Below are 69857 nucleotides of genomic sequence, written 5' to 3'. Positions count from 1 at the left end.
TTGGCATTATCAGCACCACACTCTAACCAACTGAACTATTCTGTGAGGAAGTTATATAACAAAGAATACATCTCCTGCGTTTATCCTGATTTGCTCGTGTGATGACTGTTATAAGAATTTTAAGGTCTTATATATATATAAAACAGGTGCTCATTAATGTACCAAGCAAACACATACAAATAAGTACAGTGGTGCCCCGCAAGACGGAAAACTTGCTAGACGAAAGAGTTTTCCGTTTTGGAGGTGCTTTGCAAAATGAATCTCCTATGGGCTTGCTTCGCAAGACGAAAATGTCTTGCGAGTTCCTGCGGGTTTTTCCCCCTCCCCCCCTTTTTCTAAGCCGCTAAGCCGCTTATCCGCTAAGCCGCTAAGCCGCTAAAAGCCGCTAATAGCTCTAATAGCGCTAATCCGTCAATGGGCTTGCTTTGCAAGACAAAAAAACCGCTAGACGAAGAGACTCTCAGAACGGATTCTTTTCGTCTTGCGAGGCACCACTGTAAACCACATGTCTGAAATCCACAGAAAAGTCCTGAAACCATTTTCTCTCTCCCAAATTGACCTCAAATATTTCTCTGCAAGGTCGAAGGAAATGGGGAGCCTCCCCGCTGTCTCTTTGCTCACAAATCCTGTCTCAAGGGCACATTTAAGAGAATAGGGTGAGCCTGTGACTTGTGACCTGGATTCAGAAGTTGAGAAGTTATAATAAGGAAAGTGTCGCCAGGATGCCCAAGTAATCCAATCAAGTAACCTAGCAGACAGGAGAAAAAAACACACACTCAGACTTCTGTTGTAGACCACCTTTTCTGTGATGTAGGTATGATGTATCTGGGGGGTGGTCTTGGGCTCCAGGGTGGGCAGTTCAAAAGTCTATATAAGAGTTTGTGCGTATGGTTCGGGGTCCCTCCTCCCCCCCCCCCGGTGTGTGTGGGAGCACCCTGTTGCAACAGCTTTAATAAAGATCAGGCTTACTATCTGCTTTGTTTCTCAATATTCTCTGGTTGGTCTCTGTTATTTTCTCCTACCGATAGAGAACCTACAAAAGGACTCTATATGGGCTCTTGGGTACCCCATAAGGGAAAAGGAGCAGTTTTTTCTCATAACATGACTCTTTAAGGTAAAGGGACCCCGGACCATTAGGTCCAGTCGTGGCCGACTTTGGGGTTGCAGCACTTATCTCGCTTTATTGGCCGAGGGAGCCGGTGTACAGCTTCCGGGTCATGTGGCCAGCATGACTAAGCCACTTCTGGCGAACCAGAGCAGCGCACGGAAACGCCGTTTACCTTCCCGTCGGAGCGGTACCTATTTATCTGCTTGCACTTTGACGTGCTTTCGAACTGCTAGGTTGGCAGGAGCAGGGACTGAGCAATGGGAGCTCACCCCGTTGCGGGGATTCGAACCACCGACCTTCTGATTGGCAAGCCCTAGGCTCTGTGGTTTAACCCACAGCGCCACCCGCGTCCCTTCAACATTACTCTTTACCTTCCTGTTAATTATTTATCCACCCCACTCTTTGCAGTCCATTTTCCCATCACTTTCCTAACCGCAAATTGCCCATCTTTTCTTTTTGTTTAAAGTGTTGCACTAGGTTGAGCGTGTCGATCCACTTTAAAGCTAACGTTATGGTATGTGGCTTAGTCACGCCTGATAAACACTGGACCCAACCCTATAATTCTAAACCACAATAACTGCAAAGCTGCATTCTGTGACCTGCACGAAGTACGTAAATTAATAAAAATGCACATATCTGTTTATTTAGAACAGTCACATCTTGCCTTTCTCTCCACCCTTCACCCCAAGGTGACTAATGGCAACAAAAACAAAAGCAATTCTGCCAAGTTAGTGCTATAAAAACTGATAAGTGGTAATGCGGCTGATAAGGAGAATCCAGTAGAATTGCCAGGCAGCCATTGAGATCAATGGCAGGCGCAGTTCCTAGACCAAGGGGGGAATCCTATGGCAAGATCCTTCACCCAGCTTAGGATGCAGCAGATTTGCAGCTCAGCCAGCATTGAGTCCTCACCTTTGGCTCAGCCAAACCCTCTAACCACTCTTTGGGGGTGAACAAACACAAAACAGAACAAAAATAAAGCAAATGCTTTACTTTATTTACATTTAACTTTGGGCTCCAAAGTGGCTTGCAGTTAAACCCCAAAACTTTCCTTTTTCCTCCCTGGCCAGCAGCTCTGCTGAAAAACACAGACTGTGCACTTTCCCTTGCACTGTGTGTTTAAGAGTTGTCAACCAGAAGCTTAAAATAATAAGGAAATGCTCTCTTCTGTAGAGCCAGGGCTCCCGAACAAGGGGAGGGGGCAAAAATGGTCTCACAGGGTACTAAACTTTCCAGCCAAATGGTGCTGGCTTCCGCCTGTGGCTGTAGTGAAAGCGCTCAGCTCCTCCACTGGATTAGGCCTCTGAAACAGGAGCCAGGAAATCAGGACGGATACTAGAAGGGCATTAAATTTCTAAGTAGCGTAGGAGGGGTGAAACAAGACACTTCCTTCCCTGTGCTCTGCTGCCAACTTGGAAGGATTTCTCGCGAATATTTGCTGTTCATTTTAGTTGCTTTCCCTCACTTATGTAACTGCTTGTAGCACAGGAGGTGAGTGCAGTCATATTTCCCTGTGTTTTCAACAATTTCTCTCATCCCCTTCCCTCTCTCTTATAGGCTGATTGCTCTGATGTAACAGGGATGAGAGCCCCACCCCACTCTGACTGCTATTGGCTTAGCTGCTCTGATCTCAGAGCAGCGCCAGAGAAGCATATGCATCCTGGGGCCTCTGTAAGCTGCCATTTGCACCGCTATTCCAATACCAAGAGTCGTGATTGGCCGGCACTGGTCAGGTGCCTATTCCGCTCAGAATCTCTTTCCAGCCACTTAGCAAAGCCACAACCCAAAACTTCATGGGAAGCTTAAAATCAGTGTCTTGGAACCAGTGCTGTCTTTAGCATATGCACCACTGGGGTGCAAAGATCCACCCAGTACCCCCAAATTCAGTTTAGCCCCCAAATTAACTTTTGTTATGCTTATGTCAAGACACCACGGTTATGCCTTATCTCTTGTTTATGAAAGGAGGAAAAAGAAACAAACTTTTTTATTTGCTCATTTATTTACAATACACTTACACTCAAGTATACAACACCACCACACTTAAACTTATAAGTATTGTTTAGGCACCTACTTAGGAGAAACATCAGTCATGTCAGTCATGTCAAAGGTGCCACTGCCCCCGCTGCCGCATAGCAGCTCAATACAATATGTAACATAATATTTTGATGTAAGAGTTCATTTCGCATGCATGGCGCCATTGTGAATGACAAGTGCCGCCGTCGTGAATGGCAAACGCCACCGGTGGCGCGGTGTGTCTTTGGTAAATGAGCACACAAAGTCAAAAGTCCTTTAGTGAAACAATAGGTATACATTTGGGTAATACCTAGGTATATCTGTACAGTACAGTGGTACCTCAGGTTAAGTACTTAATTCGTTCCGGAGGTCCGTTCTTAACCTGAAACTGTTCTTAACCTGAAGCACCACTTTAGCTAATGGGGCCTCCTGCTGCTGCCGCGCCACCAGAGCCCGATTTCTGTTCTCATCCTGAAGCAAAGTTCTTAACCTGAAGCACTATTTCTGGGTTAGCGGAGTCTGTAACCTGAAGCGTATGTAACCTGAAGTGTATGTAACCTGAGGTACCACTGTATTTTGTTTTTCTAGCTTGATCAAATTTATTTATTATTTCATAACAGGTAGATATTTAAGAGCTTAAGCGGCTTCAGTGGCGGGTGCCTGCCGCCCCCCAGAATTTGGCGCCCGTGTGCCCCGCACCCCTTGCACTCCCGGGTAAAGACGGTCCTACTTGGAACAGAGTTGACCGACACCATGTCTTGCTCTTTGTTATAAGGAAGCTATTGCCATCGAATGCCTTGTGAGATGGGAGTCACATCAGTTCCTCTGGACTTTGCTACGCCAAGTCACTGTGATCGAACGGTAACACCGCACGGTCCTTTAGAAGAAACACAGAAATTAGAGGGATGGGTCTTTTGTTTATCCTCCTGCTGCCTTTGCAGGGAGTGTATGTGGGGACTTCTGGAAAACTCAACAGCTGAGGAAAAGATGTCTGCGTCACTCAAGGCCTAGAGAGTTAATGATTAGTTGCTTCCACCAAGGCCAGAGAGAAAGCCTTTGTCGGAATCCCTTCTCCAAGAAGGGCATTTTCGGTTGCCAAGCAACAGGTTTGGGGCATATACCCAGGTGAGAGTAACCTTGGGCCTCAACCTCGGATGCTGAGGAAGGTTCAGGCATCAAGAGATACGCCTCTTTACTCTGGCCTTTGACACCTGAGCAGTGTGTTTTCAGGACCCACCCTATTCTGTGACTGTAACTGTTTTTCAGACTGGATTTTAAACTGTAACCCACCCTAGACCAGCGAAGGACGAGTAATATTGTTACCATAAGGTTCCAGGCACTCACCCAGGGTCCGTGTTCCTTTGGAGAATTGAGACACGGTGGAGACTGCTGTAGATTTAAGAAAAATGGTTTATTACCTATTTACACCTTTGGTCTGCGTGTAGGAAGTCCAGAACGTGCAGCATGGTCATTTCAAGAGGGGTCCTGGAATCTAAGAAATCTCTCCCAGTCAGCCAGCCCAAGATGGACCCCAGTTTTTCTTCTTCCCAGAACACCTTGCTAAAAACTCTCTTTTCCTGTCACCTCATACCCAGTTATCCTGGCAACCTTTCAAACCCCCAGTCTCTGTTCACATCTCAGGGCAAGGGGGAAGGACAGTTCTCTAGCTTTGCCAATGGCCCTCAGTGACCTTGCATTGTTCCTTAATAACCCTAACTTGGCCAGGTCGTTTTTGCATCGGCTAGCTCAAGAATTCTTCTGCAGCTTGTATTTCTCCCTTCACATTCCAAATAATCAAAATCATACCATATATTAATTTCTAGGGTTTGGATATATTTCACAATGGGAACAGATTTAATCATCAGAATAAGCTTTGGTGTGTCAGTGCCAAACCCAAGGGGAGTAATGGCGCGAAAGCGGAACCAGCTCTTTCACAAGGCAGAGTGAGGCAGTGGCCTCAGGCAGCAGGAGCTATGGGATGGCAGCAAGGTGTACATGTGTCACATGCCTCTCCCTATATTCCTGCTGCCTCAGGGACAGTGGAGGATGTTGCCTTGTCGTGAGTGGTGAAATAAGATTCCAGGCCCAATTCAAAGTTCTGGTTGTCACCATAAAGGACCTCAAGGACCACCTCTTTCCATATGAACCTACCCGGACCCTGAGATCTTCTGAGGCCCTGCTTTGTGTGTCTCCTCGAGAGGTCCGGAGAGTGGCAATACGAGAACGGGGCCTTCTCTGCAGTGGCTCCCCGTCTGTGGAATGCTCTCCTCAGCGTAGTTCACCTGGTGCCTTCATTATACACCTTTAGGTGCCAGGCAAAAACGTTCCTTTTTATCTGATTTACATCCTATGCCCTTTTAAAATGTGTTCTTTTGTGGCTATTGGGTTGTTGTTTTTATTTTTATTATGTATTTTATATATTTTGATTTTATTCTGTGAACCACCCTAAGACCCCTGGGTCTAGGGCGGCATATAAATTCAATAAATAAATAAAAGTTTCAACAACCAATCCAGTCAACCCCTGAGCCTCACTTAGGCAGATAGGTTTGCAGTCTTTTTTCTGAGGGAATATGCCAAACAGCATTAGTTTAGAAAGAACAAGAGCCCCAGCTCCAGTAGCCGTAGACGGGGCTTTTCCCTGGGGCTAGCCTTAGGCATTTATTAGTATTTTTGCCTGAGGTCCCTTCCAACTCTACACAGTGGCGTAGCGTGGGGGGTGCCAGGGGTGCCGGCCGCACCGGGCGCAACATCTGGGGGGGGCGCGCTCGCTGCCTCCGGAGTCGCCGAAGAGCCTCGGGCGCAGGCTGTAGCGGAGCCGCATGTCTCGCGGAACCGACGAGCTGTGCGCGCGTCCGGGCTGAAGGCGCCCGGCAGGCAGCGGCTCTCAGCGCTCGCCGCGGAGGACGCGCCAGGCAGCCCCTCCTCACAGCCCCGCCTCCACCGGTGCTGCTGCAGCTGCTGGGCCGTTGCATTTTCCTCGCCTCTCTGCCCCCCTCCTCCTCCGGGCAAGCGGCGTCGTTTGGGCGGCAGCGCCAGCGGCAACTCGCAGGTTAGGGGTTGGGGGGGCGCAAATTACTTGCCTTGCCCCGGGTTAGGGGGCGCAAATTACTTGCGTTGCCCCGGGTGCTGACAACTCACGCTACGCCGCTGACTCTACAATTCTATGCTTTTATGATGAATGAATGAGAGGAAGATACAGAGCTGTGTTCTGGCTCCACTTTCAGGCAGTATGCTTCTGAATACAAGTTGCTGGAAACCACAGGAGCGGAAAGTGTTGTTGCACTCAAATCTTTCTTGTGGGCTTTGCACAGCCATTGTGAGAACAGGATACTGGACTAAATGGGCCATTTAGACTTTTCTTAGGAATGGCAACTGATCATTTATGTGGGTCCAAAAGGGACACCACTGGGTAGCAGCTGACTAAGTTCTACTGCAAATAGTCTCATCGGAATTAAAGGACAAAGTCCTCTCCATTAATTTCGGTAGGTCTACTCTTGAGTGTGTGTAATGTTGAATACCGCCCACTGGGCAGAGAGAGCTAATTCTGTTTCAGGGGTAGCGTGGGGAAGTAGCTAGAATGTCAAGTTCCTTGGAAGACCCTGGTTCAAATATTGCTGTTGTTTATTTAGCCAGACGGGCTTAAAGTTTTGCCCTTGTATTGATATTATATATTAACCAAATACAGTGTATCCCGTCTATAAACCATTATCTGATGTATTTGGCTTAGAACACCAGAAATCAGGGTTGGGTAGAACACTGTAAGCAGGCACATTTTTTCCTTTAAAAAGAAAACCACAAGTTCAGCAGTGGAGTTGGAATACCTTGGAAGGCAGGCATGGCTACAGCCTTTGAAAGCTGCGTGACAGAAGAGCTGCATAGATATTATACACACAGGAGCCAGTCATGTATTGCCCAAAAATCCTGTTTAAAGAGCACATGCCCCCAGATGCACGCAAACAATTTTAAGTACAAATGTAAAGCATTAAAATAAAACAGTCATGTTCTAACTGTGACTGGTTGCCAACTTTTCCTGCCCAACCCTGCTCCTGTGCTTTTAATGGCAGTTTGTTCGACAGACTTGAGGTTGGGGTAATATTTGTCCCAAGTCCTGTTAAAGGAACAGGTGCAGGCAAGTTTGAGGGACTCCTGTCTGAAGCCTTGGAAAGTCGCTGCCCCTGTAGAGAAGATTGATCAAGATAGACCCAATGGCCTGGCTCTGCACAAGGCAGCTTCCTGTCATCATCCCCCATCAGTTGGCAACTTTTTGAATCGGCCAGTGAAGCAGTTGCTTACTCAAGAGGTTTGGAAGAAATCTTTCCCCCAAAGGTTACGCTGGCACTCAGGGTCGTACTTAGGTTTGATGAGGCCCTAAACGACTGAAGGTAATGGGGCCCTTTTTATGTCCAGCTGTCCTTTGTCAACAACAAATTGTCACTGTTTTTTGTGTTGAATATATGCTATATGGTAATTTATGGACCTAACAGGAGCCTACACAACACAAACACTGTTGCTGTATGTAGGTTTTGTTTTATTTGCTTTTTATCTTATAGTTTGGAAATGTGCATCCAGTTTTTCCCCCCTTTAAATTTTTTTGGGGGCCCCAAAGAGAGTGGGGCCCTAAGCTATAGCTTGTTTAGCTTCTACGTAAATCCGGCACTGCTGGCACGCACAATGTTTAGCTGAGTTTTCTCCCCAGCATGTGCCAAATCCATGCCGTGCCAACATCAAACGCATTATTACCTGGGGACAAATAAAAAGTCTTCTTGTTTATCCAGCCAGTTTTTCAAACTTTCCTACTTTACAAAGCTGCTCCAAACACTGAAGTTTTGTTTCCCTGCACATTTCCCAACATTTGCGTCCCTCCTGAATCAGGAGGTGGGGGGGGAGAGAACCAGAGAAAAATTGGATAATTGGATCCTTTTTTTGATTAACCTTGGGATATTTTGCCATTAAATGCAATCCATCATTAACTTCATTGGGATGTCTTGATAATAGTAAGCATGTTAAAAAGCAAAGAAACCAGCCTTTTGAAGGGGAAAGTATTCCCTTGATGCAAAAGAAAATATATGCCAGTGTGATGCAGTGGTTAGATGGTTGGATGAGGCTCTGTGAGATTTGGGTTCAAATTCCCACTCAGCCACAAAACTCATTGAGTGTCGTTGAGGGATAATGTGTCAGGATAAACTAGGGCAGTAGCGTATGGGAAAATTCAGAAGGACGTGGTCCCTTCATGGAAGCCACAGCCACACCCCTTCTTAGATTATATAAGCTCCTAAGAGTATACATTCTAATTATACAATAATCTTATAATGATAGAATAATATTAGGGATGCATTGCAACAATCAGTGAAGATCTCCAACGTGTTTGCTTGCAGCTAGATCTACCATTTTCTCTGTGTGTTCTTGGGCAAATGATTTGGAGTGCTCTGATATTTTATTTGTGACTTAAGTTGTGTCTTTTGCGATGCTCCATTGTACGCAACAGAACTTGTTCTCCGTTGACTTGGAACTGAAGCACCTCCTGTTTTCATTGTTCCCAAATGCTTAGCTTTGGAGCATGTTGTTGTTGTTGTTTAGTCGTGTCCGACTCTTCGTGACCCCATGGACCAGAGCACGCCAGGCACTCCTGCCTTCCACTGCATCCCGTCAAATTCATGTTGGTATAATAATAATAATAATAATAATAATAATAATAATAATAATAATAATAATTTATTTGTACCCCCCCATCTGGCTGGGTTTCCCCAGCTGCTCTGGGCGGCTTCCACAAAGACCAAAAATACACTAATATGTCATACATTAAAAACTTCCCTGAACAGGGCTGCCTTAGGAAGTCTTCTGAATGTCAGGTAGTTGTTTATCTCTTTGACATCTGATGGGAGGGCTTCCACAGGGCGGGCACCACTACCGAGAAGGCCCTCTGCCTGGTTCCCTGTAGCTTTGCTTCTCACAATGAGGGAACTGCCAGAAGGCCCTCGGCGCTGGACCTCAGCGTCCGGGCAGAACGATGAGGGTGGAGACGCTCCTTCAGGTATACTGGGCCGAGGCCATTTAGGCCTTTTTTGTAGTTTTGAGAACATTGTCCATCCATCTCATCCTCTTCTCCTTGTGCCCTCCATCTTTCTCAACATCAGGGTCTTTTCCAGGGAGTCTTCTCTTCTCATGAGGTGGCCAAAGTATTGGAGCCTCAGCTTCAGGATCTGTCTTTCCAGTGAGAACTCAGGGCTGATTTCCTTCAGAATGGATAGGTTTTATCTTCTTGCAGTCCATGGGACTCTCAAGAGTCTCCTCCAGCACCATAATTCAAAAGCATCAATTCTTCAGCGATCAGCCTTCTTTATGGTCCAGCTCTCACTTCCATACATCAGTATCCCTGCCAAGAAAACTCCATGGACAAGAACAACAGGCTTTGGAGCACACAGTTCCTAAATAGCCCCCCTTTTGTGCTGACTGGGCAGCTGTATGGTGCTGGAGAGAGAGACCCCCGAAGGGGACCCTGCTGTAGAAATAATAATGGGTCTTTGTTCCTCCTGACTCTGGACCGTTGAATCACTTGACCTGGAAGGTTGACTGGCATTCGGAAAAGAAAATGGCTGGGAGGAGAATAGAATAGCCTGCGGGAGGATGGCATGCATGGGTTGTTGGGTAGCTTAAACTCTGAGCAGGAGGATGTCAGAATGTACTGCAACATTTTGCTGCAGGCCTTACTTGTTGAAATCTACAAGCCATCAGGTTGTACTGAATGATTCTAAGTAGAGGCAAGGGAGAAGCTGACTACACCAATGAATGTATATATCACAGTAAATTATTTGATGCAGCATTAGCTCAGTTGGTTAGAGCATGGTGCTGACGACACCAAGATTGCAGGTTCGATCCCCGTATGGGACAGCTGCATATTGCAGAGGGTTGGACTAGATGATCCTCAAGGCTCCAACTCTACAATTCTATGATTCTATGAAGTAGGTTGTTTCCTATATATGAATGCAATGCATTGGGTCTGCTGCTTGCCTTATTCATGCTCCTGACCATGAAGATGGGCTCATATACAGAGGAGTTAAATAAATTCCCCTAATTTCTGCAAACCTTCTTCCGGTGGCATGCTAATGTTTTGCTTGCACGGTATCCAGAAATGCATTTTAGGAAGAGAGGTGGGAGAGAGTTCAATGTAGTTTAAAGGGGAACCTACCTAATTCCTGCTTTGTGAAAGAACATGCAGACTGGAGCTCAGGCCATCCTTTGAAATCCAGGCTTTCTTGAATCTTGCAGTGCACTTCTCCAGCCAAGTCATGTGTGCAAAAATGCATATACTAGGATAAAGTGTGCATATAAAGGTGCAGGCCAGCAACTAAAGCATACAAAAATAGAGATGCAAGAGTGTGTAGATGAGACAAAGCTTTGTGCAAAAGCATGTACTTTATGGAAAATGTGTAAATAATAATAATAATAATAATAATAATAATAATAATAATAATAATAATAATAAATGGCAGCAAACTGATATGCAGACGTGGAGAACTGAACCCTAGATTGCAAAAATGAGAAACGGAGAGAAACCAAAACTGACAGAATTGCCCATCCCCATTCAGGAATGAGATGCATTTAACCCCGTGCTCCGTGTATTGACTTACATATTAGAAAACCTAAGAGTCCATGGGAAGTTGTCCATGCTGTCTAACAGCTCTCTTGGCCTCATGGTCCTTCTAATACTGAACTCAGATGGTGAGTGCCAAGAGGACTGGATCCAGAACAGGGTCACTGTGAAACAAGAGGGAGGTTATCAGCGTGCTCCCAAGGGACAATGCGACAACTGCACACACACACACACACACACACACACACACACACACACACACACGTGGACAACACACAAGTCTTGTGGCGCTTGAACAGCTCCCTTATTGTTCGAAACCCACTTCCTGCCCAGGCCCTTCTCCTCCTCCCCCTCCTCAAGCCTTTTCTTCCTCTTCTCTTAAAATAAACATTGCTAATAATGCCCTTTAGGTTGTGCAATGCTCTTCCAGCCCTCCCGATGCCTTCCTGCAGAGAAGGTGGGTGCCTGGGGAGAAGTCTGGCATCAGAACCCACCGTTCACCTGCCACATCCCAAGAGGAGAGGGGAACGAAGCCAGCAATCCCTCCAGGGGTGGCATCCAGCCTTCTGCCTGCAGATTGTCGGCAGGAAATGATGTGTTTGCAGAGCGTGATCGGTGCCAACTTGAAAAGGCAGGCGATCCCATCTTCAGGGCTTGAGAGATGGACGTGTGCATAGCAAGGCAGCCAAAAAAATAAATGTGGAGGTGAAATGACGGAAGATGGCTTTTTCCTATCACTACTCTGCTGTCACACACCAAGGGTACCTGCAGTCTGCCGGTATTTTCCAAGAGTGATTCCAGTGCACCAGGAGAGGTGGTGTGGCAATAGTGGCCAGGCTAGGATCTGGAAGAAGAAGACTCAAATCCCCAGTCAGCCAAGAAGCTCACCAGACTTAGGCCAGTCCATTCTCTCTCAACCTAATCTCCCTTGTTGTGAGGATAAATTGGGGAGGGGGAGAACTAAGTACGCCACCTCCTTGAGTTCATTGGAGGGCAGATGAAATATAAATGCAAAAACAACAACAACAACAGTTAAGTTCATGAGTTTAAAGTGGATTAAAGGGCTACGCCAGCCTAGCACAAGAAATGCTCTTGGGAGCAGGGGGAAATATGCCAGACTTTTTAAGGTTTGGAAAGCGACCGGGAAATGCATTGAAAAGTATGAGATCAAAAAATCTTAGAATGGTAGAACTGGAAGGGATATGCAGCATGAATTAATTACTGGCCGGCTATGGCTTCAGTGTCAAGCCAGCGTTTTCCTCTTTCTCACCTGCCCCCATCTTGCTTTGCTGAAGAGTTCTGTTGGATGCAAAAGCTTGCACACTATTTTATTACATTTTGGTTTAGTTCTATAAAGGGGCTTGGGGGGGTGTTTCAAAATAAAAGTGGCTGTTTACCCTTAGCCCACCTCTTCCTCTGCTTGGGTCACTTCTGCATCTTACATTATACCACTCTAAACCAAATAACCCTGGGAAATGTAGCTTGTTTGTGGTGCTGAGAGTGGTTAGGAGTCTCTTATTCCCCTTACAGAGTCAGTTTTCCAGAGTTCCCTCTTAAGAGGGAGAGACTGTTAAACCACTCTGAACTGTGTCACTGCGAGGGGAATATGGGTCTCCTAAGCTCTCTCATTTCCCAGTAGTGATGTATGGAAGTGAGAGCTGGACCATAAAGAAGGCTGATCGCTGAAGAATTGATGCTTTTGAATTATGGTGCTGGAGGAGACTCTTGAGAGTCCCATGGACTGCAAGAAGATCAAACCTCTCCATTCTTAAGGAAATCAGCCCTGAGTGCTCACTGGAAGGACAGATTGTGAAGATGAGGCTCCTCTGCTTTGGCCACCTCATGAGAAGAGAAGACTCCCTGGAAAAGACCCTGATGTTGGGTAAGATGGAGGGCACAAGGAGAAGGGGACGACAGAGGACGAGATGGTTGGACAGTGTTCTTGAAGCTACAAACAGGAGTCTGACCAAACTGCAGAAGGCAGTGGAAGACACTGAAATCCTGAGCCAATGTTTTAGGGCAGCCCACCACGCTTTAGTTGAAATTGGGCATTCACCAGCTTCTAACAGAAGTATGGAGTTGGGGACGCAGTTAGGTACCTGCAGCACAGATTGTATAAATTTTGCCTGAAAGCCATCTAGCTTTAGCAGGTCCCCATTATGCCAGACATTTGCTGCATACAGGAGTTGGGAAACGGGCTTTGCGTTGAAAACCCTTAAGGCTGCTGGAACATATTTGCTGCCCTTTGTGAAGAAGAATCTATGTATGGCTAGCTTTTTAATCTCCGCCTTTTGAAGGGAGGTTTGCCAATGGTGCTTCCAAGATCCTGTATGATGGAATGTGAGCCCTAGATAACTGAAGTATTTTACCTGTTCAAGGTTATGGCCATCCAGCACCCATTTAGCCCGGGAGAATCTTCTTCTGAAGACTAAAATTTTAGATTTTTCATAATTAATGGATAAACCATTTCCAGAACAGTAATCAGAAAATTTCCTCAACAGATAATTCAAGCCCGGTCTGGAACGTGAGATGATGGCCGCATCATCAGCATATAACAACAGAGGGGTCCTTCTCATTCCTATTTTTGGAGTGTGTCTATCTGGGTCCATTAAGTTCTCTTCTAGGTCATTTAAGAATAGACAAAACAATGTGGGGGCCAAAATACAACCCTGTCTCACCCCCCTAGTCATCTCGATGCTGTTCGATAGCTGTCCCTGTCGACCGCATCGGACCTGCAGTTTGGTTCCATTGTACAGGGCTTTTATGAGAAAGAGAAGTCGTTTGTCCTGCAAAATCAGACTTAATTTGGACCATAGCTGGAATCTGGGGATGGAGTCAAATGCTGATTTCAGATCCATAAAGGCCACGAAGAGTTTACCCTGTAGAGGCCTGGTATACTTCTCAGCTAGGAAGGACAGCATTAGACAGTGGTCTGTTGTTGAATGGTTCTCACGGAAAGCTGCCTGGGCTTCAGATAGTATATTGTGTTCATTTAGAAAAGTTGTCAGTTTGCTACTGAGGAAACGGGCATATAGCTTCCCAATTATTGAGAGCAGGCTAATTGGCCTATAATTGGAAGGTACATTTGGGTGGCCTTTCTTAAAGACTGGAACTACTATAGCATGTTTCCAGCTATATGGTACCTTACCCGAGTTATTTACTACCATAAAGAGTGCTGCCAGAAGCGGAGCCCACCAGTGCTGGTTTGATGTAATCAACTCTGCTGGGATAAAGTCTTTCCCCGGAGCCTTTCCACTCTTCAGATTCCCAATTAATGTATGGACTTCCTCCACAGTAACCGGCCTCCAATTAGGGAGCAGTGACAATTCTGCCCTGTCATCCTCCTGTAAGCTGGAAGGGAGGTTTGGATTTTCCATAAATATATTTCTGAAGTGATTCTCCCAAACCTGAGCTGGAATGTCACAGCTGGGGGCTGAGGAACTATTTTTCATTGAGCCGGAGGCCAGTTGCCAAAAGAGTTTAGTTTCATTGTTTAGTGAGGCACTCAATAGCAGGGACCAGGAATTTTGTTCGGACTGCCTTTTTTTTTTGAGGCCAAAGGGCTTTATACTCTTTTTTGATTTTGAAATAAGATGGAGGTAAGTAGTTTAATCCAGCATTTCTATAGGCCAAATAAGCGTTCCTTAAGGCTTCCTTCTTTGTGCGGCACTCTTGGTCAAACCAACCTTTGACCACCCTTTTGCAGTGCGTGGCTTGCCGGCTGAGTTTATGTTAACCGAAACCACATCCTGCAAGGACTCAATGAGATTTTCATAAGCCGTCAGGGAGGAGTCTATTGATAGATTGTTTATTATAATTGATCTTAACTTAATTGCAGTTTGTGTATTCAATCTATTCTCAACTGCAATTGCTATCTCAGGTGTCCAATTTTTCCTACGCAATGCTGGATAATTTGCTTTATCTATGACCTCATGTTCTATGTGAGAGCGCTGAATTGAATTTTGGCCAGTAGTGGAGATGATTAGAGGTAGGTGGTCGCTTTCAGTCCTATTATCTATGGTGAATTTTTTAATTGATTCGAAGGCCTCTCTGTTAGTGAGGCAGTAGTCTACTGTGCTGGCTCCATTTATATTTATGAATGTGTACTCGCCTTCTCTGTCCCCGGGGAATGCCCCATTAGCAATGATGAGGTCAAGGCTTATTTGTAAAAAAGCCAGGCAGAATCCAGCATAGTTGATTTGGCAATCTTTCGAATGTCTAAGCGGGGGTGGGTTTAGAAAGAGGGCTCTATTTTCCTTTAGATCTCTTAATATTGGGGATTTTATTTCCAGGCTATCATCATTTGAGCCTATTCTGGCATTCATATCTCCCATTAGGTAAAAAGGCGATCCAGGGTGCCTAATTTGTAGGGAATAAAGGGAACTATGGAATTTACGCCACGTGCTCTCTATCTGTGCTTGCACTGTATATGGTGGGATATAAGCTGAAACAAGAATAATACTCTTGGATTCCAGATGCAAAGTGATCCCCAGTGCAGGCTGCTCGGAAACTGAGCACTCAGTAACTTGTGACGCCAATTGAGTGGAAACCAGAATTACTAGCCCCCCCCCCCTCGGTCGTCCCCTTCCGAGCGGTTTAGAGGCCTTGATTTCATAGGCGTCGTAACTGTCGAAAACTATGTTGTCAGTTGCCCAAGTTTCCTGCAGCATTATTATGTCCAACCCTATTATATACAGTGGTGCCTCGCAAGACGAAAAGAATCCGTTCTGTGATTCTCTTCGTCTAGCGGTTTTTTCATCTTGCGAAGCAAGCCCATTGAAGGATTAGCGGATTAGCGCTATTAGCGGCTTTTAGCGGCTTATCTGCTGATCGGATCAGCTGATAAGCGGCTTAGCGGCTTAGAAAAGGGGGGGGGGAAACCAGCAGGAACTCGCAAGACATTGTCGTCTTGCGAAGCAAGCCCATAGGAAATTCGTTTTGCAAAGCACCTCCAAAACAGAAAACTCTTTTGTCTAGTGAGTTTTCCGTCTTGCGAGGCATTCGTCTTGCGGGGCACCACTGTATTCATGAAATGGCTCGTCCCCTAGATTGTTGGCCCAATCCACTATGTTCCATGAGATGAAGTTAAGGCTACTCGTTCCATAACTGGCTTGGCTTCATTGTGATGGGGAAATTGTTATCAGCTCTCCCACTGGTTCGGAAATGATTCAACCATTCTTAGGATATGCACGGTGTTGTTGTTCTCGGGGTTGATTTGCAGCATTTTCCCAATTTCCCGGCATCAACGGTGTTTTCTGAAGTCCTGGGACCATCGGGGGGTCTTCGTCAAAGACAATTAAATCTGTCTCTGGCTTTCTATGTGTCCCATTTCCCTTGGGCCTTTTGGATAAGATCAAGTGTAGTATCTGTTCTTATCAGTTTAATATCTGATATGTCCTCTATTTGAGGACTATATATTAAATAAATAAATGGGAGGAAGGTGGGGGACCACATGGCAAATAGGAAAATGTTCTAGGAAGCACATATGGAAAGCAAACACAGGATGGAAAGCTAGGAAGCAGATGGTAACACACACACACACACACACACACACACACACACACAGCCTCTAACACCAGGGTCACCCAACAACATGTGTAGCTCAGGCTTATTATGAGAGGAGTGGGGAGGGAGAGAGATTCCAATTCAGCAAATGTGGGCCTTGATCCAGCCAAAGTCAAGATGATAAAGACTTCATAAAGAGCCCTGCTGAATTGAAATCAGCACGGGGACAAACGGAAGAGGATGCCTTCGCTCCAGTTTGGCTCCCCTTTATTGCACACACAGTGGCATAGCGTGGGTTGTCAGCACCCGGGGCAAGGCAAGTAATTTGCGCCCCCTAACCCGTGGGTTTGCGCCCCCTAACCCGTGGATATGCGCCCCCTAACCCTAAACCCCAGATGTTGCGCCCGGTGCGGCCGGCCCCCCCTGCACCCCCCACGCTATGCCACTGTGCACACATAACCCCGCCAGCAGCATACGAATTGATATGGCTAATTTGACCCTACAACCCCTCCCCCCTCTCACGCAAACAAAACTCCCTGCAGTCAACCCAACGCAACCGACCAGGCCCTGGGCTCCCCAATCTCGCTTACCGCCAATGAATACTGACAAATGGATGGATGAAGAACCTATTCATGTGACGCTGGCATAAAAGCCCTACACACACTATGTAAAAGAAGGAAAATTTAGGGGGTTGGACTAGATGACCCTTAGGTCCCTTCTGACTCTAAGATTCTACAATCCCCCCCTTGGGCATAGCCAAGGGGGACAGGGGGGCAGCTGCTTCCCTAAATCAAGTAAATCAATAAAAATACTTAACTAACTGAGGTTCTGCCCCCCCCCAACATAAAGCCTGTCTATGACCATGATCCCCTTCTTTCTCCCCAATCTCTGACACGTGTCAGTGGCGAACAGGATGAGAGGTAAAAAAAGTGGGCAGAGCCAGAGACAAAACGTGACTCTCACCTTTGTACCGTAGGCTATACATGCAAGGACACATCTCGCCTCCATTCTCTTCACCGGAGTTCGAGGATGCGCTCCAGAATTTAATGACTCCCCCCGCAAAGAATCCTGGGAATTGTAGATCGCGGCTCCCAGCACCCTTAAAAATACTACTCTTCCCAGGATGCTTTTGAGAACCCCCCCAAGGGCTTTAAATGTGCGTTCAGCGTTATCAGTAAGCATCGTGCCGCACTCCTGCGCGCCCTAACCAAGGAGGAAGCTCCGTGGAATACAATGCAATTCGATTGTCCAATATATTGTGCAACCGGCACAGCGGACTCTGCGTGTGGCCGGATCCAGGAGCGTTGACTCATCCCAGTGTCTCACACACAAAGGACCGTCTCATGTCCGTCTCGGGTTGTTAAATTTAGCAGGACAGGTAGCGAAACTGTCCAATATTAACGGGACTCTGGCGTCCAAGGGGTCGCTCCGCTCCGCGCGCCGGATCTTCATCACCCTCCCACGCCTTTCCCGGACCTGAAAGAAGACAGGGGGCGTTCTTGGGTGCTTGTGCAAGTGTGTGACACACACGTAGCGTCTTACATCTCCCGCGCCCCCCCATCACAAAAAGGAGCGTTGCCCGAGCAGATACGCGATCGTCGTGCCCGATCCTGCGAGCGCATTCAAACATCTGGAGAGAAAGTGTGTGGGAGGGAGGGGGTAACTTTCACTGCGGCTCCACCCCCGCTATTCTCCCCACCCCAAAAGCACCTGCCTTCTTGATCCCTCCTCCCCATGCCTCTTAGAGGGGGGTGGACTTTGGTCCAGATCCTGACGTCACTTGGAGGGGGGGCTGCCTCTGCCTTTACCTGCCAGCCCGCGCAGTATCCGAGTCCAAAGGAAACCTCGACGAAGGGTGTCACTGCTGCAGCCGCGCGTCTTCGCCGTCGGGGCTTCTCCCTTTTGCCTGCCTCCTTGCCAGACCACCCACCCCTCCGCTCCCGGTTCTCGCCATCCCATAATCTGCCTTTACCATCGCCATCATCCTCTCGTCGTCGTCGTCCTCCTCCTCTCCATCACCATGTCTGTGATGCTGGAGACCGTCGGTTTTTTCATGGCGACCATCGGCTGCGGGATGTTGGGGATCACGCTCTTCAACAGCTACTGGAGGGTCTCCACCATCTCCGGCAACGTCATCACCACCTCCACCATCTTCGAGAACCTGTGGCAGAGCTGCGCCACCGACTCCACCGGCGTCTACAACTGCTGGGAGTTCCAGTCGCTGCTGGAGCTGCCAGGTGAGCGGAGGGGGAGGGAAGCGGAGGAGGGGTCCTCGGATCTCGCAGGACAGGAAGGCAGGTTGGCATCCATGCATAAGGGAAGTGGGAAGGCGAGTGGCAGCCGGGTGACCATTGGCAGGACATCCATGGGCCATGGGAATGAGAGCGAATGCCCATGGGAGTGAATCAGGTGGTCATGGGAAGGGCAGTGAATGCTCATGGGAATGACACCGGGTGGCCATGGGAATGGCACCAGGTGGCCATGGGAATCACAGTGAATGTCCATGGGAATGACACCAGGTGGCCATGGGAATGACGCCAGGTGGCCATGGGAAAGACACCAGGTGGCCATGGGAATGACACCAGGTAGCCATGGGAGTGAATCAGGTGGCCATGGGAATCACAGTGAATGTCCATGGGAATGACACCAGGTGGCCATGGGAATGACGCCAGGTGGCCATGGGAATGACATCAGGTGGCCATGGGAATGACAGTGAATGTCCATGGGAATGACACCAGGTGGCCATGGGAATGACGCCAGGTGGCCATGGGAATGACACCAGGTGGCCATGGGAATGACAGTGAATGTCCATGGAAAAGACACCAGGTGGGCATGGGAATGACACCAGGTGGCCATGGGAAAGACACCAGGTGGCCATGGGAATGACACCAGGTAGCCATGGGAGTGAATCAGGTGGCCATGGGAATGAAATGTGTTGTCTATGGGAAGGACACTATACGACATACGAACCCAAGAAGAGCTTGCTGCAGGTATAGGCAAACTCGGCCCTCCAGATGTTTTGGGACTACAACTCCCATCATCCCTGACCACTGGTCCTGTTAGCTAGGGATGATGGGAGTTGTAGTCCCAAAACATCTGGAGGGCCGAGTTTGCCTATGCCTGGCTTGCTGGAATGAGCCAATGGCCTGTCTAGCCCAGCATCCTGTTCTCCCAGTGGCTAACCGGATGCCTGTGGTAAACCAGCAAGCAGGATTCAAGCACGACAGCATTCTCTCCTCCTATGGTGTCTAGTGACTGGTCTTCAGAAGCATTCTTGCCTGCAGCTGTAGAGGAGGCAGAGCTTACCATCCTGCCTAGGAGCCACCGACAGCCCTCTCCTCCATGTTTCTGTCTAATCCTTTTTTTACACCACCTTGGTTGGCCATTGCTGCCTCCTGTGGCAGTGAGTTCCTTAGATTAACAAAGTGCTTTCACTTTAGCCATGGAGAATGATTCCGAGTGGCCATGGGAATGGCACCAAGGGGTCATGGAAACGGCTCCGAATAGCAGCTGCATTTGCTCCTGTTTGGGCATCCCAGAATAGTTTCTTTTCTACCCGCTTCCACCCACGCACAGGTCTATTTTCCTGCTGGGCAGCTCTTAGTAGGCATCAGGGTGGGTTTCTGGGCAAAACCCACCCAGGCAGAGTCCCTTCCCATTGAACCTGTTGCAGCAAATTCCTAAGAGATCCCTTCTTCTCTTTACCCCTTTCCTCCAGGCTGGATGCCTCGCCTATAAATTCGTTTCTGGAAAGTGGGGTGAAGGGGGACCACACTTGTTACACCACCTGCCTGCGGCAGCTGGGATGTCACCCCGAAGGAGTGCTAGCTGGGTATATTTAAGTCCTTTGCCCATGCTCAGAGGCGCTTTGTTATTAGTTTGCATATTGTATAGCGAATCTAAAGAAGAGTTCGCCGAAGGCTGCCAGAAAGGGTGATCCAGAATTTTAAACTCTGCCCCGGGATAAACTGCCAAGTCAGCATGCCCTGTGTATTATACTAGCTTATATAACCAACGGCCAGTCGGACCTTTCAGCCAGCATGCAAAAGCCATGACAGAAGTTCCTCTGAGCATGTGCAGAGCAATCTCCTTTTCCCATTAGATCTGGCTTCGGTGCAGGCTTGAAACCTTCTGTTACATCTTTCTGCCAAGATTCTCCAGGATTTTGAATAGTTGCATGACAGGCAGAAATTCAACAGATGTAGCTTCCGTCAGCATCGAGCTAAGGCAGCGCTACAAAGAGTTTTCCACGTGGAATTTCTGCGGAAGAGACAATCTGTTGGGCGGTGGGGTGTGTGTGTGTGTGTGTGTGTGTGTGTGTGTGTGCGATATGGGTACAGTACCTGTTCGATTGACCATGATGGAATTAGACTTCTGTGTCAAAAAACCCACACACAGTCCTGAACCATTTTGATGCAGTGCTCTGGGGCATGTGCAGAGTGCTTTTCTCTCTCCGCACCCCTACACATCTGGGGTTTGGGGGAAGCGCTTCTGTCTTAGAGGGCGTGAAAGAAAAAAAAGATGCCGATTATGAGCGTTTCTCCTAAGGCCCTGCAGGGGGCAGCGATGAGCAATGAAATGATCTCCGATAGGAAAATGTAACCTATAAAGAGAATAAACTGCCTTTTGGCTGCAACTGTCACCTCATGTGCCAAACGGGGTTGTTGAGTTAGTCTGCATCCTGGAAGGTTATTTGCAGAACGGTTCTGCTAGCTGCAAACGTTCAGAACAGCTGTGTATCTGCTGGCACGTGGGGAAGGTAACATCATGGAAAAAACCAAAACAAAAGCCGTCCTTTCCAGGGGGCAGAAGGGGGCTGGCGACTGTGTGCAAACCGAGGTTGCCAACTGCTCACGCAGCTGTGCTTTTAACCGCAGCTCGATGCAAGGCGTGGCGCGTACTGTGCGCGAATTGCCACCGATGCTTGTGATCTCTCCAAACCGCTGCAGGCTGCTGTCAGCTAGGTGTATTCAGTTGCTCTGCCTGTGACCATTCCCTCTGTTTCCGATGTCCAGGCTTTAAGTGCCGTCGGTTATGTAGCTCACGGGCGGCCTTAGAAGAACCCTAAAGTCTGCAGATATGTAGAACGCTTTAGGAGGGGGGCAGGACTAAGGGAGAGAAGTCCCCACCCCCAAAAAGAGCTTCTGCCCAATAAGAACCGAGCAAACCTGGTGGCCGCAGAATGCTGACCGACAGTAAGGAGAGAGGGATGGAATGGAGTAACTTGGGAAAGGGCATGGCTGGCTGGCTTGTATCATTAACAGGAGCGCTTTGTTGTGCTTTACTAATATAAAAGCAACTTTGAGAGGGGGCAATTGGTAGTAGATGGTCCTGTGCGGTTAGGGATGGAATAATCTGGCCGCGTTGCTTTCTCTCAGCATCTCGGTTTTTTTCTAATCTTTACACTGAGATACAGAGTGGTGTAGTGGCTGGGCGACCTTAAGCCAGTCACTCACTCTCAACCTACCTTAGAGGGTTGTTGTAAATGATAGATTGGAGAGGCCCTGTTACGCCACCCTGAGCCCCTTGAGAAAAGACAGGATCTAAATGTAGTAGTAGTAATAATAATAATAATAATAATAATAATAATAATAATAATAATATTTTTAAAATCAGTTATTTACACCAGCTTGTGATTTGTTTGTTTTTAAAGAACTCATGAAAATTCACTAGCATTCTTAGTGTGAATTTATCCTAACACTTTTTTTGCATGCAATTTTGCTTCATGTACAAAAAAATTTGAAATCTGTCATTTTTGCAGAGCAATTCTCCCCAGCAGAATGCATTAGTATATGTTAGGCTCACAAATACATTTGAATAGTTTGTTTTCACTTATAAATGAATTCTTCACTCTGGTGTTTGCATTTTTGTACACATTGCCAAGCTGAAGAACAGCAATGCCAAACTCACAGAAGTGTGAATTTTGAAGTATGGCTCACTGTTGTGTTTTGGTTACAGGTAGGTAGCCGTATTGGTCTGCCATAGTCAAAATAAAAAAATTCCTTCCAGTAGCACCTTAAAGACCAACTAAGTTAGTTAGTTGGAGTTAGTTAGTAAGTAAGTAAGTTAGAACTAACTTAGCTGGTCTTTAAGGTGCTACTGGAAGGAATTTTTTTATTTTGTTGTGTTTTGGTTTGCTTTTTCTTTTTGAAAATGTGAATTAGGTAGGTTCCCCTTTAAATGCCAATGGGATCAAATTTCCCTTCCCATCTTTAGGTGCAGGTCAGTGGGAGGGGGACAATCAATTGGAGGAGGCCTTCTTTGCCATAATCCCTCCTTCTCCTGGGATCTGTTCCTGCTGGGTCATCAATCACCCCATCATGAGCAGGAACAGGCTCAGCCAAAAGACATTTTGCTGCCTTGGGCAAAGGACAAGCTGGTCCTCCTTGTGCCTCCAACATCCTCCATGTCACATAAAGATGACAAATAGCCTGGTACCTGAATATTGGTTCATCACTGGCAAGAGGACAGCATCCTTCAGGGCACCTGAGGACAGCAGGACAGTTTTTAGGGAGTGCAGGACAGGCTTTGCAGCACACTTATCTCTCATCCTCCTTGCTAGGGAACAGCTAATCTGTCAATTTTGTTCTCTCCCAATGTTTCACTTTTCCAGTCTTCCAGTTCAGCTCTCTACATTTTGACATCAGTTACCAATTTTTAACTCTGCAAATAAATAAGTAAACTTAAATTCAATCCAACTTTTAAAAAAAAGGTCTCATGAAAAAAATCACCAGTGATTCCCCACCCACCCAATATACACATTTTTGTATGTGGCTTTGCCTACTACTTCTACCTTAGTTCTCAAACTTAATCCGTTCCGGAAGTCCATTCCAAAACCAAAGCATTCCAAAACCAAGGTGCACTTTCCCATAGAAAGTAATGTAAAATGGATTAATCCATTCCAGACAACCCCTAAAAACAACCCCTAAAACAGCAATTTAACATGAATTTTACTATCTAACGAGACTATTGATCCATAACATGAAAGCAATAATCAATGTACTGTACTATAAAATAAACAAGGCAGTATTGTAGATGATATTTTTTTTTAAAAAAAATTCTTGCCTGCACTGATGATAGTCATTGTTTGGATGAGGGGCTTTTATCCATTTCCACAGTCACACAATCAAACAATCAATCAATCAATCAATCAATCAATCAGTAGCTGAACTGGGTTCCACACAGTCACAAAAACAAATTAACCGAAAAAGCCTTAGATACAAAAACGCAAAATAAATAGCAAAAACAAAAGCGCCAAACTTAATCCATTCCAGAAGTCCGTTTGACTTCCGAAATGTTTGAAACCCAAGGTGCAGCTTCTGATTGGTGCAGGTGCCCTGGAAACAATAGCTGACAGTTGCATCGGACGTTTGGCTTCCAAAAAACATTTGAAACACTTACTTCCAGGTTTTCTGTGTTTGAGAACCAAGACTTTTGAGAGCCAAGGTACCTCTGTATATTACATTTTTGCCAGCACTTTCCACTAATAATAAACTTTTTTTTTTTTTGCATGCTATTTTCACAAATACAACATGCCTTTTTTCATGCACACATCACCCTGGTGCATTACTGGGATGGAGAACGGCACTGCAAAATTCAGAGAGGTGCAAATGGAAAGTTTGGCTTTTCTCTTCAGCTCAGCTGGAGTTTATTGAGCTGTGGGAGCCATTGCTACTTGGCCTATGTGTGAGTCAGCGTGTTTGCCACAGGAAAGAAGGGTGGGTGGAGGTGGGAAGAAAGAGATTTCAACACCTGGACAATGAACTGAGGCAGGACTGATGACCACAGAGCTGTCCTCAGACTGGCAGACAGGAGAGTCTGGGCCAAAAAGGATGTGAGCGGGGAATGGCAGAACCTGTTTCTTACTTCCCTGTTTATTCTCTGAGACACACCTCCTCTGGCACAATCCGTCTCCCCTACCACCCTTCAGCAAAGATCTGGAATTGAAGCAGAAAGTGTGATGGAGGAAGAGGAGTGCAGATCTCCTATAGCGAGAGAGTGAGATGTACTGTATGACAATGCTGGACAAGGATTCAGAGTCAAATAATAATAATGAAATAATAATAATTTATTATTTATACCCCACCCATCTGGCTGGGTTTCTCCAGCCAGTCTGGGCAGCTTCCAACAAAATATTAAAATACAATAGTCTGTTAAACATTAAAAGCTTCCCTAAACAGGGCTGCCTTCAGATGTCTTCTAAAAGTCTGGTAGCTGTTCTTCTCTTTGACATCTGGTGGGAGGGTGTTCCACAGGGCGGGCGCCACTACCGAGAAGGCCCTCTGCCTGGTTCCCTGTAGCTTTGCTTCTCACAATGAGGGAACCGCCAGAAGGCCCTCGGCGCTGGACCTCAGAGCGATGGGGGTGAAGACGCTCCTTCAGGTATACTGGACTGAGGCCATTTGGGTAGTGGAATCCACATGCTCCAGCTGTTCCTTTCTTATCAGGGAGATTCTGTGTTGTTCCTGGGGGGGCTTTTCAGCAGGGAACTTGTCTGCTGCAAATTATTGCCCACATTTTCAAAAGCCATTGCCTTCATGGATGTAGGAGCCAGGATTTATGTTGTGCAGGGGGTGGGACACCCTCCTGTCACCATCCTCTGTCTGGTTCCATCTAGCAGATTCAGAATGAAATGTCTCAGCAGCGGTTGTTACCAATTACGTTCTTTTGAACCCAAGGGCTCAGAAAAAGCTGTCAAAATCTTTGTACCATTTCTACTTTTAGTTTTTCTGTTTTTCCTTGAAAATATTTTTTAAAATAAATTTTCAATTACAATAATCCAATCAAAGGCTCATTTTAACATTGCCAAATTATAATACCATTAATAATGCCAATCATTCAAAAGCCAAATTATACAATTTAGGTGGCCCCCCACATGCGAGAGTTGATGATTTGATGATTTACTATATTTCTGCATTCCAAAATCTTATAAATTTCCATTACACTCCAGTCAGAATAACAAACCCTTATGACACAACTGCAATTTTAACAACTTCCATCCGCATTAACACATTAAATGATTTATAGTCCCACAGGTGAAGCGTTCAAACTCTCTCTTTGTTCTTCTTGTGTGTGGCAATTATTCTGTCCATGATGTTTCTTCCTCAATTTCTACCTTTAGTTAAGTATTTTTATTTGTTTACTTGATTTGGGGGGGGGGCAGCTGCCTCATAACCCCCACCCCACCCCGGCTACATCCATGTTTGCCTTCTTAAAATGTGAACGTTAGTTCCTTTTGGATAAACCTGAGTTTGTTCTTTTTTAAAAGGAACTTTTCAAGTTCTGCTCTAGGGGGTGGATTGAGAGGACATCAGGCGGCCATCTTGTTTGGAACTAAAGCGAACCTGGGTCTGGTCTGTGCTCAGGGAACCGCACAATGTATCACCTTGGTTTCCCTGATGGAAGAAAGGCAGGATCAAAAAGCAAGAAGATCAATGGATAATTAAACCAATTAACATGGAGCAAAACGCAGTAGCGCAGGGCGACAACTTCATGCACCCGGCCTCTATCTCTGTGTACCTTAAAAAACACACACACACAAAAGTGATATGCGGAAGGTCAAATGGTTAAAAATGGCATTTTAAAGAGCCATTGATTTGGCTTATTTGCTTGTGGGAAGCATTATCAGCAGGGTTCAAACAGTCACACCCCCCCCCAAAGAAAAGGTAAAGGGATTTGTGGTTTTGGCATGCACAGCTCGGTTTCATTGTTTATATGACAATAGCCCTCAGTGTGTGTATAGTGTGTCTGTGAGAGAAAGAGAGAGAGCTATACCACTGGGCAGAACCACAGGTGTGAAAAACTCCTCAAATGACACCTTTGCTTTACTCCAAAAGCTACCTTTCCGGAACTCGGGGCTAATACCATGTCCAGGGGGTGGGGGGAGGCAGAAAAAAATATAACGGATTGTTTTGCCATGTTTTGTGTTACAAATTTCAATTAGCGATGTTTTCCCGGAATTGCTTTATTGTGTATTTTAGTTACCTATGGGTTTTTATAATTGATTTTATACTTGCAAACTGCTAGAGCAATACTTGGAGGTGGTGATGATGTGGGTCAGTCAACTGACATTGAATCCCAAACAGACAGAGGTGTGAGGCGACCCGAATTCTCACATCCAGGAGGTGGGGAGATGGCCCTTTTTGGACTGAGATGACTTGGCCACTGAACTCCACGCTCTGGTAACTTCCACATCGGATTATTGCAATGCGCTCTGCGTGGGTCTGCCTTTGAAGAGCTCTTCAGTTGCTCCAAAGTGCAGCTGCCAGATTACTGTGTTTAGGGCTTGTAAGTTTAGAACTCATTCCTGTTTTGAAACAGCTGCACTTTGAGCAATTGTGAGGCCCAATTCAAGGTGCTCACATTAGTGTTTAAAGCCCTAAATGACTCAGGCCCCCAATAACTTGAGAGACTACCTCCTTCCCTACAGACCCTAAGCTTGGAGGAGCATGAGGCTCTCAATCTCAGGGTTGTGGGTTCGAGCCCCATGTTGGACAAAAGATTCCTGCATTGCAGGGGGTTGGACTTGATGACCCCGCTGTCCCTTCCAACTCTATGATTCTGTGACCCTCTCATTTGTTCCACCACCCTCAGAAGTTTGGATGGTGGCTGTGGCCCTGGAGTGTGCGCTCTCTGTGGCAGCTCCTGAGTTGGGAACTCAAATTTCAGGGTTGTGTTGGAAAGTTCTGCCTGGGTCAACCCTGACCAGCTTTTTCGCTATTCCTCTCCAGCTTACCTGCAGGCATCTCGAGCCCTCATGATCAGTGCGTTGGTGCTGGGCTTCTTGGGGATCCTGTGCGGCATGTTGGGTCTGCAGTGCACCAAGGTGGCAGAGGGGAACCCCAACGTCAAGGCAAAGATGGCGGCTCTTGCGGGATGCATGTTCATCTTGGCTGGTAAGTGGAGCGAAAAGAGGGAGCCTAACGACTGTTGACCAAGACGGAAATTACTTGCTGAGCAATGTTCCTGGATTCAAAGTTGGAGACTGTTCATAAGCCTTTTGGTTGGAGTGGGGAACCTCTCTTATCTGGCACTGGGGATTCTGCCCCCTGGACACACCCCTCTCCTCAAGCCCCACCCACTTAGCAGTCCTACTTACTGTCAGGATGCTATCAGCGGCTCCTAGCTGGTTGCCCTGGAAAGTATAAAGACAAGGAATAGTTTTTTACCATCCTTTTTTATTTCAATCTTCAGAGAGAGGCTATAGAACCCAGCCTGTTGGATAATGACATTGTCCTGAATTAATCTCTCTCACTTCCTCGTTCGTCATCCTCATCGTCTTCTCTATGGGTGCCTCTGTCATTGAGCTCTTTGCTCTCCTACTTTTAAGGCTCGCCGGGTTCTGGTCAATGGAGGGTCTGGAATGCTTTCTAATTACTACATGTCAGCCAGGTGTTGCTCTGGCTCCCCCATGATTTCCCAGCTTTTCCTCTCCTCTGCCTCTGAGCTGTGACCTCCCTCAAACCCCTGTTGTAAATCTATACTGTCTTCCTCTTCCTCCTCCCTGGAAGGGTCAGGATGGGGAGGCAGTATCCACCATTCCTCCTCTGCTCAGTCCCTGACGCTTACCTATCCTTCCCAGAGTGTTTTTGCTTGGCTGCAATGGGTCCTTGAATTCTGACAAGGCCTCTCGCTTGCTTGGATGGAGAATAAGAAAAGGGAGGGTATGAACATTATGTACAGATGTTATTTATTTGTGTAGCTGAAGCCACTGAAAAAACAAAATACATAAAACAGAATTAAATGCATTGCACAGCCAAACTATTTCTTAAAACCAGGCATTCTGTCATAAGAGTCTGCTACTCGGAAGCATTTTAACTATCAACCCTACAAACTTTTCTCCCTAAAATTGCTGCTCTAAAGGCAAAAGAAGTGCTGTGTTCACAGAGGGGTGTGTGGAGGAACTAGCCAACTGTAGAAAGCTAGATGCAAAATGGACATCAGCTGCTCATGCCCATTTTTCCTCTGGCTCCACCCAACATTGCCATGTGTCTATTGGAAGATCCGACAGATGGGAACCTGGCCCTCCATCTGAAAGTGGTTCCCCACCCCTGGTTGGGGTCTCCCAGCGGTGCAGGAGACACAGAACAAGCCGGGAAAGTTGTCATTATTTTATCTCCTGCCACATCGGGAGATTTAATAAAACTGGGGGAGAAATCTTTCTCAGCCTGAGGGTCTCATCTCCTTAATAAACAACGTTGTGTGGACCATATGCCCAGCCACACAAACACCAGAAGTTTCTACATACATGGATGTGCTTACCCACCCACCCACCCACACCTACATCTGGGCATCATCACAGTTCAGGGACGCATTCCAGCCATGCAAAAACATTCAAGGAGGGGGCAGAGGAAGGCTGTGACTTGTGGAGGATCTCAAGGGCCGGACTGAAGAAACCTAAGGGCCGCATTTGACCCCTGGTTCTTTCCCAAGTAAGTCTTGTCCTCCTCTGCTGGCGATTGTTGACAGTCTGCTTGAGCTACCAAAAGCGCCCCTCTTTAGTACACAGAGATGTGCCAGGGCTTCGTCCTGTCCTAAACAACCTTTCTTTCTCTCCTTGCTCAGGTATCTGTGGGATGGTGACCATCTCCTGGTATGCCTTCAACATTACCCGGGATTTCTTTAACCCCCTCTTTGTCGGCACAAAGTAAGTCTGCCAAGCGGCAGGAGGGGTGGGGGTGGGGTGTCAGATCAAAGGACCCCGAACAACAATGAAACAGGGGAAGAGAAGCAGGTCTTCTTTCTAGACTGTCTTAATGACCGGGTCTTTCTTTACAATGACTTTACTGTCATATATAAAATACTTAAATAAATTAGCATTAGCAGACTTCAAGGACACATTTCACTCAGGCAAAAGCATTTAGGGTGCCTCGTGGAACCAGAGAGGGGGTGTGGCCTGAAAAGAGGAGGCGTTGCCTGGGGAGAGTGGGAGTGGCCTGGGGAGAGTCTCATGGGCCAATTAGAGAGGACTGGGTGGGCTGCATTTGGCCCCTGGGCCTGCAGTTCCTGACCAGTGTTTTACAGGACATGCCCTTGACTGCTTTTGCATATCGTAAGAGTCGAGAGTAAAGAGTTTTATTATCCACGTAGTTTAGTTGACCTCAGCACAGGGTGCCTGTTGCCCTGCAGATGGCGTTGGACTACAACTCCCAACATCCCTGACCATTGGGCTTGCTGGCCGCAGGGGCTGATGGGATAGGGAGTCCAACCGCATCATCACTGGCATGCCATGTTTTTTGCAAACATGTTTTTTTTCTTCATGTTTGCTTTTGCAAACTCAATTCCTTTTGGCTGACAAAATGTGATGAAAGGATTTTAACCAAGATTCCTTTGGGATGGTTTCCAACATACAGGTATGAAATTGGACCTGCCCTCTACCTGGGCTGGAGCGCCTCGCTGCTTGTGATAATTGGAGGAGGATGCCTGTTCAGTTCGTGTAAGACCCATTTGTCCCAGGACAAGAGGTGAGAGCAGTGCTAGCTCCAGACTTTTCGTGGGGTGGGTAGAGGGACTTATGCCTCCTAGCTGAAGGACCAGGTGCGCAGCCTGGGAGTCATTTTGGACGCACAGCTGTTCATGGAGGCGCAGGTCAATTCTGTGTACAAGGCAGCTGTCTACCAGCTCCATCTGGTACGCAGGCTGAGACCCTACCTGCCTGCAAACTGTCTTGCCAGAGTGGTGCATACTCTAGTTATCTCCCACTTAGACTACTGCAATGCGCTCTACATGGGGCTACCTTTGAAGGCGACCTGGAAACTACAACTAATCCAGAATGCGGCAGCTAGACTGGTGACTGGAAGTGGGCGCCAAGACCATATAACACTGGTCCTAAAAGACCTACATTGGCTCCTAGTACGTTTCCGAGCACAATTCAAAGTGTTGGTGCTAACCTTTAAAGCCCTAAACGGCCTTGGCCCAGTATACCTGAAGGAACGTCTCCACCCCCATCGTTCTGCCTGGACATCGAGGTCCAGCTCTGAGGGCCTTCTGGCGGTTGCCTCACTGCATGAAATGAGGTTACAGGGAACCAGGCAGAGGGCCTTCTCAGTGGTGGTGCCCGCCCTGTGGAACACCCTCCCATCAAATGTCAAGGAAATAAACAACCACCTGACTTTTAGAAGACATCTGAAGGCAGCCCTGTTTAGGGAAGCTTTTAATGTTTGATGTTTTATTGTGTTTTTAATATCCTGTTGGGAGCCACCCAGAGTGGCTGCGGAGGCCTGGCCAGATGTATGGGGTATAAGTAATAAATTATTATTATTACCCAGAAAGAAAAGGGAAGGCAATGAGAGGTTGTCATGACTTCCTTATGGCTATTTGTCCATCTAGCTTAGAATTGTCTTCTCCAGGGACAGGAAGCCTGGTACCTCCAGAGGTTGCTGGACTCCAACTCCCATCAGCTGCAGCCAGCATGACCAATGGTCAGGGATGATGGCAGTTGTAGTCTCACAAATCTACGGAAGGCCACAGGTTCCCTTACAAAGTGGGATGGTTATGAAAGCAGCAAGGAAAGGGGTGGGGGCAATTCTGAGAGGAAGCAACAAGGCCGAAGCCGCGTCAAAATTTATCGACTCGTAACCCCCCAACATCTGTTTTTGTGTCTTCACAGCTACACTTACCCATACAAGGCTCCCAAGAGTGTCCTGTCAGCCCCCACCAACACAGCCCCTCGCCCCCGCATGGAGTCTAACGCCAGCAGCAACGGAAAGTATGGGAAGAACGCTTACGTCTAAGCCTTTGCAGTGGGGTGACCACCCCTTTCTGTTTGCATTTTTCCAAAAGAGACGTTTTCAGATGCTTTCCTGGTTGCACTGGAACCCAAAGGCTTTTTTTACGGAGCTCGCAAGCCATGGTAGGAAGGGCTCTCTTTCTCTCTCTCATATCCCACTCTCTGTTCCAATTCCTTTGGACATTTCTGGTGATGATGGTGGCAACAGGAACTGGACAGAGACGCTGAATCCACAACTGACCCTGGAAAATGCTGAATGGTGCTCAGTTCTTCAATGCGGAGGAGAGCTGTCTACATAAAATGATTTTGCCTTCCTTCTCCTCTGAATGGAGACGGTTCCCTGTTGGTCAGTTCACCCTGTCTTGCTTGGTTTTGGCTAGCCTGTCGTTGGGAGCAGATGGCTTCTTAAAACGACAGAGGCAGGGGATGAAATCAGACTATTTCTCTTGGGAGAAATAACTTCTCGTCTGTTCCAGACACTTGCACAGGTCATATGCGCTTGGTGATCGGGAGAGAGGCCAAAAAAGATTTTGAACGTGCTCAGAAGAACTGGTTTTTATCCTTACTTCCTACAGCCCAAAGCGCCAAATACTTGGATTGGTCTCTATGGGGAAAGAAGTAGTCTGAATTCAAATTCACTTGTAAATAGCAACAAAATAGTATTTTCTGTAGGGTTTGTACCACCTACCTCCACACACCCCGACAACACCCACAATGATTGAGTTTTCTGGATGGAGGGGGGGCAGAGAAATGGTATTGAATCAGGATGACAGTACTGAATAAGGCTTGCTGATACAGAATAGGATTGCTTCAAGGATATGTAAGACAAACTTTTAAGATGTGGCTTTTTAAAGGTGCCCTCCCCATTGGACTTCCACTCCCATCAGCCCCAGTCAGCTTGGTCTGGGATAATGGGAAGTGCAGTCCAACCATAGTAGCAAAGTGGCTTCAAAATGTCAAAAAACCTAGACATCCTGTGGAAATTTAAGCTTTTGCAAGAACCATCAGGTCTTTTGTTGTAAAGCAAACCAGCGTTGCTTCTGTATCTCATCCCTCTCTTACTAGCCTTAGGGTTTTTTGATTGCCCTTTTGTATTTGAAGATGGGGATCAGTTAGATCAAAAGATCCAGTGCTTTGTCATCATTCATCAAGCATGGCATTGGATGTATATATTATCTCCAGCAATTCACAGCTGAAAATACAGTTTTGGGTACTTTCTGGTTCCGCTAGGAGTCGCTCCCCCCCCCAATTATTACCTACTGCTTAGAGCACACCTCTGCCATATTTCAGATTAGCGCTAGCTGCTATGCCCTGGTTTATTCCACAGCAGCCTCTCCCACTCTGGTGCTCTCCAAATGTGGTTGAACTACCCATCTTCCCTGATTGCTGGCCATGATGGCTGGAGCTGACCAGAGATGAGAGTCCAGCGTCATTTGAAGGCCATCAGGTTAGGGAAAGTGGCTCCACCGCAGGGGTCAATGTTATATCTCTGCAGAGCCACAAATCACCCTGTGAAAGGCACAGCAACATGGGCTGGTTGAAAAGTTGGCAACCAAGGATAAGCCTTTGTTCTGCAATAACACCTCCTGGCTTGGCTCCTGAAGCAGGGTGTGTAAGAAAATTGAGGTCACCCTTTCATGCAGTGTTGCTGGTTTGGATATTTCTGCTGAAAGGGCCGTGTCAGCCTTCCTCCCGGCGGGCAGGAAGTTCAAATGCAGCTGGAGGTGCATATTGAAAAGTTTTGCATTTCAGGATATGACACACCAAGCTGGTGACTTGAAAGCCCTCCAAAAGCTCTGGTTGAAAGGGATCTCTACTTCTGACAATTACACATAAGGAGGTTAATAATAGCACCTGGACTCTGGACCTGTACAGAACGTTCAACAGCTCCTCTTTGTGATAAGTATTACTCAAAGATACTCAACGCGGAGACATGGCAGCCTGGAGTAACTTGGCCTCCCTCCATCTGAGAAGAGGAGCAACTGGACTCCTATAGATAAGAAAACGCGAATTTTGCTTTGACTTTGAACCAAGTCTTTGCTCACTCAATGCTGAGAAAAACAACTCTGGGAGCACATGACCTGTGCGCTAGAAGCACTACCTTGTACATTTCAGATTTATATATTATATATATAAAAAATGAACATTGTTTTCAATGACAATTGACTGGTGTCTGTTGTTTACAACCAGCTGCAGGAACCCAACTAAAATAAAAGCAGGATTCTTAAACAGAACTAAAGTAGGGCAACCCAGGCAGGACTGATGGCAACGTCCTATAACCAAGTGCTCTGAAATGACTTTGGACCAGACTTCAATGGCAATGCTCCATGTTCCAATCTTTTCATTCAGGAGCTGCTCATCACAATCCTGACTCTTACCACACTGACACACACGCACACACACACAAAAAAACAACACAAAAAAGGCCCTTTGCATTTAGGCACAATGGTACAGGGAGCTCCATAATCGTCACAACAACCTTGCGAGGTTCTATCACTCATCTCCCCATCCCTAATTGCAGGAGGGCTGAAAAAACCTCTATTTATCCTCTTGCAAAAAATACTCCTGTGCCCCAGTCCTGATACTGCCTGGGGGCTCCGGAAAGAAGTCCTTTCAGCAGCGCGGTGTACCGAATCCACTTATGTTTGCTCCCAAGGCGTAACATACTGGATTTGGCAAAGCCTTGCAAGCTGTTCTGGGTTCGTTGATACACAATAGAGACCAGAGAAAGGCATGGTTAAAGTAGCTTGCTCTCCCTAACATGGAACACACTGAAGGCAAAGGTGAAGAACCTGTGGGTGTCTATATGTTGGACTACAACTCCCATCATCCCTCACCACGGGTAATGATGGATGACTTATCTGACACCTAGAGGGCCACAGGTCCGCATCCTACCACGCATGACCCACCAAGTTCTAGGGAACCGTATAGGCTTGCATCTGCAGCTCACCTCTCTCCTTGCAAACCTGTGCAGAAGGCATTAGTAAATCGTTTTCGGGAGGGGTGTGTGGGTGTCACAAAGGATTCCTCCCTTAATAGGCTGGGTCAGCTCAATAATGCCAGATAAAGGTCTTTGTTGCAGAAAGCCTTGCTTTCGTATGACTTAATATGTCCCCCCCCCCCCAGCAAAGGGGGAATGGCTTCAAAATATGAGACATTTAGAAAAGAATGAAGTCATGCTTGCAGGCTTCCTACAGGCAGCTGATTGGCCACAGTGAAAAGAAGACGATGGGATTAGATGGGTCTTTGATCTGATAAACCAGGGCTCTTTTTGCGCCCTTTTTCTGCTTCCAAGTACAAGAGAATTTGTGGGGCTGTGATGAGACAGATCCTCCAGACATGGCCAACCCTCGTTTCTTGAAGCAGCAAGACAGAAAGACAAGCGAGAGCTTTGCAATACAAACGTTTAATCTTGACACTTTTGGTAATAGGTGGTGGTTTAACACCCCCTCCTTAACGTTCCTTCCCTCGGCCCCTGGGCAACGGCTAGAGCAGGTTCAGGGTTTATAGAAGTACTGTGCTGTCTTGGGGTGGGTGGGTGGGGTAAGGGGACAGCAGTCCCTCCCCCTTTTGCCCTGGAGCAGGAGGAAGAAAAGTTAAAAATTCGCCTAACAGGAGTAAATTGAGGGATGCAAGAATCCCTCATTTGGGTGGTAGAGTATCAGACTCGCAATTCACACACTGTAACAGTCAAACGGTGGCAAGGAAGGAGGGAGAGTTCACAGAGTTTAACTTTAGGGCAAGGTGTATGACCTAAGCTCCTCTCCCCCAAATCCAGACTGGGTTCTTGACCATTATTCCCTTTGTATTTGGGGGAAGGGAGAAGTCAAATGTGCAATACCGGAATCCACCCCACCAAAAGAAGAGATGGATCTTGCCACTTCATAGGGTGGCCCAAACCACCGCAAAACCTGGTGGGTGTTGATAAAGAGGCGCTTCTCACTGCCTTTTCAAGATGAATAGCTGCATCAACAAAATTAAGGGTGTTGCAACGGAGGAAGGCCGTTGCAGGACTCAGCGGTGCTTTCTGCCATCAGCAGAGATCACCCCACACTTCACATTACGCAAATATTTTCTCAGGTAGGCAAACTCAAATGCATGCCAACAGGTATAATCTCCTGCCTACTTTTCTTTTCTTTTTACAATTTAAACGGGTTGGTAGTTATATGGCAGTGAAGGAGTTATTTAAGGATAGATGGGAGTGAGGGCAGGGAAGGAGGAATCAGTTTCCTTACCACCAGCTTTAAAAAAATGAATCTCAGCAGACACGAGAGGTACAGCCCATCGTCCAACTAAGTCGGGCCGTGTACATAAACTCAGAGTTGCAAGGACTCCCATGAAAGGCAGGATTTTCAGAAAGGTATGCAAGGCCCTGCATGCATGGTTACATCTCACCTTGCAGCCCCCCATTGCTTGGGAACCACAACCAGAGACAAGACGACACCATCTTTCTTCAGGCCTCAGCTCTAGTCGGAAAGAGCATCCGGACATCTGGGCCGGGGATGTCTGGATGCAGCGGGGAGGCCACCTCCACCCACCCCCATTGCATAGCGGTTGTTTTCTGATGGGGGCTGGTAACTTTTGCAGTGTCTGCATGGACAAAGCACAGCCCAGAGGTCCAGGCACCTGCTTGCTAGCCACAGGGTCTTTTTTTTTGGCCTTCCTGTTCCAAGGCTCAGTTCCAAGTTAATTGAAGTGGAATTTGAAGTGGAAGTTCCCAGAACCAAAAGGGTTGAATTCGAAGGGCCACTGGTGCTGGTGTCCTGCCCCTCCCTGCTGGTTCTCTGGGTCCAGGGGGTCCTCGCCGGAGTCAAACTTCTGCCGCATTTCTGGAAGGGGGAAGAAAACAGAAAACAAAAATGTAGGGTGGGAAAGAGGTTGAAGAGACGGCCCCTGGATCAAAAGAGGTGCAAGGCATATCTGGGTGGACACACGTGGGTGGGAGAAAAGGAGGGAGCCAGCTCTGGTCTTCTTATCTCTCAAGCACTCCTTGTTAGCTTCAAATCGGAAATATCTCATCCCCTCCATATGTGGATGTTTCTAGACCCATTTAAATACTTATTGTGTGCTAGATGGTGTAGACAAACACACACACACACACACACACACACAAACCCACAACCCTACGTGGTCCCTGTCTGCGTGAATCAGTGAGATGCAGAGGTTAGACTAGGAGAGAGTTACAGATTCAAATCACACCCATTCACCAAGGTTACAAAGGTGATGATGGGACTATCACCAACTCACAGCTTGATCTGCCCACACAGCACTGTTGCAAGGTTAAAGGGGAAGAAGTACCATGCACAGCATCCTGTGCTCCTTGGAGGAAATTTGGAGTTTAAATGCTAGCAAGTACAGGGAAATTAGATGCAACCACCATTCTACTGCTAGAGTTGTAACCCATTGAATACTCCCAAAATTCTAGTGGTCAAGGGGCAGGCTATCTTAGCAAAGAACAACACATGCCAAATATGTACTCTTGCACTCGTTGTGCAAAACAACCAATTTATCGCCTACAGTGAAGCACACACAAACCTGAATTTAATCAGGAAGGCCTTACCTGGATCTGTCAGGACCTCTTTAGCAGCTGCAATGTCAATGAATTTCTTCTCAGCCTCTTTTTTCTCATCTTCAGACTGGAAATTGTCAGGGTGCCATTGCTGAGCTAGCTTCCGGTAGGCTTTGATGATTTCCTGCTTATTTGCATTCCTAGAAGTGGGGGACAGGGGGGAAACAGAAACTAAGTTTTCTCCTGCATTTTCTTCAGTGATGCGAATGATAACAAATTTAAGCATGAAAGTTTCCACAGACTGTACAGCTCGGACATGGGTTCCAGTGCCATGGGTTTCAGAAGAATAGGAGAAGTAAAGTAGGTAAGTAAAAAGACCTCTCTAGGTTTGGCCAACTGAGCTCAGCATTCAGTGTATGCAAGCTCTGCAGATATACAGAAATCTTTCATGTCTACCAGAGATTCCTGTGCAAACCCAAAGGCTTGCATATTCCTGCAGCAACCTAATTAGAGCTGCAAGAGAGTTGTTTTCCCCCATTGCCACCTCATAAAAACACTCTGCCTGCCAACCAACCAGTACATCTACTTTGCCGCATCAAATATTTACCCGAAACCTGGCCAGGTTGACTTTGTCTTTAAAACTATTGAAGTCGTTCCAATATTTATATCCTTTTGTGAGCGCCGGGTGGCTGGGTGGGGAGGGCAAGAGTTGAAAAGTTTAAAACTATGCTCTGGCAAAGCTATGACTTAAGGTCTGATTCAGTCAAAGTCAAGTCCCAATGAATTCAAGAATAGGCAGGTGGTGGCTGTGGTCAGAAACACTTCTGCCTGGCTTGGGGCTGGTGTGTCTCAATTGCAGCCTTCTCTGGTACAGGCTGAACTTACCACAGTTACACATAGAGGTCACATTTGGATTAGAATACTGCAATGCATACTACATGGGGCTGCCCTTGAAAACTGTCCACAAGCATCAATGGCTTCAAAAGAAATGAGGAGGTTGTGAGCTCAGTTTCTTGACTCTATTAAACCAATGCTGTATCAGCTGTATCGTCTCTCAATTTGTTTCCAGGTCCAATTCTGGACCAGGAAAGAGTTATGGAAAGTGCATGCCATACCTCCGAATCCCAAGGATTTTGTAATAGTCCCGTTTCTTCGATTGCTTCAGCAGTTTCTGTGCCCTCTCCAACCCTTCTTTTAATTCCTCATTTTCACCATCAAACTCTTTGGCCTCTTGATAGTCTTCAACCGCTACAAGGAAAGAGTTGGCTTTAATACAGCAGGAAAAGTGACTTTTTTGCAGCCACTTTTTTCAACTTTTGTCTCTTAATGTCATTATCTCGCAGGTCTGCGCACCTGGAATCTGACCCAAGTGCATGAAATCCAGAGAAAATAAAATATTCCTTAAAAAAAGAAGAAGCCACACGCCTAACCCTTTGTGTAATAAAATAAAATGAAAATTTTGGAAAATTTTCAAGCAATGACCCTGCGCTTGGTCCAGTGAGCAGGGGGGGCTGGACTAGATCAAGGCTTCTTAACTTGGGTCTCCTTCTGTCTTTGGACTACAAATTCCCATCATCCATAGCTGGCAGGACCAGTGGTCAGGGATGATGGGAACTGCAGTCCCAAAACAGCTGGAGACCCAAGTATGGGAAAACCCTGAACCAGAGTACCTTCCAACTCTATGATTCTGCAGGCAAAGCAGATGCTCTACCACTGAGCCGCGGTCCTGACATGGTCCTCTGCATCACCAACTCTTTTACCTTTTTCAAACTCCTCGTTCAGGATATAGGCTTCAGCTCTGTCACGCAAGATGAAGATGTTCCTGGGGTCGAGTTGGTGGGCTTCTGTGCAGATGTCTATAGCTTCATGAGGCTGTTTGCTCTGTGGCACACAAAAAGGGGGAGGGAGGTTTTTTGCTACTTGTTTCCCAGCAATCATGTCCCCCCACCATATCTGCCCCATTATCTATTCTGATCCAGTGGATCACTGTTATAGAGTAGAGAGATGGCGGTTCAAATCTTTCCTGAGATACAGGCCAGTTGCAGCTAACAGGGTGTCCTCTAGATGCTTGATGGGTGATTCCGGTCAACCCTGTCCATTAGCCGTGCTGGCGGGGGGGGGGGGCGGGTGACGGGACTGATGGCTGTTAGGGAGTCCAACACCAACTGGAGGTCACCCTGTTGGCTACTCTGATTGTAGGCCAACAAGTTTCATTTCTACAGGAAGGAAGAAGCATGAGAAGGCTGAGGACATGACCAGGCACAGATAGGATACCGGCGGCAGAGCAGGAAACCAAATGCAGATCCCTAGATTTCAAAACTGACATCTCTCTTACTTCTAAGGCTGTCAGAATTCATTCTAAAATGGACAAAATTGCAATACAAGTGTTATGAATTTTCATTCATTTATGTCAAATACTCTTGTAGTTGCATTTGATTTACTCCTTTAATTAAACAACAAAACAAAGCCAAGTTTGTTTCAGTTCCTATTCATCTCCTCAGACAGGCTGGACCACACTGCCTTACCTTGGATAAACAGTGGCAGATGCGTCCTTTTGCCTTACTGGTATAGATCTCCACGTTGGGCTCAGTTTTCATGGCTGCTTTATACTTCTCAATGGCATCTTCGTACCTGTCCCCGGGAAATGACAGAGAAGACAACTGTAGATGGAAAGGAAAGGAGCATGCGAACCTCGAGGCTGCACAATGCTCCCATCGACAAAGGGATAATGAGCAGCCAAAGAACTGAACGTGATCGGTCTGGTTTTGTGGTCCATCTGTGTAACAGGAAGGCTGTGATTATTCTGCTATCACTCTACTCAAGTACAGAGATTGCTACCGGTCCCCAGGGTGCAGCAACATTGTGTTTTCACAAACAAAACCACATGATAGACATCTATTAAATTATCAATAGTACAGAAGAGAGAGCTTTCTTTTCTCACAGCACTGGAGAAATGAAACAAACAAGATGGACAATAGGTGAAGGAGCACTTCGCAACACATGATTATCTTACGAAACTCACTACTACAGGAAATGGTGACCAACTTAGATGGCTCCATGGGTAGCTGCTAAGACCCGTTTGCCACAAAGTTGTCTGATAGTTCCCCTTTTAAAGTCATATGAATCTGCCTTGTTAGAGAGCCGGGTGTTCTCAGCAGGCAAAGCACCATTTTCAGGTCTGTCTATCTCCAGTTAAAGCAACTATGGGCTTCACAGCTGGGAAAAGATGCTCTGACCTGACCTCAGAGAACCAGTTCTGGGCTAGCGGTCTGACTCAGGATAAAAGGCAGCTTCATGTGACCTTTTAAAAAAAAAGGGAGCAGACAGATTCGTGAAGGATACCTATGGCTTGGGAGTGAACTTCCCAGAAACACGTTTCGTGTGGGATGCCTGCCTAGATGAATCCTTGGTCTGAACCCGCAACTTGGTTCTTATTTTCTTATCTCAAGAATATCAGTTTACATTTTCTAGACTTAATGTACTGTAAATATGCTGCCTGTTGAAGTCTCAGAAACTGTTTATGTACTTAACAGAGTCTTGCACAGGTGTCCTCCCCTCTCTGTGAACAGCAGAAACAGAAGCGATGATACACACTGAACAAATATATGCATATGGGTTCAACCCGCAAGCTCATAAAATGCCACAGAACAGAGCATTCCTCTGTGCACCCTTTGCACATGCTGAGAGCATAACGATGAGCACAGAAGGCACTCGATGTGCACTGCCGACTTTTAGCCAGCCACCCATGCAAACAAGTAACCCAGGAAGATTAAGGCGGGTGGACATAGGGAGGTACTCAGCGCACCTCTGAGATCTGATGTGCTCCTCGGCAGATTCCAGCTGCTTGGCGAGCTTCTTCACTTGCTTGTAGTGGGAGAAGCAGTCCTTGTCGTCCTGATCCAGCTTCAAGCACTCCCGCACTTGGCTGTGGAGGAAAAGAGACCGGGTCTAGATGCAACAGGAGGGATCCAAGACACTGGAAAGGCCAGGGGGGTGCAGAAACTCCCTGCCTGCCCAATGCTGCTCCCTAGCTCCTTTATTATTAAATCCAGACACAGTGCCTGGGATAAGAAATACAGAATGGCCCCCCCTGCACGTGTCTGTAACACACCGCACAACATATGCATGCACGCACCACTCACTTTAAGGACTCCTCGTGTTCCCCCAAGTTGTAATAGAGTTTGCTGAGCTTCAGGAAGGCCGCCCTGTTATCGTTACGCAGCTTGGTGGTGGGTTTCAGGTCCATGATGGCCTTGTTGTAGTCGCCGAGGTACAGGTAGCACTCAGCACGCAGCTCTTTTGCTTCTGGGTCCCAGGGGGAGATCTGGGGCACAGAGGAGAGGAAGTTAATATCCTCAAAGCCTACTGCTGTTTTTATTTTAGAACCTTGGTTGGTAGCAGAGGAAGTTGCCTTACACAGAGTTGGGTGGCTGGTCCATCTAGCTCAGGATAGTCCACCCTGACTTGTCCACCCTGGCTCTCAAGGGTTTCAGCCAGGGAGTCTCTCTCCACCCTACCTGGAAATGCCAGGGATTACACTGTCAGGAGCAGGAATCCCAACATGCACCTGGGCCTCACTGCATGGAGGTGCTCTAATGCTCAGCTATGGCCCCCCCAACCCAAAAACTCATTTCTGCTATATTTATTCAGAGTTTTGTGTGTCTGTATAAATAAAATTTATTTATTATTCCCCTCCCCAGGACTTGATAGTGTGCCAAGCCCATTAGATTTTCACTGCTCTTTTCCAGCTTCAGGTGACCGGGGTGGGTGGAGATGAGGGAAGAGACAGAGGTAAAAGGTAAAAAGGCAAAGGACCTCTGGGCAGTTAAGTCCACATACAGCTTTCCAGGTCCATGTGGCCAGCATGACTAAACTGCTTCTGGCGCAACGGAACACCATGACGGAAACCAGAGCACACGGAAAAGCCATTTACTTTCCCACCACAGTGGTACCTATTTATCTACTTGTGCTGGTGTGCTTTCGAACTGCTAGGTTGGCAGGAACTGGGACAGAGCAACGGGAGCTCACCCCATCAAACCGCTGACCTTCCAATCAGCAAGCTCGAGAGGCTCAGTGGTTTAGACGACAGCACCACTCACTCCCTTTGGAAGAGACAGAAGGCGACAAGGATCACTTCCATTTTTCCTATACGGTGGTGTACATGGTTTTCTCCTCTTCCACTTCATCCTCACAATAACCTTATGAGGTGTGTGAGGGTGAGAGAGAGTGCCTGGCCCGAGGTCAAGCAATGAGCTTCACAGCTGAATGGGGTTTGGAATGCTGGTCTTCCAGGTTCTGGTCTCAATGTTCTAACAACGCAGGTTAAAAAGAGGGTTTGTCCTCTCGCTCACACAGACACCACTTCTCCCCAGCCATTCCAAACAACTCACGAGTTAAACACCCCCACATGTTGGCCCAAGAGGTGCTTGCTGTGTGACTGTACTTCAACACAGCTGAATGACTTTTGTAGACTTCATAGCACTCTCATACCAACTACCTCATTATAAGGACAGGAAGGCAAGTTCCTGAGGCCCGTTAACCTGACCCATGGCGCTGCTCAAATAAGAATATAAAGCCAGGAGGAGATGACGACAACATACCTCAATTGCTTGATCCAAAATACTGATTGCTCCCAGGTAGTTCTTCCTCTGGAAGGCAGTACGGGCTTCTTGCATGGAAAATTCGAGCTCAGAGACACGCGCAAGCTGCCTTTGGGCCTCTGTATTTTCCGGATTACTTTGGAGCTGATGAGATCATTTTTTCAATAAAATAAAACAGAACACATGTATTAGGTCATTCAGTATTTTAAGATGTTGATTCAAATCTCTGAGCAGGTCCGAAAATGTCCATGTACAGTGGTGCCTCACAAGACGAAAAGAATCCGTTCTGTGATTCTCTTCGTCTAGCGGTTTTTTGTCTTGCGAAGCAAGCCCATTGACGGATTAGCGGCTTATCGGATCAGCTGATAAGCGGCTTAGCAGCTTAGAAAAAGGGGGGGAGGGGAAAAACCCCGCGGGAACTCGCAAGACATTTTCGTCTTGCGAAGCAAGCCCATAGGAGATTCGTTTTGTGAAGCACCTCCAAAACGGAAAACGCTTTCGTCTAGCGAGTTTTCCGTCTTGCGAGGCACCACTGTAGTTGACACAGGGAGAAAAGATGGGGGCCAATACAGAAAGAACAATGGTGTTGCAATGTATTTGGAGATTAGAAATTATGAGAAAGGTTATTTCCCAAGGTGCTCAGCTGGGCAGATATCCCACCATTCCTGGACCATTCCTGCTTGTTACAAAGCAAACTTTCCCAAAGAACTACACTCCCCCATATTTCCCACCAGTGCATCATACGTGGTATTATTTGCACACAGTGAAAGCAATATTTTGCATAACTGCAAGGTTTGAATACAATTTGTGCTGCCGCAACTTCCTAACTGGCTAGAACGTGCAAGCCCAAAGAATCCTGAGAACTGTAGTTTACCCCCCCAGAACTAAACTAGACTCTTAAACTACAATTCCCAGGGTTCTTTGTGGGAAGATTTTAATGGATGGTGTGTACACAGCCAGTGTTGAGCAGAGACTGGTGCTGCAGGCTACTGATGCTGAGCTACACAGTCTTTCTGATGGCCCTGAAATGGAATTCTAAGGAGGCAAGAGAATATATTTCACCAGCGGTCCATTGCCAGACATGAAAATGAGTGTGCATCGCTAGATGAGGCTCCTGCCCCTGTGATGTGGATGTGGGCAGGTTGCTTACCACAGCTTCAAAGTCCTGCTTGGCTTCCTGCATGCTGCCTTGTTTCAGGAGGATGTTGCCTCGCTGTAATCGGGCCTGTGGGACAGAACCCCCCCCCCCAGATCCTTTAAGACAAGTGTGACAGGGAAGTAGGTTTGGGTGACAGCAATCATTTCCTGCTTGGAAACAGGAAGCTTATCCGTTGGGTTGCACAAACTGCTTGTGCACAAACTGTTTGCGCTTGTGCACATTTGCAAACACACGCAAGGAAGGATAGAGTAAGAATCTGCAGGGCCCCGATTATATAGTAAAACAGGGAACTTCACAAGTATACCCACGGCACGAAGCTGCTCACGCATCCTGATTCCTTAGAAGGACACCATGGCAAAGGGAAGACCAGCGTGGCCTCAGACATCAGTAAAAGTTGAGCAGCTGCACAGATCTTACTATCTCCCTGCAGCTTGCCACCTTGCCAAAAAAAGGGAACTTGCTCTGTGCCACTTGCCTTGGGACAGCAGTATTGAGGGGAAGATACACAAGGGCTGCTAGGCAATTTAAAATAACAAAACTGTATGGATCTAATGTGTTGCAAGCTATCCCTGAAATCAGCTGATCAGAGGACAGGATAGAACATCTTTAAAAATAAAACAAATAATGGCTGCGGATTAGTTATAACCTGTATCAATGGCATCTGCCAGCATGCCCACGCTATTCAGAATTATTCTCCACCCATGCAAGAGGCACTGAAAGAGGAAGCAGGGGACTGGTTTGAATAATTCAAACAGGTTCTCTGAGCTGGAAACAAACCCTTCTCCCTGCACCCTTTCCCATTAAGAAGGCCTTGGGGGGAGGGGGAGCACACACACACACACACACACACGACTTACAGCCATGAAATCCGGCTTGAGCTCAATAGCCTTTGAGAGGTCAGGGAGCGCCGATTTGAACTTGCCCATGGCTAAGTAGATAGTTGCCCGTTTGTAGTAGGTAAGGTAGTTTTTGGGATCACTTTCTAGGAGAGTTGAGGGGGGGGGGGAACCAAACAGAAATAAATGTCAGTATGCTTAACAGAACGTACACTGTGTGAGATGCTTATGGTTCTGCATCTGCACCCTGTCCCCCTCATGAGTAGCAACATAAACTAATAATTATAGGGACAGACTGGAATTGCTGTGGTTTAGCTCTTTCACATGCATTTCTCTAAACCAGCTGAAGCTATATTTATGATTTAAAATTATACAAAGAACAACAGATCAGTTAGTGGAACCATTACCTTCCAAGGGCCCTCTAACTTATACCCTTAGAGTGCTCAGAAGTCGAGTGACACACCGACATTAAGAGGGCAGCATAAGCCCGTAAGACACCTGTCAGTTAGATGCCTCAGGGATGACAGTCAAAACAGGCTATATTACTCACCCACTGCAGAGTGGTAGTGTGATAGTGCCTCAGCCAGCTGCCCAGCGGCCAATAGCTTCCGCCCCATTTCCAGGTGGTTTTCTATCTCAGCTTGCCCAGCAGCCAGCAAACCTGCAAGGTATGAAATGGTTTGTGAGACCAATAGCCATTGTAACAGAGCAGGAGAAAGAGAGTTGTGAGTAGAGGACATATGCATGTTTTAAGGAAAGGGGGGGGCCAAGCAAAATGGCAGGACACCTGCTCTGCATAAGATGATCTTAGGGTCAAGCCTGTTGGAAGTATAACAGCAGGGATAATTAAGTTAGCAACCTAAGGGTTGGTGGAGGTTTTGCCTAGCACCCAGTCAGAAGGGCATGGTGCTTGCTGAAGTAACTCCTGCTCTGACTGGCTATGTAGTTCTGAGAGTTTCCCCTTATACATGCAGTTGTACATCTTCCTGTTGTGAACAAGCCCTTAATTATGAAACACAAAAACCTGTTTATTTCTCCTCATATTTATGTACTGCTTTTGTTCAGGTCACACATTAAAGCATTATTAGTTTCTTTTCTCTCTGGACTCTCTGCTATTGAAGTGACTCTGTTAAAAACTCCTTAGCATTTCCAGGGGGCAGGGGGAGAATCAAGTAGAATGAGATGTGAAAGATCACTTCTGGAAACTCCATTCAGTTACTGGTTCCAGAACCAGGTATCCTGCCAATCTCAGTTTTGTTCACATTGCATAGCTTTCTGCAAACCCAGAAGGTGTGTACCTCAGAAGTAAGGGCAAGTAGCTCTAGAACTGGTTTGCTGTTTTTATAAATTCAACAGACAATGAAATTATTTTTAAAACTAAATCCATCGTGTTCAAAAACAGCTGCATCCTGTCATTTATCGTTGTCTCCCATATGAGATGCAAAAAGCAATCAACACAATCTCCCCAGACCCGTGGAAACATCTGGAGCGATCTATTGGACTAGAGACTTCAATGTGCATCACAAACTTATTGCAACAACGGTTCCAACTTCAAACTACTGTACCGTTATGCCTTTCCACAAGAAACGACATACTAGCTGCTATCGTTGCTTGTGTACGGCACGTAAAGTAATGTTAAAGATACATTAGGAAAACATGTGTATGGTTTTATAATCAAGGAATGTTCCCTTCAATTAGGTTATCCGACAGGTCCTGTACAGTCCTACCTCTGGGTAAATAATAAGTGTACTCCTAGTGGAGACAGCTGGGAGTAGAGCGGAGGGAGCGACTACCTCAGCTGCAAGATATTGACTGGCAGCCGGCAGGAACCTTCCAGCGGATGCAAAAGATCAGAAGCATGAGTTGCGGAAAATGGAGGAGAACACTAAGGACTAGAAACATGCTAAGTGAGAGTGGCAATGAAAAGGGGGCGGGGCTATATGTATGTGGGCGGGGCTACAAGGCGCGTCAACGTGAGAGGGCGGGGTCCGTGGCGGGCGGGGCTTAGAAGGTGGGTTGGGGGCGTCAGAGCGAACCCTGACGCGGAGGAGCCGGCAACACAGGAGGTGGGGGGAAGAAAGGGGCGGCGCGGCGCAGGGGGCGGGGCCAGCAAAAGCCCTCTCCCTGAGGGCGAAGAGGAAACGACCCCTCGCCTCCCGGTTACCATGGTTACCTGGCAACTGCAGGTCCAGCAAAACGCACAGCAAGGACGCGACCCACAGCAGCCGCCTCTCGCAGCCCCCAGGGCCCAGCCCGGGGTTGTCCCCGCCTCTGCCGAGCAGCCCCAGGCCGCGCCACACCGGCTGCTGCCCGGACTCCATGTCCCAGCTCCGGACCCAACTCACTTCCGCTTCCTCGTCGGCGAAAACCATTTCCGGCCGCTCTAGCCTCTTACTTGTCTCTTCTTCTAGGCTACGTCAACGTGCCGGCTCGGCCTCCTTACTCCTCCAAAGCGTCAGGGAAAGGGAAGAAGGACAGGGGAAAGAGGAGCTGCTGGCCAATCAGCTTCCACATCGTGGATGTCGTGGAACTTAGTTAGCCAATCAGCGTCAGATGAAGTCCCGGCGCACCACGTGGGCGGATGCGCTTCGTGAAGAAGAAGAAGAAGAAGAGTTTGGATTTGATATCCCGCCTTTCACTCCCCTTCAGGAGTCTCAAAGCGGCTAACAATCTCCTTTCCCTTCCTCCCCCACAACAAACACTCTGTGAGGTGAGTGGGGCTGAGAGACTTCAAAGAAGTGTGACTGGCCCAAGGTCACCCAGCAGCTGCATGTGGAGGAGCGGAGACGCGAACCCGGTTCCCCAGATTACGAGACTACCGCTCTTAACCACTACACCACACTGGCTCTTCGTGGTCTTTGCAGAGCCAAGCCGGGGGTGAGATTCCTATGCACGTGTGGATACGATAATAGGGGGATACTTTTGCAGGGTGGGATTATGATGGTAATGAAAATTCTAATGATGACCGGTCGTCATCGTCCTAATAATAATAATGATAATACTTGCTTGTCATAAATGTAATAATTAGGAATTATTGAATTCAGCACTTGTGAATTTCTTCAGTGGGTGAAGTGGGTGAGGTGCACATGGGCTCAGCTTCTCCCCCCGCTCTGGCTCATGCGGTTCAATCCGAAAGAGTACCTCTGAGCATGTGCAGAGCGACTTACTTCCTTGGCTGAATCATCACAATCCTTCCCACCACATTTGAGAACCTGAAGTCCTGGTATATGCCTGGTTATAAAATAAAAGACTGCGTGTGTGTTTGCCTGTGTGTTGAAATGGGCAGAACTTGTTCTGCTTATAGTTATTTTAACAGGTTTGACTAAGAGAGCCTGTGCCAGCGTTTGGTAACTCGATGAGCTCTAGAAATGCATTGATATTTCCCAATGTTTATCTTTCAAGAACAATAGCTTCAGACTCATTTTCAGTAATCTAGTTATTTGATTGTGAGCTTGCAGGCATAGTTAGGTCAGGCTTCCCACTTACAGCCCTTTAGAAGTCATACATAATAATGATAATGGCATGCAGCCTCTTATTGCAAAGAGGGAGGGGAAGACTGAAGCAAATGCACAGGTGGTGTAGATTTGTTGTGTTGTGCATTTTTGATAACCGGCTCTCCTCTTCCTTCACCCTCCCATCCAGAGAGCATGCCAGGGATGCGCCCATCCTAATGGAGCCAGGCTGCAAGCGCCGGAAAACGGTGGAGCTGAATGGGGCCTCCACATGGGACGTGCTTCCTGTTCTTTCAGAGAGGGAATCCCAGAGTGTGGTTCTAATCCCTGCCTTTGCCGCACCCATCCTGGACAAGAAAGAGGCATGCCGCCTGGTGAGGGAGGTCTCTGCCGCCTACCCACTGGGGGACCACGCACACTTGAAACGTGTCCGTTCCTGCGTCTCCGCGGAGAGCGCCCATCCACTGGAGATGATCCTGTGCCTGGCCAGCCCCAGACCAAAGCAGGATGGCTCGCAGTCCCTTGCTGCCCTTTTCCCCGATGGCCAGGTCGACCTGCGTGGCTTGGGGGAGCCTTTTTTGACCCTGGTGCCAGCCTTCCCGCCCTTGACCCGCCCCCAGTATGAGGAAGCCTCCTTGCACTGGCCTGTCTCTTTCCATGAGAACAAGCGCATCAGCCGGGCTCTCAGCGGCTGCCTCTTCACTCCCTCGGAAAAGGCCGCCATGCAGAGCCATATGGAGCTGGCTATCCGAGCGGCGCAAGAAGGTGCGCGGCTCAACATGGAGCCGGTGGGGGCCGTGGTGGTTGACCAAGCTTCTGGGAGAGTTCTGGCGGCGGCGCATGACTGCAGGAAAGGCTTCAACCCATTACTGCACGCCGCTATGGTTTGCATCGACCTGGTGGCCTGCGGCCAGGGAGGTGGGGCGTACGGTTATAAAGATTACCCTGCTTGCAGCTTCCTTCAGCCGGACGGCGACTCAGGCCATTCCTCCTCGTCGGGCGACGGGCTCCCCTACATCTGCACCGGCTACGATATGTACTTGACGCGGGAGCCGTGCGTGATGTGCGCCATGGCTCTGGTGCACTCGCGCATCGGACGGGTTTTCTACGGTGTGCCGTCCGCTCACGGCGCCCTGGGGACCAACTACCACATCCACCGCCGCAAGGACCTGAACCACCGCTTTGAGGTGTTCCGCGGCGTTCTGGAAGACCAGTGCCGCAGCTTGGCGCATATTTCGGTGCCCGGGGAATCACGGAAAGGCAGTCCTTGAGGAGGATATTTCTTGTTATGCTTCCTTTTTAACTTTTTATAATATATATTATGTATGTCTTATTTTAAGAGAAGTAGCGTGTCTGTGGTGCTTTGGAATGTGTACAGCGGTACCTCAGGTTAAGTACAGTGGTACCTCAGGTTACATACACTTCAGGTTACATACACTTCAGGTTACATACGCTTCAGGTTAAAGACTCCACTAACCCAGAAATAGTGCTTCAGGTTAAGAACTTTGCTTCAGGATGAGAACAGAAATCAGGCTCCGGCGGTGCGGCGGCAGCAGGAGGCCCCATTAGCTAAAGTGGTGCTTCAGGTTAAGAACAGTTTCAAGTTAAGTACAGACCTCTGGAACGAATTAAGTACTTCACCTGACGTACCACTGTACTTAATTTGTTCCGGAGGTCCGTTCTTAACCTGAAACTGTTCTTAACCTGAAGCACCACTTTAGCTAATGGGGCCTCCTGCTGCCGCCGCGCCGCAGGACCACGATTTCTGTTCTCATCCTGAAGCAAAGTTCTTAACCCGAGGTACTATTTCTGAGTTAGTGGAGTCTGTAACCTGAAGTGTATGTAACCTGAAGCGTATGTAACCCGAGGTACCACTGTATTTGTGTGTGTGTGTGGGGGGGTTGTCTCTCATTTTTACCCTTTTTACTGTTCTCTTTTTTTCTTTTGAAATACATTATTTAAAGAACATTCATGTGTCTGTGATAACTGGGAATTTGGAGTACCTGAAACTGAGCAGTGACCCTCTACAGATTTTTGGCACTTGTGAGAATTTTTTGTGCATTGTGAGAAATGATGACTAGGGAAAACCTCTGCTTATAAATGGTCGTATGTGCAGTTTTGAGCTTCATGAGTGGGACCTGCAAGAAAATGTTGCAGTGCGGAAAGCCCTTGTTCAAGATGTCAGTACATCCCTTCCCTTGGCCTGCAGCAGTTGGTTAACTTTCCACAGCTACTGAGCATGTCCAGACCTCATTGGTGTTTTGTGGTCCCCTCAGTTTCTCTTTCTAATAATAATAATAAAATTTTATTTGTATCCCGCCCTCCCCAGCCGAGGCCAGGCTCAGAGCGGCTATCACCATAAAAACAACACAAAACGTAACTTTAAAATAACCTACATCACAAAAGTAACATTCAACAATCATTAGGGTAATATAAAATAATAATAATATCAACACATAAAAGTTAAACAGAAATCCACTCAACAGTTACAATAAATAATTTCTAAACTATAATCAATAAAACAAACAAACAAAATTGAGAAGCCGAGACTAGAGGGTGGAGCAAGGCAGGTGGAAAGAGGCCTTGGCTGACTGAAGTCTCTCCCCTAAAGTTGTTTTGTACATCTATGTACCTGGGATTTCACTTGAGCCTGCTGATACCTCCTTTGTGGATTCCCCCCCCCCCCACATAGGGATTCATGCTTGGAAAATTCAGGCAATTCACCACCATGTTGATGACCCCAATGTACACTTCATGTGGGGAATACTACACATATTTCATTGTATTCCTGACTCCTATCCTATCAGCCAGCATGAAAAGGGATCTTTTTAGCCACTATATGCCCCAAAGCTAAGCATTTGGGAACACTGAAAATACAATGTCTTCAGTTTCAGAAGAAGGTACTTCAAGATCTGTTACTTAAAGTGGAGATTTACGGAAAACAACTTAAAGTCACTCCAAAATAAGATACTGGAACACACCAAATCATGTATGCGCACAGAAAATAGTACATCAAGCTGAAGGGCAACACATGGAGATCTGCCTGGATTGTTGCAACACACTCCTAATTTTTATTAAATGTATAATTAGAAGATTATTGTATGATCTTAGAACAGCTGTGGCTGCAATTCTCATGAAGGGACCCAACACTTTTGAGTTTGCCACTATGCTGTTGCCTTGTATGAATACAGTACAGAAAACCAGCACTGGCAGTGACAGGCGGCTGCATTCAAGAGTGGTGCCAATGGACTGTGAGCCTAGGCCATGCCATTTTAGGGGGTGAAGCTTAATTTTCACAAGATTTGTCAGTGAAGGGGGTCTTAAAAATATGTTTTTGCTTGGGAAGAATTCAGATCTGCTATTGGGCAGCATTTAGTTTGGTAAATGATGATGAGGAATATAAACTGCTTTTGGGGAACCAAAGAATTTTAATTTTAACTTCTGAAAATGTCAGGTAATGCTGAATAATAATAATATAAATAAATAAATAAAGAATATATATCTATATCTATATCTATATATCGATATAAAGATATATGGATATATAATATAACTGCATATTTTGGGCAATCATTTTTAAATATTTCTATGCAATTTTACATGCATTTTACTTACCTAGAAAAAAACCCTAAATTATATTAATATAACCAATATCTTTTGTATTGCCAAGTCATGTTTCAACTTTTTAGCACCTCACATTTGGGGAATTTGCAAATTCAATTCAAAGCCAACTTTCCCCCTCCCAATGCCCATCAGTATGCAAAGGTGAGGAAGTCAATATGTTTTAGACCCAGAATTGCTCGTCAAAATTCGCTGGCTCTAAAATGCATCGCATCGTTTCAAATCCATGCTCCTATTTCAATTGACAGTCTTTCATTGCTTTGTAATACGCAGCAACGACTATTTAGGAATGTAATGCAAACCCTAGCCTCGTGGAGCAGAGTGGCGCAGCGGAAGCGTGCTGGGCCCATAACCCAGAGGTCGATGGATCGAAACCATCCTCTGCTAAGCTTGATTTTTTTTTTTTGAGGGTGACATTTTAATTTGGTAGCAATGTGGAAGAAGACAAATACCTCCTTTAAATTAATATGCAGGCAATTCGAGTCTCAAATAGCTGCAATACCTTCCAGTTTAGATGTCTGGAGACAGAAGTCTTTTGTTTAAATAACTCTGTTTCCCCTTCAGGGAAAGGAAGACGCCAATCAATGGGTTATATCAGGGTCCACTCGTGCAGGGCAAACTTAACTATAATTACTCATAAAAGGTATTGAAAAATATGTCTTTCTGTAATAGTTAGCCGTCGATTTGTGTGGGGGTTTTTTTAATTGTATATATAATTCTGGCAAATCGCTTTGTGTTGTTTTTGTATGAAACTGAGGTATATAAGCATTTTTAAAAATAAATTTAAAAGTCTATTGCATTCAACGGAGCTCGTTCTCACGTAAATGGGGGTGAAGCAGCCCCACTTAATTAAATAGGACTTACTTCTGAGACGTAGAGACGGTTGAGGCTTGCATTGTGAGTGGGGTATCACCCAAATGCGATTATATATATATAGCAGAAAAAGACTTTGTGGCTCAAAACCCGACACTTAGGTATCCTCACTGAACGCCAGATCTACTTCTGAGTAAGCTTGCTTAAGATTTCGCTGCAAGCTCATGGACTGTGATAGTATCAACCCCGCCCCACCCCCTTCACACAGTTTACAGTAATTTGATTTGCTTTGACAGCAAAGGTGCAAACAAGCCCGCAGCTTTTTAAAAACAAGCCCTAATGAAATGTGATGCACGAAATGTGATCCAAGAAGAAAAGGAAAGGATGCTTTAAAAAATCATTCGGATTCACTAATTGCTACGTTTGCAATTCACTGTGATCACAAATGGTGCGGTTTATAAAAGCAGATACTTATGAACGCGCAAGCTGAGCTGAACGGCGTTAGGGTGAAATTCATCGTTAAAAGAGGCCTCCTTCCAACGGCCAACTTCCAACATATTTTTTAAAATGTGTTTCTTGTGTTTCTATATACATGCTTAGTTAGGCAAAGGAGGGGGAGGGGCTGCTTAGCCAGATACGGAAATGAAAGAACAAAACATACTTGATTATCGAAAAGGGCACTTCTATGAATTTTTGTTTACAATTTTTTTTTTGCTATTTGGGGAGGATTCAAAGGAATCTCCTTAAGAAAGTTAAAAGACAAACATACAAAAAAGAATTTCAAAAAATTCAACCGCCCGAACAGGGACTTGAACCCTGGACCCTCAGATTAAAAGTCTGATGCTCTACCAACTGAGCTATCCGGGCTCTGAGAGTGCCTTGTTTCAGGAGTAGTGTAGTGTGTTTTGGCATAGCAAGCCTGCAGGTTCTTGGCACACTGTCCTTCCCTTTGTTTCCTCCCGGAAAGGTAAGAACACAAGAAGAGCCCAGCTGTTGCATCGGGCCAGTGGCCCACCTTGTCCGGCAACCTGTCCTTACATTGGCCCAGCCATGGGGCCCATGGGAAGCCCAAAAGCAGGAGGTGGGGAGGAGCTCGGGGGGCGGGTCACAGCATTCTCCCCACTTGTGATTCTCAGGAACTAGACCCACTGCCTCCAACAGGGGACAGAGAACGTAGCCACTGCGACTAACCATCGTTCAAAGCCTTCCAGGTTGGTGCCGCTAACTTAGAGCCCTAATAGTTCTGAGATAGAAGAGAGAGACAGCCATTTGTTAACCCAGTGGTTCAATGATTATTATATATATTTTATTGGTTTAAAACTTGAACAGAATTACATAATAACAAATTATTAATACTGCAACACAGCAAAAGATGGCCAACAACTGTCAGGATGGCCGAGCGGTCTAAGGCGCTGCGTTCAGGTCGCAGTCTCCCCTGGAGGCGTGGGTTCGAATCCCACTTCTGACAAAACGCTATTTTTGGTGCCTTTCCCAAAGAACGGGCTGGAGATACTGTATTCTTCTCCTTCTCCTTTTTGGGCGCACTGTGGATAGCTATCCTTCAATGAAAATTGATTGCGTACAATTCACACACCCCTGTCCGCTATCGCAGTTAATTGCAGTTTTAGTACCCCCAAAATTACTATCATTATTACTGTATGTGACTAAGCAGCTTGCAGATCAGCACAGAATATAACTGCTTAAATCATTCTGTTTCGGTGTTTTATCATTTCCTCTCTCTCTCATTCTCTCCCGTTTTGCCCCACGTTTCGGGCAAATGTGAAATTCGACTTCCTGGTTGATTTGTTTGATCTGGAATGAAGCCTGAAATAGGAATATGGAGTGCTCTATTTATGTAAGCATAATGGCGTGTGTTGATAGGCGAGAGTAAAGTTCAGTAGTGTGATTTCGCCATCTAGCGTTCACTTTCACGATTTTAACATCCCCTATTACATTCAACAGCTATCCAGGAAACAACTCTTTCGTAACTGGCCGGTTAGCTCAGTTGGTTAGAGCGTGGTGCTAATAACGCCAAGGTCGCGGGTTCGATCCCCGTACGGGCCAACTGCTTGTTTTTGGAACCTTTTCCAATGCAATATTGTTAATGCTCTCCGATTTTCACATGCTTTCATTTATTTTTTGACAAAATCCTGCAGGGAGCTGAATGGGAAACTGTATTGTGTAATCCAATGGGTGTTTCTTCAGACGCCTATCTGGTAAATAAAACTAATTTATTTCCCGCTCTGTGGTTATAATAGAGGCCTTCCACTTCGTTGTAATATGTTCATTATATCCGTTGTGATCTGTTGCGTTTTTGGTGTAGGGAGATAATTCAGATTATAAACGCGACGTCATTCCCAAACTTCAAACGAAACAAATACCAGTTAGCTAATTATTTACTAAAATAGCAATTTTACATCCTGGTCAGGCTTACTGGGACTTTTTAGCGCTAAGTGCCTTCTTAGCGCAGTAGGCAGCGCGTCAGTCTCATAATCTGAAGGTCCTGAGTTCGAGCCTCAGAGAGGGCATGATATTTTTCAAAAACAAAAAAGGGTATTTCTAAACTAAGATATTTATGCGTAGAGTTAATGCCTTCTTCAGAGGCTGCTGAACACGTCTTTTGTTGACCCATTCTAAGCAGCTCAAAAAGAAAGTATAATTTGGGGTCGGGGGTTGGGACGTAAGACGAACCCAGCTGGATCAACCCAATGGGCCCATCTATTCCACCATCTTGTTCTCACAGTGGCCAGACCACGTGAATAAACGCACAAGCAAGACCTGAGTGAAGCAACACTCTCCCCTTCTGTAGCTCCAAGAAACTGGTATTCAGAGGCATGTTTGAAACAGCCTCCATACTTTCTCGTGTTTAAGTGATGTTTTAAGCCTTCCCTGTGCTGAGAGAAGGACCTCCTTTGTCACTTTCACACTAAGCAGTAGGTTTACAGAAAAGCTTCTATACAGCATGTACAGATTTAATCCAAGGATGTGGAAAGCTGTTGGCTTTCCAGATTTTGCTTTCCAGATATAATTCCTGCCTGTTGGACATGCTGTTTGGGGTGGATTAGAGTCCCGTAACAAGATGAGAAGGCCACAGGCTCCTCGCCCCTGAACTAAGCCAAACATTTCACTGGGGACGCATTTAGATTTTCTCTGCAAAAAGATTGGTATATATCACCCTAGGTAGTAGGACTAAGCCCCCTTCCACCAGATCAGACCATTGGTCAGCAATGCCAATTCAAATATCTTCATGGCTTCTGGTATGGGAGTCCTTTATTAGTCTAAGCCTGTTGCGGCTTCCCCATCCTCCAAAATTTCCGCCCAACGTGGGGCTCGAACCCACGACCCTGAGATTAAGAGTCTCATGCTCTACCGACTGAGCTAGCCGGGCTGTTGGCTAATGGGCCTTTTCCCCATCTCCTCCAAGCAGCTGTTTCTCAAAGCCGCTGAAAGATGCCCTTGCTCCCTGTCTCATAAAGGTAGACATGAAAATCACCCATTGAAACTGATCAGCGGTAGATTCAGGGCAAACAGAAGTCCAACGGTTTGTGTAATTCATCACCATAAATGTGGTGGCAGATTATCAGTGGCTTAGACATGCCTGACACTGGCTACCAGTTATGGAAACTAAATGGAACCTCCAGCTTCAGATATGGCATATCTATTCTTATGGGAGTGGGGCTAGCGAGGAAATACAGTAGCAGTGCTGTTTTAGGAACATTCGCAGGAAAACCAAAATGCTTGTTTACAAAGCTATTGTACTAGCAACCTTACTGTATGCTTGTGAAACATGGACCACTTACAAATGCCATCTCCAACTCCTTGAAAGATTCCATCAACCGTGCCTCCCAATTTTTTTACACATATCTCGGGAAGACAGGCGAACTAATGCCAGTGTACTGGAAGAAGCAAATATCACCAGTGTCGAAGCAAGGATTCTTCAACATCAACTTCATTGGACTGGTCATGTTGTGTGGATGCCTAGTTATTGTCTTCCAAAGCAACTACTCTATTCCAAAGCTAAAAATGGAACCGTAATGCTGGTGGTCAACAAAAGAGGCTCAAAGACTCTCTCAAGGCAAATCTAAAAAAAAAATGTAATATAGACACTGACAACTGAGAAACACTGGCCTGCGAGTGCTCCAGTTGGAGAACAGGCTTTACGAAAGGTGTCATAGACTCTGAATACAGGTAGGTAGCCGTGTTGGTCTGCCATAGTCAAAATAAAAAAATTCCTTCCAGTAGCACCTTAAAGACCAACTAAGTTAGTTCTTGGTATGAGCTTTCGTGTGCATGCACACTTCTTCAGATAGACTCTGAAGACGCTCAAACTCTGGACGAAAGGGAGAAATGTGCTAAGAGGAAGGCACACTTGGCAAACTCTCACCATGATCAACTTCCGTCCGGAAACCTATGTTCCCACTGTGGAAGGATGTGTGGATCCAGAATTGGCCTCCACAGTCACTTACGGACTCACTGTTAAGACTGTGTTCATGGAAGACAATCTTACTTGGCTACGAATGATCGCCAAAGAAGACAGTAGCAGTGCTGTTTTAGGGCACTGTTTATTATGGGATTGCTGAATACTTCAGACTGACCACTGTGGGGAGCAGAATGCTGTGCCAAATAGACCTTTAACCTGACCAGGCTCTTCTGTTATGTCCTCAAGAGCTTTAAACCCTCCCACATTATACAGTCACTCTGGACCTCTACTAAATTGTATTTACCTCTAAAAACGATTACCCACACATTGGAACTCCTTGCCTATTGACATCAACCAGGTGCCTTCACTGAACTCTTTTCAGCACTCGCTAAAAACATTTTTTTATTTAGGCAAGCCTATTGAGACATGTCAATGTCAAAATTTGTTTTAATTTGGTTTGTTTTTAGCTTACTATTGATTTTAATTATTTGTTGGATGTTTAGATACTTTTAAACTGATAATTTTGTTAATCTTTTTGTGAACTGATTGGATGTTTTACTACAATCAAGTGGTGCATAAATGTTGTGAAATAATTAATTATCTTGCCTCCCAAAAGAAACCCAGGGCAGCAAACACAAACGATAAAATAAAAAATACACCTAAAAAGAATTCCAAAACAGTACAGGTTAGACTGGGGAAGAGCTATACTTAAAAGGCTTGTTGGAAGAGGAAAGTCTTCAGTAGGTAGGGCTCAAAGTCAGAGATGGCAGGGACATTGCTAAGTACTGAAGAAAAAAAACAGACCTAGAGTAAACCTATTTGCAAAATTAGGGTGACTTCCTGAGTTATGGGGTAGTTACAAGATTTTCTGGGACCTGTATGTTGAATAAGATGCAACATTCTACAAATCAGTAAGACAGTAAATTTCTGCCCGACAGCATTTCCCACATTGCAGAGTGGGATCTGAAACCCAGCAGCACAGAAAACGCTCCAGAAACTATAGCGCAATTCCTAAAGTTTTTAAAGTAGCACGAAACAGAATTTACCACTACAGATCTACCTTCAAGTCATGTCCCGAGCTATCTAGTCTCTAGTTAACCAAAAGAGGCGATGCTTAGCAATATCAGCTCATTTTACTGCGAAAGTAGGTGGCTCTTAAAAGAGCCTTTGGTTTTCTTTTTGGGAAGCCCAATAATCATTCTCCGGGGAAGCTCACTTGGAGCTGGTGTACTTGGTGACGGCCTTGGTGCCCTCGGAGACGGCGTGCTTGGCGAGCTCTCCGGGCAGCAGGAGTCGCACGGCGGTCTGGATCTCCCGGGAGGTGATGGTGGAACGCTTGTTGTAATGCGCCAGGCGGGAAGCCTCGGCCGCGATGCGCTCGAAGATGTCGTTGACGAAGGAGTTCATGATGCTCATGGCCTTGGACGAGATGCCCGTGTCCGGGTGGACCTGCTTGAGCACCTTGTAGACGTAGATGGAGTAGCTCTCCTTGCGGCTCTTCTTGCGCTTCTTGTCGCCCTTCTTCTGCGTCTTGGTGATAGCCTTTTTGGAGCCCTTCTTGGCCGCGGGAGCGGATTTCGCTGGCTCAGGCATCTTCGAACTTTCTGCCGACAGCACCGAAGGAAAGAAAGTCGAGTAACAGCCGCGCTGCGCGCTCTCCTATTTATAGGACGCTTATGCAAATGAGGTATCGAAATGCTCTTGTCACAATTGGCTACAATCCTCGCTGACGCAAAAGAAAAAGAGAGGGGCGTGGTCCGGAATTTTGTTCTGCGCGCCTGTGAGCTCTCATTGGCCAACCGTTTCCCGCCGTCCTCTCTCAATGGCTGCATTTCAGAATTCCTTCTGCCAACCGTTTCCCGCCGTCCTCTCTCAATGGCTGCATTTCAGAATTCCTTCTGCCGCTGGCGTCCTGCACGATCATTGGGCATTGAGTTCCAGAGGCTGACCAATCAGAACGTGCAAGTCTCAAAACCAGGGGAAAGTATATAAGGAGCGGAATCGGGCACAGTTGCTTCATTCAGCATCGGAGGAGTTTGTTTGTGTGCACACTTTCAACGTCATCGCCATGTCTGGACGCGGCAAGCAAGGAGGAAAAGCTCGGGCTAAGGCCAAGACTCGCTCTTCTCGTGCCGGGCTCCAGTTCCCCGTGGGTCGTGTGCACCGTCTTCTGCGGAAAGGGAACTACGCAGAGCGCGTCGGAGCCGGAGCGCCCGTCTACTTGGCTGCTGTGCTGGAGTACCTGACTGCTGAGATCTTGGAGTTGGCCGGCAACGCTGCCCGGGACAACAAGAAGACCAGGATCATCCCTCGCCACTTGCAGCTCGCCATCCGCAACGACGAGGAGCTGAACAAGCTGCTGGGCAGAGTCACTATCGCTCAGGGAGGCGTCCTCCCCAATATCCAGGCTGTGCTGTTGCCCAAGAAAACCGAGAGCCACAAGGCCAAAGGAAAGTAAAGCAATAAGAAAGGTGCTAAAAAGTAAAAAAGCCCAACCAACCCAAAGGCTCTTTTAAGAGCCACCTACAACTTCATAAAAAGAGCTGATTTTTCTCTTACTACTTGCGAGATGTAAAATCCCATGTTGAGGAAGAGTTAGTAGTTTATAAAATTATGGTCCTCCCGTTCGCGAGTCTCTTGCTAGAAGGGTTTTACGGCCCCTATAGCAGGCTGCGGTATCTTCCCCGAACAATACATTAAATGTATATAAAGCTTATAGAAATTGGTGAGTGTGATTTTTTTTTTAAAAAAAAATACACTACAGTAACACAAAGAGCTGTACTTTGGGGATCAATGTTTCCAGTAAGAAGGCAAGTTGAATACACTGTTACGGACAGGGAGCTTTGTACATTACTGTAACAAGTAAACGCCACAACCGATACCCAAGTAACAATTTTGAATCTGATTCAAGTTTTCAGTTCGGCACAAAAGTTCTGATGATATAATGTAGCAGAATCATTTTCCCCCGCTTCCAGGAGTAGTACAGGATAAAGAAAAGGGAGCCGAAGCGGCAGGGACTTAATTGGCTAGTATTTTAGCGCGGGAATTTTGAAAACAGTTTGGACCAATCGTAAAAAGCGCGGGACTTTTGAAAAAAGAATTTGGACCAATCACATACAAGTACGGAAGTTTCCGTCAAAGAAATGCGGCAACTAACCAGGAAATTGTCTCTCTCCCCTCCCCCCCCTTCCCCTTTCAGGGAGCACCATAAAGGCTAATAAAGAGATTTTGGGATACGCTTTCGTGGACCTAACTATTTTTCTGTTAATGTCTGAACTTCTAGAATTTGCTCAGCTTCTGCCTCTCCCGCAACATGAAGCTTGTCCCCCCAACATAAATCCTGGCTACGCCCATAGTCATGGTCATGTTGTCCACAGGATCCAAACAAAAAAAGATTGTCTTCGACCTATTCGCCGTCAGCTTTTTAACACAATCTTTATGCGCCATTACATGGGAGGAAGTCTCTTTGAATTCAGCGGGTCTTATTTCTGAGCAACCATGCATAGGATTGCTCTGTGAAAGTATTAAATAGGACAATAGAGTAATTTAAGTACAGTGTAATCCAGAAGTAAATCCTATTGAATTCAATAGATCTTACTCTCAGATTAGGATTGCAGCCTTATTTAGGGTCCCAAATTGTGCGCTTTCTAAATATAGCGAAGTGGTAATGCATTGTACGCCGTCCTTTTGATGTTTGATTGGCAGCTTTTGTATCCTTTCAGATCGAAGCTGCCTAGCTATTACCAGGTGCCTTCTTAGCGCAGTAGGCAGCGCGTCAGTCTCATAATCTGAAGGTCCTGAGTTCGATCCTCAGAGAGGGCAAATTTCATTTATGCCCTGCGTGTGTCCTCGCCTAAAACATTTTTCTCTCAACAAAGAAAGCAGAACACCACGAACTTCCCCGGCTAGTTTTAAACGTCATTTATAAAATACTCTCCTGCCCTCAGTTTTGTAATCTAGAAGACCCAACACAAGGAAAAGCAATTGGAAGGAGGTAAACCTCAAACGCAGACACCCTTTTTGTTCGTGTTCTAACACACAGACATTGGTCAGCGACTAGCTCACCCACCCTACAGCTCAAAAATAACCCTGGGTGCTGTGATCTCTTAAGTGGCTTTGCAAAACGCGCACCTCCAGTTTAAATATAATAAAATCCAGAATAAGAGTGGTGCCCGGGATTGAAATAAAGAAAGAAATCCAACCGAAATATAATTATTGCATAAACTCTCTTTTTTTAGAGTAACGCTATATAGATGGGTGATTCAAAACATTGCTTCCGACAGCCCGGCTAGCTCAGTCGGTAGAGCATGAGACTCTTAATCTCAGGGTCGTGGGTTCGAGCCCCACGTTGGGCGCAGAATTTTTCTCCCTTCACTGCTTATTCCTTCAAAAAAACCTTTGTTTCTTCCAAAGCCAACAACATTATTTATTTTTTTGCGTTACACACCACACGTCGATCGTTGCTTCAGTTCATTGTACACTGTATCATTATGGTATCTTTAGAGCTGCTTATACAGTATAAAGGAACGTTAAGTTCCCTTTTCTGGGGGGAGGGGGTGCTTTTTCTTACACGGAAGAAATAATGCGAGAGCCAATCAGGTAGCAGGAAGGAAAGGCAAGGAAATTGTACAGCAGAGTGCTGTAAATAAAATAAAAATGCCAGAAACTGTATTTGGGACGAGGAAAAAAAATATTGAGCTAGCAGAGGATGGTTTCGATCCATCGACCTCTGGGTTATGGGCCCAGCACGCTTCCGCTGCGCCACTCTGCTGCACGAGTATTTAGCCTTCATTAAGATTCCTAAAAACACTGCTCCCGTCTGTGCTTTACATTCTGATTAAGGCTTGAGAAACCTTTCTCACGCTCGCCTTGCAAAGACTCCCTGCCTGCTAATTTTGCCTTGGAAGTGAAATGCTCCTGCAGCCACCCGTACAGCGGGACGGGAAAAATAACCCATCTGGAGTTTTGTACGCGCTATGCAACTCTGTATCCTAACCCGCCGCCTAGGAAAGAAACAAGCAAGGAAATCTATTGGGTCAGGGAAGGAATTACAATTCCTTGAGATCTCACCCCAACGTTTCCTCAATGAGCTCCAGGAGGCAAGGTTTCGGATTGCACAGGCCAGTTCTTTCGGCTTGAACCTAAACTCTGCTCCTGTTTTGAGATGAGGGATGATTTGTGGACACGTTGAGACCCGCAGTGGTTTGGCTACTTTCAGACGTGCGTGTTCCCGTGGAACATGCGTGAATACTTTAAAGTGGGTTTCTTGCACTGATCACACAGTCTTGTTTTTAATATTCGGTTGGAAGCCGCTCAGAGTAGCTGGGGGAACCCAGCTAGATGGGCGTGGTATAAATTATTATTATTATTATTATTATTATTATTATTATTATTATTATTACTACTACTACTACTACTACTACTACTACTACTACTACTACTACTGTGTTGTTTTTAAAAGAATCCTGTCATTTGATTCCTGAGAGGGACTACACGATTATTATTACTTTTACTTGCTTACTTACTTACTTACTCACAAACCCTGTTGAATCAGATCACAGATCCATTTGACCTAGAATCTGCCCCCAACCTCTTCCACTGTGGGGAGCCAGATGGTTTTGTGAAATCGCACAAGCATGGCATAAAAGAAACGAACTTCTGCGCGCCTATAACTTTGGTTGCTAGGCAGCAAGTATTTAAAGAGATACAATTCCTCTGAACATGGAAGTTCCATTGCACTATCAGAGCTAGCAAGAGTCGCTTTAGCAGGGAGATCCTCGTAGCACGCCGTGATCGTATAGTGGTTAGTACTCTGCGTTGTGGCCGCAGCAACCTCGGTTCGAATCCGAGTCACGGCAAATTGAGGGTTAGCTTTTTTTTAAACCCAGTTCTGAATAAGTGTTAACATGCCACCCTAATAAGTTTATTTATTTAGCAATCTGTATATATCGTTCAACTGAAAGCAGAAAACATCCTATGAAATTAAAAAACAAGATAGGGAATATTATTTAAAAATAGTAAGAAAAACCAGACATTCAATAAAATTTCCAAACTGTAGATAAAACCAGCAGATTTTAATAGCAGATATACATAACCAGGTTTCTTTTATTTGGTGATAGCACTTTTTTGTTGCTTATGGCAGTCATTTTTTGCTGTCCCAAGGCATTTTAATCAATATTTATGATTATTTTAATACACTCACACAAAACCACTGTACATGGTAAAATTATTTTCATCTCCCCTTCCTTCTAGCCACGGAGCTTCCTTTTCTTTTTTATCCCGACCTACATCACAGGGTTGTTGTGAGAATAAAATAGGGAGAGGGAGAACGAGCTTGAGTTTGTTGGTGGCAGGGTGTGATAAAAACACAATAACTAGGATATTATGTGTATGTGTGAATCAGTTTAGCTGGTCAGAAATTATTTACTTGCTACATTTGAAGGCACTTTTTATAAACACCAACTTTTCTTGGGTACCTGTGTGAACACTGGCTGGCATATGTTGATCTTTATGTGTAAACTAACATGCATGTATGGATGTTTCTCCTGTTGCTAGTGGGCTGTGCTCTTCTTTCATTACAGAAGGCACAATTTTTGTGACGTGAACAATTCTTTTATTTATTTTCCCGATAACAGTTATCCTTCAGGTTACAGAGCAGTACCACTTTCCAGACAGGTAAAAATGGTAACGGTAAATGCAATGGGAAGCAAGATCTGTTGCCATCCTTTGTGGCTATCCTTTATGCCATGGGAAGGCAAACTAAGGCCGGGGGGGGGGGGAAGATCTGGCCCAATCACCTTCTAAATCTGGCCCGCGGACGGTCCAGGAATCAGCGTGTTTTTACATGAGTAGAATGTGTCCTTTTATTTGTTACGGAAAAATCTAGGTGTGAGGCTGCTCAGTCACCCAGCTCGTCGGGCAGAGGCTGCGGGTCCCTGCGGAATAAAGGAAGGAGTCCAGTCAACCCGAGCAAATAGCTGTAGACCAAAGTTTATTGCGCAATAGGTTCAAAGAGCAAATTTGAACCCTGAGGATGGGGTGACAAAGACTTTAAAAACTTTCCCACTATATCCCAGAATACAGTTCGTACAGCATCACTGCTACATCATTGCTACATCACTGACATGTCACAGAAAGGAAGGGGTTAACCTTGGCAAACATGTCCAGACAAGTCCTTGGTACAAGATTAGCATAAGCAGACATGGCAGGGCAAGACTCAGGTATAAGAGTAGCATAGACAAATATGTCTTAAGTACCCACCACCCAAAAGTACAATAGAACTTCCTTTGCATGTCTGGACCCCTTGGCAAGTCTGGTGATGAGATTTGGCTTCCCTTGGCTAACGATGAGCCCAGCAATTGTCAACTCTGGGAACTTCCTGGAGTCCTTTTTCAAGGAGAAAATAGCTTTGGAATGGAGGGAACTGGCAAAGGAGATGATTTTATATTCTTTTTAAAGCTAGGTAACTTCCCTGAGTTGTCAAGTTGATTCGATCATAATATTTGTAATATTTAACTTTAAAGATGTGCCCCCCCCATAATTTCCATAACATATTTAAAATGCATCTCTGGGTGATAATAATAATAATAATAATAATAATAATAATAATAATAATAATAATAATAATAATAATAATAATTATTGTTGTTGTTGTTGTTTAGTCGTTTAGTCGTGTCCGACTCTTCGTGACCCCATGGACCAGAGCACGCCAGGCACTTCTGTCTTCCACTGCCTCCCGCAGTTTGGTCAAACTCATGCTGGTAGCTTCGAGAACACTGTACAATATAATAATAATATAATAATAATAATACCTTTATTGTCAATGTACCACCTGTGTACAATGAAATTAACAATTAATTACAATGAAATTATTTGTGGGGCATAGGAATTCGTTCATTTTTTTTCTTTCAAAATATAGTCTGGCCCCCCAGAAGGTATGAGGGACAGTGGACCGCCCCCCTGCTGAAAAAGTTTGCTGACCCCTGCTTTATGCCCTCAGGAGTTGCCCAACAGTATTAAGGTTTCATTTGTATCTTTGGACTACAATCCCCATCAGTCTCAGCCACTAGACTGGCCAGGGATGATGGGAGTTGTAGTCCCAAAGATTCGGAAGTCAGCATTTGGGGCAACCTTTCTCAACCTGGGGTCCCCAGATGTTCTTGACCTACAACTCCCACCATCCCTGACCAGCCGTGCTAGCTAGGAATGATGGGAGTTGTAGTCCAACAACACCTAGGGACCCAAGGTTGAGAGAGACTGGTTTTTTGGGGGGAAGGTTGAATTAAAGCATTGTTACAAATAAGCTCCCCCGTCTTGTGGGACGAGCAGTTCCAGGGGCAATTCTAAAGGATTTATCTTCCATAGGATGAGAGAGCTCTGGAGTCTCTCTGAGATATTTGATTTACAGTGGTACCTCGGGTTAAGTACTTAATTTGTTCCGGAGGTCTGTACTTAACCTGAAACTGTTCTTAACCTGAAGCACCACTTTAGCTAATGGGGCCTCCTGCTGCTGCTGCGCCGCCGGAGCGCGATTTCTGTTCTCATCCTGAAGCAAAGTTCTTAACCTGAAGCAGTATTTCTGGGTTAGCGGAGTGTGTAACCTGAAGCGTATGTAACCTGAGGTACCACTGTATTTGCAAATTTATGGGCAGATGGATTTTAAGCAGAGGGAGATACGCTCCTCTAAGCCAGTGTTTCCCAACCTTTTTTGGGCAAAGGCACACTTGTTTGATGAAAAAAATCTCGAGGCACACCACCATTACAGCCCCGTGACATCAGCGCGCAGCGTCACGCCGGGAGGGACGCACGAAAGTGTAAGTTTCAATTTTTTTCCCTCCCCCTTGCCGGGGAACCTCCAAGCTTTGGGGGTGGGGGGGAGGAGGCAGCAAAGCGAGGCAGGAAGGAGAGCGCGGCTTGGCTGGGTGAGCTTTGGCAGGGGCAGGGAATGAGAGCCGCGAGGCGGGCGCTGCGGACGGAGGCGCTGCCCGCCGAGCTCGCAGGCAGCCAGGCAGGCAGACGGCGAGAGCCCCGCGCTGGGCGGCCTCTCCTCGCCGCTGCCGCCCCGCCTCTCGCTGCCCGACTCACCCGCCTCCCTCCAGGCAACATCTCGCGGCACACCAGGCAACATCTCGCGGCACACTAGTGTGCCGCGGAACAGTGGTTGGGAAACACTGCTCTAAGCAGACGGCACAGTCTGCGTTGTATTAGCAGGAAGCAGCTTCTGCTTCCCTCTGCAAGGCTGGGACGCCGTTTCCAGCAAAAGCCCACCTTCCTCTTTGAATCTGTTGTAAACAAAAATTGCCCTTTTCCCTTATGGGGTATCCAAGAGCCCATATAGAGTCCTTACATAGGTTCCCTATTGGTAGGAGAAAATAACAGAGGCCAACCCGAGAATATTGAGAAGCAAAGCAGCTAGTAAGCCTGATCTTTATTGATCTGTTGCAACAAGGTGCTCCCCTCACCCGCAGGAGAGAGGAGGAACCCAGAAAAATGGCGCGCAAGGCCTTATAAAGACTTTTGAAATTGCCACCCTGTAGATCAAGACCATCCCCATAAACATCATACGTACATCACAGAATGTGTGTAACCTATGACTACCCCTCAGATACATCATACCTACATCACAAAAAAGGCAGTCTAAAACATAAATTTGAATGTTGTTTTTCTCCTGTCTGGCAGGTTACTTGATTGGATTGCCTGGGGAACCTGGCCAGTCTTTTGTAATGATAAATACTTAGTTCCTGGGCCAGGTCACAGGCTCACACCCTATTCATATCTTAAATGTGCCCTTAAGACAGGATTTGTGAGGAAAGAGACAATGGGAGGTTTCCCACTTTGACCTTGTAGAGAAAACATTTGCTCAGTTTAGGAATCAAAATGGTTCCAGGTCGGTCTTCCTGTGCTGATCTATGTACGTGCTTGGTTGGTACGCTTATGAACATTACCATATATCTAAGACCTCAAAACTCCTATCAGAAATCCAAACTGCAAACTCGCCATTTCTGGGCCGCCCCCCCCCCCAAACCACACATCTAGCAGTTCAGAGCAAGCAGCAGCGGCGGCTCCCCGAGTCTGCAGAGTGGTCCTATACTGCCACCTTGTGGCCATAATAGAAAGCAGCAACGGTAAAGATAAAAGGGAATGGGCAGAGACGTGGTTCAGAGAGTTCGCTCCTTTGGATAAGCTTTATTTTCATATTTGGAACTACAGCCGATTATAGTAAAGGATTTCCATTTTCAATGCACATGTGATATTTATGTAGGGTTGTAATGGGTTTTATGTAGGGTTGTCATGTTTCAGAACATGAAGATCTGGACACAAAAGCTGTTGAGGTTTTTTTTTTTGGCAAAGTTGTTGAGCTTTTCCCCCTAAAAGCGCACACAAAAAATTGAAACTCGCCAAAAAACAACAATAACACTTCCAATATGGGTTGCCATACCGCCGGGTTCTCCCAGACATTTTCACCGTTTTGCCAGCGGGGAATTGTGCAACGCAGCTATGATAGCCTCCCATTAGATCCAGAATTTCCCGCACTTGGGTCTGTAGCTGTTTCTGGATTACAATTCCCATCATCCCTGACCACTGGTCCTGCCAGGTAGGGGTGATGGGAGTTGTAGTTCAAAAACAGCTGGAGACTCAAGTGTTATAAGAAAAAAACTGCTCTTTTATTCCCTTATAGGGTACCCAAGAGCCCATTGTTGTAAATAAAAATATGCCCTTTTCCCTTATGGGGTATCCAAGAGCCCATATAGAGTCCTTACATAGGTTCCCTATTGGTAGGAGCAAATAACAGAGGCCAACCAGAGAATATTGAGAAGCAAAGCAGCTAGTAAGCCTGATCTTTATTGATCTGTTGCAACAGGGTACTCCCCTCACACGCAGGAGAGGAAGAGGACCCCCCCAAAATTGCTGTGCAAGGGCTTATAAAGACTTTTGAAATTCCCATCCTCTAGATCAAGACCACCCCCAGAAACATTATGCATACATCACAGAAGGGGTGTAACCTAAGACCACCCCTCAGATACATCCCACCTACATCACAGAAATTTTAATGTTGTTTTTCTCCTGTCACAGTTTATCTCCTGTCTGGCAAGTTACTTGATTGGATTGCCTGGGGAGCCTGGCCATTCTTTTGTAGTGGTAAAATACTTATTTCCTGGGCCAGGTCACAGGCTCACACCTTATTCAAACAGACATATCCTTGAGACAGGATTTGTGAGGAAAGAGACAATGGGGAGGCTTTTCCAGTTTAACGTTGCAGAGAAAGGATTTGGTCAGTTTAGGAATCAAAATGGTTCCAGGTTGGTCTTCGTGTGTTGATCTATGTATGTGCAGTTATGAACATTACCATATACCTATCATAGACCATAAAATTCCTATCACACCATCTAGAGTCCTCTTTTTAGTTTCTCTATCGGTAGGAGAAAATAACAGAGGCCAGCCAGGGAATATTGAGAAGCAAGGCAGCTAGTAAGCCTGATTTTTATTAAAGCTGTTGCAACAGGGTGCTCCCACCACACACGGGGGGGGGGGGTAGGGTAGAGAAGACCTTGAGCACAGTTGTGCAAGCCCTTATATAGACTTTTTTAATTGCCCACCTTCAAACTCCAGACCACCCCCAGAAACATCATACATACATCACAGAAGGGGTGGTCTAAAACAGAATCCTGAGTGTGTTGTTTATCTCCTGTCTGGCAAGTTACCAGATTGCATTATCTGGGTTTTGGGCACTCTTTTGTTATTATAATTCCTGAATCTAGGTCACAGGCTCACACCCTGTTTGCATCTTGAATGTGCCCTTAAGACAGGATCTGTGAGGAAAGAGACAATGGGAAGGTTTCCCACTTTGACCTTGGGGAGAAATATTTGAGGTCAATTTGTTCAGGACCAAATCTGTGGGGTTTCAGACATGTGGTTTATATATACAGTTATGAACATTTTTTTAAAAAATACATGACCTTAAAATTCTTATGACAAAAGCAATGGGGGGAAATGCACTTGAAAGTGTAGCAGAACACCGGCTTTTGACCTAACGTGTTCTAACCTCCCTGCAAACTAATCACTCATTAAATAGCCACCGTCATCCAATCAAATCAGGCTGAATGCTCAATAAACAGGTTGTCTGCCAGTGTGGTGTAGTGGTTAAGAGTGGTAGACTCCTAACAGTGGCGTAGCGTGGGTTGTCAGGACCCGGGGCAAGGCAAGTAATTTGCGCCCCCTAACCCGTGGATTTGCGCCCCCTAACCCGTGGATTTGTGCACCCTAACCCTAACCCCCAGATGTTGCGCCCGGTGCGGCCGGGCCCCCCTGCACCCCCCACGCTACGCCACTGACTCCTAATCTGGTGAACCAGGTTCGCGTCTCCGCTCCTCCACATGCAGCTGCTGGGTGACCTTGGGCCAGTCACACTTCTCTGAAGTCTCTCAGCCCCACTCACCTCACAGAGTGTTTGTTGTGGGGGAGGAAGGGAAAGGAGAATGTTAGCCGCTTTGAGACTCCTTAAAGGGAGTGAAAGGCGGGATATCAAATCCAAACTCTTCTTCTTCTTCTTCTTCTGTCTGAAACAGGGACGCGGACTTAGAAAAAATATTGGGGGGGCCCCGGGAAAGCTCATGAATAATAAATAAGCTCATGAATATGCAAATAAAGTGGCTCCGGCCCTAAATAGGGCAAGCCACGCCCCCCAGCCAGCCGATTGGCTGGCTGGGAGGTGTGGCCAGTCGGGATTCCCCTGTTCTCGCGGGATTTCCGGCAGTGCCTCCGATTAGGGCGCGCGGCTGGCTGGCTGGCGAAGGAGCAGGTGAGGAGGAGGCAGCGGGGGACGGCGGCGGCGCTCTGCTGGAAGGGCGCCCGCCCGAGATTATTGGGGGGGCTGAGCCCCCCCAAAAAAAATTTTGAGGGGGCTCGAGCCCCCTCAAGCCCCATGGAGTCGGCGCCTATGGTCTGAAAGTACCTCCATAATACAGTAGTGTCATAACAGGGCATGCATAGACATTGTGACCACCGACATAGCAGTGGCCCAGATCCCTGCAGGAAACACACAAGCAAGACCAGGCACAACAGCACTCTCCCCTCCCTCTGGAGGTTCCCAGAAAAGGGTTTTCAGAAGCACTTCTGCCTCCTGAATGGTGCCCTCTATCTAGATCAGGTGTGGGGAATCTCTGGCTCTCCAGGTGTTGTGGAACTACAACTCCCATCAGTCCTGGCCATCGGCCATGTGAGCTGCAAATAAACAACATCTGGAGGGTCAAAGGTTCCCCACATCTGCTCTAGATGTTTTGCACTGCACATTCCATCCCCCCCTGAGAATCTTGCCATGCTGGCTGAGGTTCATGGGAGTTGTAGTACGAAAATCCGGAGGGCACCATTTTTGGTACGCCTGTTTTAGACGTCTCGCTGTCATGACTGCTCTATTTGCAGATGAAAGAAAACAAAACAAATAAAATAAATAAAAAATTCCTTCCAGTAGCACCTTAGAGACCACTAATTTAGTTATTGGTATG

General features: G+C 46.4%; 5 protein-coding genes across 7 annotated transcripts; 3 read left to right on the top strand and 2 right to left on the bottom strand.

Moving 5' to 3' along the window:
- Window positions 1-18053: 18053 nt before the first annotated feature.
- CLDN15 (claudin 15) lies at window positions 18054-33107 on the top strand. The gene is made up of 5 exons (XM_081168201.1): window positions 18054-18454; window positions 26948-27112; window positions 28782-28863; window positions 29570-29680; window positions 30826-33107. The coding sequence occupies exons 1-5, from the start codon at window positions 18238-18240 to the stop codon at window positions 30947-30949; spliced, it is 699 nt and encodes a 232-aa protein (XP_081024327.1). The 5' UTR covers window positions 18054-18237; the 3' UTR covers window positions 30950-33107.
- A 1228-nt stretch (window positions 33108-34335) lies between these two features.
- Window positions 34336-46436, bottom strand: LOC308572079 (dnaJ homolog subfamily C member 3-like). Its single transcript, XM_081167933.1, has 12 exons — window positions 46223-46436; window positions 44600-44710; window positions 44071-44195; window positions 43205-43279; window positions 42055-42198; window positions 40597-40778; window positions 40260-40379; window positions 38980-39085; window positions 38215-38335; window positions 37570-37702; window positions 36506-36654; window positions 34336-35774 (listed from the first exon to the last, which is right to left on the bottom strand). Exons 1-12 carry the CDS (start codon window positions 46419-46421, stop codon window positions 35632-35634), a joined length of 1608 nt encoding a protein of 535 aa, XP_081024059.1. The 5' UTR covers window positions 46422-46436; the 3' UTR covers window positions 34336-35631.
- Window positions 46437-46546: 110 nt separating this feature from the next.
- Window positions 46547-49055, top strand: ADAT3 (adenosine deaminase tRNA specific 3). Of its 3 annotated transcripts, XM_081168048.1 has the most exons (3): window positions 46547-46642; window positions 46904-46926; window positions 47692-48895. In XM_081168048.1, the coding sequence occupies exons 1-3, from the start codon at window positions 46631-46633 to the stop codon at window positions 48770-48772; spliced, it is 1116 nt and encodes a 371-aa protein (XP_081024174.1). In that variant the 5' UTR covers window positions 46547-46630; the 3' UTR covers window positions 48773-48895. The 3 variants fall into 3 exon arrangements, with proteins under 3 accessions (XP_081024174.1, XP_081024176.1, XP_081024175.1); XM_081168050.1 differs by lacking the exon at window positions 46547-46642 and having other exon boundaries at window positions 46902-46978; window positions 47692-49055; XM_081168049.1 differs by lacking the exon at window positions 46547-46642 and having other exon boundaries at window positions 46909-46992; window positions 47692-49055.
- Window positions 49056-57469: 8414 nt separating this feature from the next.
- Window positions 57470-58078, bottom strand: LOC308571519 (histone H2B 1/2/3/4/6). Its single transcript, XM_081167069.1, has one exon. The coding sequence runs from the start codon at window positions 57946-57948 to the stop codon at window positions 57568-57570; it is 381 nt and encodes a 126-aa protein (XP_081023195.1). The 5' UTR covers window positions 57949-58078; the 3' UTR covers window positions 57470-57567.
- Window positions 58079-58212: 134 nt separating this feature from the next.
- On the top strand, window positions 58213-58913 carry LOC308571517 (histone H2A type 1-E). The gene has a single exon (XM_081167068.1). It carries the CDS (start codon window positions 58424-58426, stop codon window positions 58811-58813), a length of 390 nt encoding a protein of 129 aa, XP_081023194.1. The 5' UTR covers window positions 58213-58423; the 3' UTR covers window positions 58814-58913.
- The last annotated feature ends 10944 nt before the right edge of the window (window positions 58914-69857 follow it).

This window comes from Podarcis bocagei, assembly GCF_964188305.1.
Source record: "Podarcis bocagei genome assembly, chromosome: 13".
NCBI classification, from domain to species: domain Eukaryota; kingdom Metazoa; phylum Chordata; class Lepidosauria; order Squamata; family Lacertidae; genus Podarcis; species Podarcis bocagei.
Note: the sequence above shows the minus strand (reverse complement) of the source record. Positions and strands in the feature narration are given on the sequence as shown.

Bases quoted from the DNA above. Each gene is read 5' to 3' on its own strand.
- LOC308571517 (XM_081167068.1), top strand. From the start codon at position 58,424: ATGTCTGGACGCGGCAAGCAAGGAGGAAAAGCTCGGGCTAAGGCCAAG.
- LOC308572079 (XM_081167933.1), bottom strand. From the start codon at position 46,421: ATGGTTTTCGCCGACGAGGAAGCGGAAGTGAGTTGGGTCCGGAGCTGG. The intron at 43,280-44,070 runs GTAAGTCGTGTG...TCTGTCCCACAG, and splicing joins TCAAGCCGGATTTCATGGCT to GCCCGATTACAGCGAGGCAA. The intron at 40,380-40,596 runs GTGAGTGGTGCG...TTTCCTCCACAG, and splicing joins GAACACGAGGAGTCCTTAAA to CCAAGTGCGGGAGTGCTTGA.
- ADAT3 (XM_081168048.1), top strand. The intron at 46,927-47,691 runs GTGAGATTCCTA...CCTCCCATCCAG, and splicing joins TTTGCAGAGCCAAGCCGGGG to AGAGCATGCCAGGGATGCGC.
- LOC308571519 (XM_081167069.1), bottom strand. From the start codon at position 57,948: ATGCCTGAGCCAGCGAAATCCGCTCCCGCGGCCAAGAAGGGCTCCAAA.
- CLDN15 (XM_081168201.1), top strand. From the start codon at position 18,238: ATGTCTGTGATGCTGGAGACCGTCGGTTTTTTCATGGCGACCATCGGC. The intron at 18,455-26,947 runs GTGAGCGGAGGG...ATTCCTCTCCAG, and splicing joins GTCGCTGCTGGAGCTGCCAG to CTTACCTGCAGGCATCTCGA. The intron at 27,113-28,781 runs GTAAGTGGAGCG...CTCCTTGCTCAG, and splicing joins ATGCATGTTCATCTTGGCTG to GTATCTGTGGGATGGTGACC.